The 72,089-nt window shown below is 41.9% G+C and overlaps 1 pseudogene; it reads right to left on the bottom strand.

Moving 5' to 3' along the window:
* Window positions 1–42,252: 42,252 nt before the first annotated feature.
* LOC114291939 (sodium/hydrogen exchanger 7-like) lies at window positions 42,253–49,554 on the bottom strand (annotated as a pseudogene).
* Window positions 49,555–72,089: the final 22,535 nt, after the last annotated feature.

The following is a 72,089-nucleotide window of genomic DNA, read 5'->3' on the forward strand; positions in this document are numbered from 1 at the left end:
GCTGAGTACTTTAGCATCCAAAGGATTCAAGATTACCTTGGAAGGTGGAGCTCTCGAAGTAGCATCGAGAACTTGGATAATAATGAAAAGAATTTGTACTTCTTGGAGGGGAGTACAGTTGTAAGTGGAGCAGCCACCAACAGTAGAAAGAACAAAGATGTTGACAAATTTGACATAGATTGCATGAAGATTGAAGTCAAGTTTGAGATAGTAAAACATTGTATGGAAGAAAAGATGGACTATGTGCATACCGATGCACGAGGGCCTTCCAAAGTTGTATCGAAATAAGGCAAGTACTGTTTTGTCACATCTATTGAAGAATATTCTCATCGTGTTTGGGTGTGCACTATGAAGTATAAGAATGAATTTGTGAACATCTTCACAACATGGGAAAAGATGATGGAAAACCAAACTGGCAAAAAATTGAAGACCTGAAGATCAGACAATGGTGGAGAGAACATTACTGATCCGCTAAAGGAACTTTATCAAAAAGAAGGTAGAGTACATCACATCACTAAAAGACAAACTCCATAATAGAAGGGAATGGTAGAATGGATGAATAATACTCCATTGGAAAAGGTGTGTTGTATGCTTGCTCAATCCAGTTTAGGCAAGCAATTTTGGGCTAAAGCTGTGACATATGTTCGTCGCGTTATCAATTGTCTGTCGACTGCTACAAATGAAGGAAGAACATCTTTGGAGGTATGGTTTGGTACTTATGCCAACGACTATGATCAATTGCATGTATTTGGTAGTCCGACTTACTATCATGTGTAGAGAAGTAAGCTTGATCCTAGAGCCAAGAAAGGAGTATTCTTGGGCTTTAGTCATGAAGTAAAAGGGTACAGGCTTTGGTGCCCTGAATCGAAGAAGGTCATAGTTAGCCGAGATGTCACTTTAATGAGTCTGAAATGCTTAAGAAAAACAAGTATAAAGACTCTAGTGAACGTAACAAAGCCATTAGAATGCAACAGGTGGAGTTTAATGCACCAGTAGACTCAGAAGAATGAATTGAAGAAGATGCAATTGAAAAAGAATCAGTCACAACAATATCGCAGCAATCAGAGTCTATTACTACGAGGAAGTCAAATAGAAAGACCAGAAAACTGGCAAGATATGCAAATATCATATCTTAGGCATTTCTAGCTGTTGGGAATGATATCTTAACAACTGAAGCAGCCAAGAAGAATCCCAAGCAAAAAAAGCAAGCTGAAGAAGAAGTACAAAATCTGCACAAGAACAAGACTTGGGATGTGGAACGACTATTAAATAGGAAAAAAATAATCAGCTGCAAATGGAAATTCACCAAGAAGAATGGTGATTTGAATGAAGAAATTTTCTTATCTCAACTTGGAAGGTTTCGAGTAACTAGAAAGGAAAATTTCATTGGAAAGAAGAAATCTCTTTACAGAATGAAACAATCACCACGACAGTGATATGATCAGTCCGATCATTTTACAGTTGCACAGAAGAAGACTCTTGGGATAGAGAATCCCCAAGAGAGGGTTAGGGTTAGAAGCACAGTGCATCGTTCCCAAAAGAAGAAAACCTAGCAGAGAAGAACATAATTGGAGTTAAGTTCAAATAGTGTTTGGACTTAATCCACTTAGAGCAAATGTAAGCACCTTTGGGTGCATGGCAGCATTGATTGCTCACTATATGGTTTGGATGGAGAATTTTCGCCAAGGTATTGTGGGGAAGTTGGCTCAATTTCTCTTCCCCCTACTTTACCATAAAGAAAGAAGACAAAAAGAGAAGCTTGGCTTCTCTTGTGAAGACCAAACCAGAAGACTCCAGAAGAAGGTGTTCATCTTGAATTCAATATCCTGAAGGTCAATAATGGAGGCACCTTGAAGCTTCAAGAACGTGTCCGAAATACGGTGAAATTTCCATCACCGCCTATACATCTCACCTTGAAACTCTATAAATAGAGAGGTAAACTATTGTATTTGATACGCAAACATTGAATTAAAGAAGAAAAGAGTGGTGAGGAAACACCAAGTGAATTTGTATCTCTCCAAAATATATAGAATTTTCGCTGCCCGTGGACGTTGGCTATTGTCGAACCACGTAAACTCTATGTTTCTCTCTTGTGTGTGTTTGTTTGCATCAATCTATGGCTCCCCTGGCCCATCAACCCATAGCCTTTAAAAGAGCACACTAACAAAAATTGATTGATGTAACCGATCCCAATTGAGTAAGACACAAAAGGTTATGTCTGGTTTGATTATTACAATTTCGTATTGAAATACAAAAAATTGACTAATTTTAAAATGTCTCTAGCATGTAACCCTCTCTCCATTACTAGGCCAATCTTCCTTGAAGTTCATCAAGTACATTCTTATTTAGTCAAAATTTCTTCTATACATTACACAAGAATTTTAAAGTACTTCATATTTTCAAATCAAAATCTAAAAAATAATTTACAATTGTGATAATCTAGATATAAAGAACAATCAAGAAGGCTAGCAAAAAGAAAGCCTACTTAGTGAATCAATTCTCATGATCAATTTGTCTTCTGCCCTAGACTCATCACTTGAGTCATCATCTATTACCGGACTATTTTGTGTGTCTGAACTTTGAAGTGGAGTTTCCGGATTTTGTTCTATGACCTTCGAATTCATGGTTGTGATTTCTCATAGTAGTGGACCTTTCTGATCTCACAGAAACAAGAACTTTCCCGAGACTTAATGGAACTACTGGATATGAAAGGCAATGGGATGATTTCGATGGACTAACTAACAAAATTCTCACAGGTGATTGGGCTTTATTGACCTATTAAAGAAAATAATGCAAACTTAAATTCAAAATATGAAAAAATGTAGGTAGGGAGTAAGTTCAAATCAAAACCTAAAACTCAGAAAATATGGAAGTGTAAAAGGTAACTTCAAGGCATTATAAATTTAGATGGCCACAAGTTGATTGCAGTTGGGTGTTTTTTTGTTTTTTTGAAATCTCTTTTCAAGATAAACAAAATAAATAACAAATATGAAAATTGAAGAGCATAACTTCAACTGCTTAAGTTTTTTTTTTCTTTTTTTTTTTCGGCATAGTATTTTCTTGGGTAAATTACACTTTTTACCCTCGAACTTTCACCCAATTTTTACTTTGGTGTAGACGCGCCCGAGGGGGTCCAAGCTCCGCGCTTGTGAAGGCGCGAAATTCCTTCTCTCTCTAGCTACTACAAGTTCGGACTCAAATGTCACAATTCTGAATCTAATCTTACAATGTGCGATGTAAGACCGATAAATCACCAAAGAGTCCAAATCCGACAAATCATTTTTGGAAAACTAATTTTTAGAAAGAAATGCCAAACATGGATTGCTTTGCTAGATACAGAGTCGCCACTTAAATATTTTATTTTAGGGGAATTTAGGAAACCCTGACTCGTACCGAAGGCTACGTGTCCGTCATAACCAAAGTTGCCTTGGTTCGGGAATTTGGGTACGATTGGGGAAGGTCATTTAATGAGCACCCCCGATCGTACCCAAATTCCCGAACCAAGGCAACTTTGGTGATGACGGACACGTGGCCTTCGGCACGAGTCAGGGTTTCCTAAATTCTCCCAAAATAAAATATTTAGGTGGCGACTTTCTATCTGGAAAAGCAGTCCATGTTTGGCACTTCTTTCTAAAAATCAATTTTTCGAAAACGATTTGCCGGATTTGGACTCTTTGGTGATTTATCGGTCTTACATCGCACATTGTAAGATTAGATTTAGAACCGTGACATTTGAGTTCGAACTTGTAGTAGCTAGAGAGCGAATGAATTTTGCGCCTTCGCAAGCGCGGAGCTCGGACCCCTTTGGGCGCGTCTACAGTTTCTGGCGACTCTGCTGGAGATTTTAGAGAACTTGACTCGAACTCATGATATCGTGTTTTGTTCGCACTTATGTGTTTCTTTGTATTGCATTTGCATTGGTGCGCCTAGGACACTGTGTTTGCCGTATGCTATTCCTGAACGGTTTGCCAGAGGCTCGCTTCGAGAAGCGCACCATAAGATTGACCGGTTGCGGGCTCTGCCACGACGGGAACACAAACCCCGATTTTAGCGGGGCACCCTTTTTGACCATTGGACCTAGTGCATATTCGGAATCCATAGTGACTATTCCAAGCTAGGACAGGTTGCATACCCGATTGTAGGTTGTTTGAAACCGCTGCGTGCATAATGTAACCCTAGCTCCTAACAAAATAGGACAGGGAAACTCTACCCCAACATAGGGGTGTTTTGGCTCTCAGTTGCTTGTTATGTGCTGTTAGAGTGTGCCTCTACAGGTTGTGTATCAGTTTGCAAGTCCGGGTATCAGGCCTGAGGGCATCAGTATTTGAGAATCAGTTATATCTACGGGTATCAGATTCAGTTTTGGGGCAGCTATTTGGGCAACAACGATCAGTGTTTGAGAACAGTGTGCTTCAGCTCACAAATATCAACTATGTGCTGTGTTTATTTAAAGCCATTATGCTGTCCATTTTTTTTGGTTGTTTATTTATTTATTATGCTTTATTTATCTTTTTGCAAGGTAGTTTAGCACAATTGCATCTGACCAAGCAGATATTCCCCGAGCACTCTGGGTTAGAGGTCGAAGACTCAATCGATCCAGGGATTTGATAGACGGACAAGCAGTGTTTCTTTCTTTACCTCCAGTTGCTAGGCGGAGGTCAAGAAGGCACAGTGTATCAGTACAGAGGTTGTCAGATCAGAGGTTCTTGAACAGTCAGGCTGAGGTCTCAGTTCCTACTACAGAGTTAGATATACCAATTATCCAGTCTAATCCAGACAATATGGCAGGCTTGGAAGAGATGATGCATCAACTCCAGGAAAGTATGAAAACTAAGCAGCAGGATGCTGCCCGTCAAATAGAATTTGCTACACGCCAGGCCGAGGTTATGGCCCAACAGACAGAGGTAGTTACCAGGCTACAGCAGCAAACTAGAGCGTCTACTTCATACACACCTCCTCTCCCACCAAGAGTTCCAATACTCGGGGAGACAGCTAATGTCCAAGAAGATACGGACATCCCCACAGGGCTAGCTCCGCCCCCAATCCTACCGCAGCTATCTAAAGCACCCACCAACCTTGTGGATTCACCATTCGAGTTTGAGGTGGATCCAATGGCGTAAAAAGTAAGCAAGCTGGAAAAGCTTTTCAAAAAGTCTCAGGGTGTGAAGTCCATTCCAGATATAGAGGATGGATATACCGACTCGGCCGTGACTCTGTCGGACCGATTTAAAATGCCGCATATAGACTGCTTCGATGGGTTTAGGGATCCTATGGTGCACCTGCGGCTGTTTTCAGACATCTTAAGGCCAATGGGCCTCTCCAGATTACAGAAGCTTTCTCTGTTTGGCTGGACCCTGTCGGGTGTAGCGGCTATTTGGTATGCAAAATTGGAGGACTCCGTTAAGAGAAGTTGGGAGGAGATGGATGAGGCCTTCATAGCTCAATACTCTTATAACACTCAGATCGAGGTTACAACCCGTGATCTCGAGACCACCAGGCAAGAACCGAAGGAGAGCTTCTCTAATTTTGTGACCCACTGGAGGGCTAAAGCCTCGATGATGACCATCAGGCATGTAGACAAAGATTAGATTCGGATGGTTGTGCGTAACCTCCAACCCAAGCTCATGCAGAAGATGATTGTCCTCCCCCTACCCACCTTTGCAGACCTACATGAGATTGGGGTGCAAATAGAGGACGCCATGAAACAAGGCCTCATTGATAATGAGAGAGAGCAGCCTAGGAGGGCATTCAACCGCGGTACAAATGCAGACATAAGTAGTGCTGCAGCTGGTAGAACGTCAGATGTTGGGATGGTCACCACCACCACTACAAAAACCCTCACAGCTACCCCATTCACTGGTGCATCCGGTAGTAGCTCACAACCAGCTAGATATTCGCCGAGAGGCCAAAGAACCTTCACCTCACTATACATGCCCCTATCCAAAGCGTTGGGGGGTTTTGATCAAGAAAGGGCACCTGAAGCTCCTAGAGCTGCGGCCCTTGCCAGAAAAACTCCCTCCTTCTCATAACCCAGCTAAGTACTGTGCCTATCACTAACAGCATGGTCACGACACCGACCAGTGCTTTAGATTACGTCACGACATCCAAAATCTCGTTGACAATAAGGTGATCGCACCTTCAAAAAAACCAAACGTCACAACTAACCCACTCCCACCACATAACCAAGCTCCACCTCCCAAACGCATCAACTTTATCCAAACCGGGGTTGTGTCATACGACCCTAGCATATATATCACCCCTTCTCACCTACCTACGCAAGAGGTATCCATTCCAGAAAGCATAGATTTGGGCATACTGGACATCTCTCAAACCCAACCTGAGCCGGTGGTGGTGACTATCGAAAATAGAACCGGGATGATTGCAGGAGCAGATGGAAATGATTATTCAGAGCCTAAGGGGTCTGTAAGATTTGTGTACGACCTGAACGGTTACATTACGCCAACAGTGCAGATTAAGCCGAGGGTAGAACTGCCGGTTGGGGCAGAGATTTGTGTCGTTCGAGAGAATAGACCTAATCAGGGACTAGATGACCTAGCGGAATTGGAAGAGGACATAGCCAACCTTCAATTCTTCAATGAACAGGACCCGGGAGACGTGACTGTCAACTAGTTCAATCTGAAAGGATCAACAGAAGTTACCGGTTGGCTCAGTGACGTGCCAGATGCTATTGAACAACTTTAGCCAGACCAGGGGCAATTAGAGATTGGAACATCATCAGCACTGGCCAGGATGGCTGGGAGTCAGGAGCAACCGCCGGAGAGCGCCGGTGATAAGAATTTTGCTCAGGATCAAAACAGTGTGAGTATAGAGGATGTTGAGCAGCGGGCTGCACTGAAACAGTTTGAGCAAGAGAAGATCGAAGATCTGGAGAGAATTAGAAAGGCCAAAGCCCCTGTGGGGATTGAATGTGCTGTGAATACGGGAGCAGAATGTGCTATGGGCATAGGGATAGTTGTAACAAAGCCAAGTAGTTGCTTGTCGATGGCCGACGGAATGTGGTGAGAGGACGACGACCTATGTCTTGCCCACACAGACGAGGATTGGGGGAACAACCAACTGGATGATACCTGGTATCTGGGAGAGGTGGACCACATGACCAGGAGTGGGTGGTACTTCAAGTCCCCACACCTAGATCAACCAGAGGCGTCTGGGAAGAACAGAGAGGCAGAGAAACATAAAGAAACGTTATTCGAAGATGAAGCTGTGCTGAAACAGTTGAAGAAGATTGTAGACGTCCCCGAACGTCCCGGGAGGATGAATCCTGCTTCGTTTGTTTGTGGACTCACTGCAGTTCGGACTCAAATCGTCACGGTTCTTAATCTGAACCAAAGAGTCCAAATCCGGCAAATCGTTTTGGAAAACAGATTTTTAGAAAGAAGTGCGAAACATGGACTGCTTTGCCAGATACAGAGTCGCCACCTAAATATTTTTTATGGGGGAATTTAGGAAACCCTGACTCGTTTGCCTAAGGCCACGTGTCCGTCATCACCAAAGTTGCCTCGGCTCGGGAACTTGGGTACGATTGGGGAAGGTCAGCTATGAGCACCCCCTCTCGCCCGATCCGAAGATCAGCCTCTACTAACCATGATATCTTGTTTTGAAAACATTATGCGTTCTTATACCGGTTATTAGCCTAGAATTACTATGTGATGCGCACAGCACACAAGTATAGACTGGATCGCCTGAATTAGAACGAAACATGTCATGTTTGTTTATTTGAAAATGGTTTGATGGTGCTACCCGTAAGTAGGCTTAAGACATGAATTTTGCCACCCTCAAGTGGGCTTAAAACTTGCATTCAATGCATTGTTCCAATTTAAGTAACCCAACCTTCAACCACAGGCATTCAGGCAGTTATATCACATAAGCACATAGCTACATGGTAAGCATGCTGTCATGTTAACATTCACACTCATGCGAGATGCTAAAGCATAAATACTTACATCGTACTCCGTGCCAAAATAATGAACTAGTTAGTAATCATGCATGATCCTAGTTCATGTTAAAGTGGCTAATGCATCGCATACAAAATGTCATTAGAATAGGCTCGGCTAATCTAAGGATGGCATGCGAAATGCAACAACTCGGTGCATGCATTCAAGTTTGAAATTGAAATACTATGCGGTTAGCATGATGCGCCGAGCCCGGTGCATGCAAGAGAAATGTATGAATGCACGCATGCATAGCATAAGGTATGCTAATTTAAATATGCCCTAATACTAACCATTGAAAGCAGGTAAGTAAAATGGAGAAAGAAGTGGGGGTTGGAAGACATGCACACACGCACCCACACTTATTACAAATTCGCCCTTGCTCAGAGGGACCAAAAGAATAATACAATTTAATTAATCTATAAGCTAATTAAATATTAGAGACCACCTAATTAATTAACAAATCAATTAAGTAAAGAAAGCGATGAAATGCCTCGGGAAGAGGGTCCAATGCATGCATGCTCAGATTTGCTCGGAAACCCGTCACCATGCACAAGTTGCCTCTGTTTTCCCTGCTCTGCTTCTCTGAAAATTGCAAGAGTCCCAGGGAGCACTCTTTGGACACTGTGGAACACCACCGGCCAAGAGGAATCATCACCGGCCATGGGGAAGTGGTGATTGACCATTAGTTGAGCTATCGGCCACAAACCTTTGGTCGATCGGCACTATATGTAGTCGATCGGCCATCTTTGTCTGTAGAAACCTGTTTTGACAGCAGCAGAGGGCAAAACATGGCATGGCAATGCATTTCAAGCAATGTTTGCACCAACCACTCTCCTTACCATGTTTATGATTCAAAGGGGTATGGTACTCAATTCTCGGACCACCAATCGCGCATTTCAATGCGTGATGGCCCAAGGAACCAAGTATGCATTTTCAATGTAGAATGAAATGCACATAACAAACAATGAGCTCAACCTCTATCATACTTAGTTCAAGAGGCAAAGCATGCATGCCAATGCAATGCAACCTAGGTATGCGAACTAAGTATGCAACATGGCAATGCAAACAAGCATATAAGACATGTGACAATCAGGCTAATGACAAGTATGCGAGATGTAATGTGGATAGTCAAGCATGCAAGCAAGCATGTGACTTCATTCAATCATGCAACAACACATGGGGTAAACATGTAGCAACATGTTAAACAACCTAAACATGCAACAACACACAAGTATGCAACAACACACATGGTAAGCATGCACCAACACATAAAGGGTGGACTTAAACCAATTTGGGCAGCCCTCAACTAGACCCAAAACAGTGGCCAAAGGAAATGGGGGCCAAATGCACATATAAGCATGCATGCAAACATGGTCCATCACTTAGGTATCAAAGAGAAACTTCTAAGCACACTTAAAAGAGGCTAAACATGGGCATATGGAAAGCAATATAATCTCTGAAAATCACATGAGGATGGTGCCAAACCAACCTAAACCAAGCAATCAAAGCATGCTAACAATCCCAAAGCTTGAGGCCAACCAAAGGGCTCAAACCATGACCATGCCAACCAAGCCTCAAAGGGCCAAGGGGACTCCAAACAGCCCCAATGCAGGTCTAAACAATACCAAAGACACACCTAGATGGCGTCTAAATAGTTTAAACATGCAAGCATACAAAAGAGGCCAAACATGGAGCATAAGATGACAACCTTATAAAGCATTAAAGGGACATCAAATGCAAGCATACAAGCATGCCATGAGGACTGAAATGATGCTATAAGTGGTTCTAAGCCACTGAAATGATGCAAGAATAGCATGTCAGAGGGTCCGATACTTAAGGCCTACAAGAGGGATTACATGGTAGCTATACAAAGCGAAGCATGGATGACCCAAATGACCAAAAACAAACCTCAAGCACACTAAAACAAGCATAAAAGCTTCACAAAGCTAGGCCAAAACACATGAGCATGGTAGTCTAAATGCTATGTACATGTTAAGGCAAATCATGGCATTACAAGACATGTATGCAAGGCAAGCATGGTGTGTCTAAACCAAGTAAAAACAGAGGTAAAGCATGTCAAAATACTACCAAATACCTACTGAAACATGGCCAACATGAGTTCAAAAATGTTGCTCACACATGAGGCTTAAATGGCACATTTTAAAGACAACAAGGAGAGGGGGTGGCCCTCTCCTACTTAGGACCTTAAACTACCATCCACACCACTGAAATCCCTCAAGATTTTGAGGAGGCCCAAACAAGGTGGTCCCGGAGCTCACCAAAATAGCACAAAAATAGGGCCAAACATGGCCTAACATGGGTCAAACACCCCCAAACGACAAAGCAACCTTAAACAACTATGTTAAGCACTCAAAATCAAGACTTTTATTAGTTATGTACAAAGTCTAAAAATAGTTGCAAGATTGGTTAAAAAGCTATGCAAAAATGGGGAATAAAGGGTGAAGTTCTTACCCTTGATGACCCTCTTCACAAACAATGTTCCAGTTGGTTCTTCAAGCTTGAATCCACTCAAGAACACCAAGAACAGCTCTCTGGCACCTCAGTAGCCGAGGTAAGGTGTAATGGTGGGTGTTTGTGTGCAATAATAAGACCAAACACACACTTATACACAAAAGAGAGAGAGATATAGAGATGGGGGATATGCAAATGCTAACCCTAATATCAGAGCCCTCTGGAAAAATGTTGTAACCCTAATGGAGGGAGAAGAGGCTCCCTCTTATAAAGATCACTCTTGCAAAGCTTCTCAAGTAAGCTAGTCAAGAGGGAGATCCCTCCATACACGTGTATGGAGGGGAGCAAAGTGTATGCCAGCTAGCACAACTGGCATAAAAATATCTGAAAAAGAAGATGCACAGTGATCAGTCAGCCAAAAATGTCATTTTGACAAAATAAATGGCCGACTGACCATCAAGAGTGTCGACCGGTGGCCTCAGGCCATGGCTAGTGATGTGTGGGGATGGCCCACAAGCCGTTCCCTGCCTCTCAAAGGAAAAACACAAGTGTTTGGTGCAAAACCAAACACAAAACAATCGAGTCGAGAGATCCCGAGGCAAGGCGCGTGGCCGAGACCTCCGGGAACTCAAGACGAACACAATCATGGATGATCACCGAGTGTTCAAACGGTGACGTCCAAGTCTTGAGGACGGTCAAAAATGGGGTGTCTACAGTTGTCCCTCTTTGACAGAACTCGAAAGTCATAAGAATGACGGGAGTGAGTGTCAAAGGCCAAAGACGACCCATTTTTGACAAGGCCGAAGACTTAGACAAACATGCAAGACAATAAAGATATGCGCCCGAAGGCCGGGGTGAAATGCAACTGAAAATGCAAGAAGCCGAGCATAACTTATGATCATACAAAGAAAGCTGTAACGAAGCACATACAATGCAACAGTTTTAAGCTAGCACAAACCAAACTACACTACAATGTAGAGAGGGTGCAAGAGAATTATGCAATTCTCGATACGTCTCACTCGAAGGATACAATACCTGTGCGGCTCGTCTGGTTGCACCAGTTTCAAATGAACCGTACATACAATATCGTGCCTGAAAGAGAAAGAAACTCAACAGGTGCAATATCGTTAGCAACATGCATAACAATGCAATTGAAAGCTGCGCGACAATGTGAATGTAGGATTTAAGGTCTCATTAGACCAAGGGGTGCACAAACAGTGCGATGATATGCAATTGAATCTAATGTAATGCAAATGATATGCAAAATTACAAAACAAATGTAAAAATAATGCAAATAACATGCAAAACATACAAAACTATGTATAAACAATGCAAACGATATGCAATGCAATTGAATCATGATCCAATCATGAGCGGTTCAAAACCACACAAATGTCAAATAGATTGATGGAGATGCAAAGTCCATCTACCATAGAAAAGGTGCCGCAACCCTCAAACCACAATACCAGCAGTGGAATAGGCGTGTACACATGCAGAACTATGAGTGATGTAGACAGACACAGGAACAAGTAATTGGGTGGAATGACATAAGTGAGGCATGCTCTGTTCAGAAAAGATTATGATCCTAATGCTGGATGCAATCGAACTACATTACAATGCAGTATATACAGTGGATATGGCACGCGACCGAAACATATCTTGCCCAGGAAAGGCATGTACACATGCAAACCGCGTCTAACACAGAAACGGTGCCGCAACCCTCAAACCACAATACCAGCAGTGGAATAGGCGCGTACACAAAAGTCTTAGATCCGTGCTTCGACGTGAAAAGTATGAGCACATACCAGACCAAGCTCAACATGGAAAGCCGCAGGCCATAGCTGGATGTGATGCGGAAAATGCATGCAAGCTACAATGTAACATATACAAATATGCAATGGAATGGAATATTTACAATGGATAAGGCCTGCGGCCCAAACCGTATCTTGCCTAGGAAAAGCATGGACACAAACAAGCCACGTCTAACACAGAAAAGGTGCCGCAACCCTCAAACCACAATACCAGCAGTGGAATAGGCGCGTACACTTGCAGAACTATGCTTCGACGTGAAAAGTACGGGTACTTACCAGACCAAGCTCAACATGGAAAGGCGCAAGCCATAGATGGGGGTGATGCAGTGAATGCATGCAAGCTACAATGCAATATTTACAAATATGCGATGGAATGGAATATATACAGTAAAATACATGACATATGCAATATTTACAGTGATGCATGACATATGCACTATTTACAGTGGTATGCATGGCATATGCACTATTTACAATGAAGCACGACATATGCACTATTTACAATGACGCATGACATATGCACTATTTACAGTGAAATGCATGACATATGCACTATTTACAGTGAAATGCATGACATATGCATGTTTGTTTTTTGTTTTTTTTTTAAGTGCATGACAATGCATGATGAATGGAAAATCCATGATAATGCATGTTTTTTATTTTTTTGTGTTTTTGTTTTTGAAATGCAAATGATGCATGTTGTTTTTGTTGTTTTCTCTTTTTTTTTTTTTGAAATGCAAATGCATGATGATGCATGATTTTGAAACGCGCGACAATGCGCAGCTTTTGAGATGCATGACAATGCAAATGATCTTGGAATGCGCGACAATGCGCGGCTTTTGAAATGCATGTGAACTCGAATATGCGACGACGCGTGTCGCTTGAAATGCATGGTAATGCATGTGGACTCGAATGCGCGACAACGCGTGTTGCTTGAGATGCATGATAATACATGTGGACTCGAATGCGCGACAATGCGTGTCGCTTGAGATGCATGATAATGCATGTGAGCAGCGCACATCAATGCAAGTTGTGCTTGTTACGACGTGTGTATGCATGCAAAAACCAAAGGTCTTGCATCTTTAGAGGATTTAAGGTCTCGCCAGACCGAGCGTGTTTAAGGTCTCGCCAGACCGAGCGTGTTTAAGGTCTCGCCAGACCGTACGTGTTTAAGGTCTCACCAGACCAAGGCGATTTAAAATGCAATACAATGCAAGTAAGGTATGCGAGTGCAAGACAATGCATGTGGGGGCAACTTTCGAATCTTGAAAGAGACAAAAGGACACAAAAAGGATGCACCGCACCCGTATTCAGGTGCCACGCACAGAAGACACGGTCTCAGGTTGAAACGGAGATCGGTTGAGCTTCGAAAATGCACTTTCTTGCACTGTCTTGAGCAATGAAGGCCCCAAACCACACCTCTGACCCAAACAAGGTTTTAGGAGGCTCACCGGCCATCAGGGGAGGTCACCAGCTGTCCGCCGGCCATCAGAAAATTCTACCGGCCAAATATTTGGCCGACCGGCCAAACATGCCTGAATCGGGGCAGTTTGGTCTTTTGGCCTCGGGTCTTTTAAAATAGGGCCTCTAGCCCTATTTTCTTCACTTGTTCTTGGTCGAAAACTCCCTCTCTCCCTCTCTCTAGATCATTTTCCTTCCTTCATTTCTCCGTTTTCTTGTGTTTTCAACACTTTTTCGTCGTTCGATTCGTGAATACTTCGTCGTTTCAGACGTTTTGAACCAAATGAAACTTCGTTTCGGTGTCTTTTTCTTGATTTCTACCACTTGGGGTTTGTTTCCACCGAGTTCCTCTTGATCTTCGTGCCTTTTCCACATTTCGGTTTTTTCGGCCATTTTTTGCCCTCTCGGGGTTGACTTTCTGTTGACTTTTCACATTCTAGCCCGGTTTCCACATTTCTAGCCATTTTCACACTCTCTCTGAGATGGCAGATGATCTTCCACAGGGCAGGACTCCTCCGGAGCATGAGATGGATCTCGAGGCCGAGTTCTTGCCTCTAAGCGTCCGCCCGTTCGACCCGGTGACCTACCGGCCGGCGATTCACATACTGTGTCTTGACGGACTTCGCCAGTTTCGGAGTTTTGACAGGACAGTGCCTCCAGAGCTTCTCCTGTGTGAGCCAGAGTCATATCTATCATACGGCGCTTTCGAGGTATATTCTTTCCCGTTTTATTTTTCGCAATGTAGAACACTTAACTGCCATAGTTGATTCTGTTCTTTAACTGCTTAGCTCGGATACACCGATACACTGTATGCTGTAGTTGACTGTGAGCACACTTGTACTTGATATCTGTTTGAATTGGAACACGCGCACACATACTGTATTTGCCCTGAACCACTCAAACACACTGACACATCATACACTGTAATTCACTGCGAGCACACTAGCGCCCGATAACTGTTTGAACTTGAAAACGTGCACATACATTGTATCTATACTGAACCACTCAAACGTGCTGACACGTCACATGTAGTAGTTTATTGCAAGCACACCGGCACCCGATGTTTGTTTGACCTTAAGAAAGTGCACACACGCTGTATTGTCACCAATTCTGAATGCTTTTCAAACCTGTACATTTTATATTGCTTTGTAACCGTTGTTTTTGAATGCAGGGGGATTCCCATGCCTTCCGGGGGTATGGGAACATTGTCGCCAGAGATTGGTATATAGAGCTGCTAGATGCGGTCCGGCACATCGTAGACCAGGCCGGTTTCGGCGCCTTCTGCAGGGGACTTTCCACACTTACCGCGAGCAGGCCTCTGCTGGCCGCTTTGGTGGAGAGGTGGTGGGACACCACCGATTCTTTCCACTTTTCCGCCACGGGAGATATGACAATGACTCCCTATGACTGCTCGATGCTCACCGGTATCGGGGTAGGGGGTGATCTGATCCCCTTCGACACAGACATGGATGAGTGGGAGGCCGCTCAGATTTACTTGTTGGGCGAGATGCCGCCTCTTGCGCGCCTAGGATTAGTTAGATATTCATGGTTCGAGAGCCACTTCAGGGTTCAGCCGGCCTTGGCCGAGAAGGCACTGATGGCTCAGGAGGAGGTAGAGCAGTACGCCCACGGCTTCCTCATGTTTCTGCTGGGGACGACCATTTTCGCCGACCGGGCGAATACCATGCCCCCCTGTTTGTTGAGTGCGCTTGTGGACGTCATGAGGATCTTGCGCTACGACTGGGGTGGCGCTGGTTTGGCCACGCTTTATGGATACATGAGCTCAGCTTCCCGTGGCAGCGGACAGTTGCTCGGGGGCTACTGGCGAGCTTGGGAGGTACATTTGCTTCTTCTGTTTTTCATTTCTGCTTTCCATTACCTGTACTCTATACAATGCACACACTGTGGTCTGCTTCACACTAACTGTATACTGTACACACGGCACACATATACCCTGCTTTTCACTACACCGTACACTGCACAAACTGTGCACTCTGCACCGTACACTGCACAATACACGGCTCTATGATTTCTGCTTTATTCTGCATTTCGCTTTATCTGATAAGCATACTGATACTTACTCTGCAATTGTGGGTCTACGCCTACTTTCCGAGGCTCGCGCTAGTGCCTGACGAGGAGACCCCTCTTGTCGTTCCATTCTCCCGACGCTTCGATGTGAGGTGTGTGTGGAGACCACAGGAGACGTTCATATTCTTCCGCCACTATTTCGACACCATCACCCCCGCAGAGGTATGTTTAGAACTTGCAGTTCATTTAAGCTTCACTTTGCACTGTATTTTTTGATAACAGTAGATAACAAACTGCACGCCATTTATAGATCACCTGGCAGCCTTGGGCTCCATTGCCAGTTGGGATTTGGGACCGATTTGCTGGTGCAGAGGAGACTACTCGCTTCAGGCTTCTATTAGAGGGCCCTGTCTGTTGGGCCTGGTACCTAGGTGAGCGCTTTTTGCGCTAGGCCCTGGGTTTGTCAGAGTAGATAGTTCCAGCTCCGCCCCTTGAGCATATGAGGGACACCGAGAGGTTCACTCCCGAGCAGATGGCTGATTATACGATCGGCTGGGATTTGATACATTATAGAGGCATAGGCGACTACACAGAGTACATCCGTACGTATATCATGCGGCCTTTGAGCAGTGGCCGTCGAGCTGAGAGAGAGAGAGGCCGGCGGCGCCAGCGGCTGGAGCAGGGGCAGGGATATCGAGGATGGCTCGAGTCTGTGGCAGGAGTGGAGCTCGGAGAGGATAGGGGGCTAGTTGGCTAGCACTGCCCACGACGATGACATACAGAGGGCGGGGTGGGACGACTTACCAAATCCCCATCGCTCCTCCTCCGGCTGATCATGAGTTAGTTGGTTTCTACGACTTGCCTCCGGTATGTACTACTGCATTTTGCATTTTGCACCGTCATTTCATTTCATTTCGTTGGATATTCCGCAGAATACTGATACTTCTAGCACTTTTGCAGGCTTCCTCTAATTACACTCGCTAGTCCCTAGAGTTGACTGCTTCGGTGATGGGGATGTTCTAGCAGAGCCTCAATCTTTTGGCCATGTATAGTATTCCGGTATGCTATTTTGACCACGGTCTCAAACCATACATAAACTATTTCACATAATCTGATGCATTGCCCTATTAACACAACACTCAATACACTGCCCTCACGGCATCTGATACACTGTAGCCCACAGACTGTTCACAGCATTACTCACGACATTCATACACTGCACTCAGTCACTGGATTCTGTACCGTCATACTGCTCATAGCATTCATAGTCTATACTCATACACCGCATTCTGTACTGATACTCTGTTTTGCGTAGCATACTAATGCGTCTACAATTTGTACTTTTCAACCTCCATTTCTGATTCCCGCTGCCGGAGGTGCTCCAGCCGGACCTTTGGTCCGTACCCGAGGAGGAGGAGATGGTAGAGTATACGCCCGCACCAAGGCGGGGCGCACTCATGTTGGGAGTAGCTCTCGGGGGCCAGTTCCAGATGATGACGAGTTCGAGGCGGAGGCGGAGGCGGAGGCAGAGTCATCTGAGGAGGAGACAGGAGATGGCACTGACTCGGGCTCAGATGACGGCGCTGATGATGATGCTCCTGGACCTTTGTCCAGGAAGAGGACGAGGACGGACCTCTAGGCCTGAGACCATTTGACATTGATCTAGATTTTTGCTATTTTTCTTCTTCTTATTTTGCTTTTCTTTTTGCTGGTAGCTAGAGTACCTTGTACTGCCGCAGGCAGGTTTTTGTTTTCTCCAAAACTTTGTACTTGAAAAGATGATGAAATAACACAAACTTTTTATCTGAAAAAGTGTTACATTGATACATTTCATACACTGCATCGCGTTGCATCATATTACACCTCAATGTAAATGAGATTGAACTCCTGTCTGAAAAATCAAACACTCGTATTGTAATAACCAGATAATGGATCGGCCAACAGCAAAACAATTGAAACAAACCGCTACTCATTTTGAATACTCGGCTCGTAACACAGTGCTTGGTTTAATCTGCATACAGCACACACAGCTCATAACTGATTCTGAACAATGCTCATCCTGAACTTCATAGCCCATAACACAGTATTCTTAGTTCATTCTGCACACGGCGAAATCAGTCCAAATCTGAAAAGACGGAATGCAAAGGTAGAATCGGCAGAAGCTGAAACACACTCAAATGCAATTCGGAACCCACATGTTCACTGTTTTCAAGTGACCCAGGTTGAACCCCTGCGGTTTTACAAAAGAACCAAACCTGTTTTACAGAAATGTGGAGAATGGCACAGCACTCTGAGCACAAAACGATTTGAGAAAAAGGGTTTTCAACCGGGTATTGAGACTACCACTGAACACAGTGAAAAAGACTCAATAACGAAAAACAAAAGGTAAACAACCTAAACACAAGGAGACACGCTCGGAACCGACTCAAAGCAAGAGTTAAGGCAAACAAACCAAAAGACACGACAGACAGACGCGTTATAAAAACGAGGGACTTCCCAGATCACGTGGAGCCAGTTTCTCTGGGTATTGTTTCCCACCCTGTCTTATTTGTGGTTCTCACATCACTCGGCCCTCAGGCTCGTTTTTTCTCTAAAAGCCTTTTTCTCACTCTTTCCCTCATCACACATCTCTCTATTCTTCAATCTCTCATTTTTCGTCCCTCTCCAGGGTGGTTGATGGATAAACAAGAGGTTGTGGGTTCATGCCCAACACTGTTAGCTCACAGCTATTTCCTCCGGTGATGTTTAGTCGATGTTCCGGATGAGAGAGTGAAGTGTTTTAATCCATTCCAATTCGTGCTTCGCACTTGGCTTGATACTTTGCTAATTGGAGGGTGAGAGAGCTTTCAACCCTTTGTCGTTGACTTCAGTTGTGTCCTTCTTGGCAACTATACTGGCGATGGGGGAAAGACAGGAAGCTTGACCCAACCGTGCCCCTAGTTCATCATTTTGACCATTTTTTGTTTTGGTTTCTACAAAAACAATTTTGACCAATATGAGAGTTAGATTAACATACTTGGGCGATTTTTGATTTGAAAATCATGCAACTCAGGCTATGAGCACTCTAAATTTTCCTTCCTTGGGTCCAAGAAAATGGTCTAGTTTTGGAAAATGAAACAATTCTCGAGAAAATTGTCAACCTCAGTAAAAATTCTCAAAAACTATTTTTGCAAACGGTCACAACTCAACGAGTGCAGAACTTACTCTCGAGATGTACAACCTCAGATCGGAAGGAAAACTGTCCCTTTTTTGAAGGACACTGTATGGCAACGGAAAGTTGCCCCTTATTTGAATGGCACCGTAGCGCACTGTATGGCAACGGAAAGTTGCCCCTAGTCTGAATAGCGCCGCAGCACATGGCAACCAGTCCTCACTAGCGCTGCAGCACATGGCAACCAGTCCTCACAGTGACAATTACAACCAAATTCTCGGATACAGAGAAGACAAAGATGACCAGAACCATCACATGGACACAGTCGGGTTTGAAGTGTTTTACGGCTGGACTTCAGAATGAAGTTGCCTACGTATCCCAAACATGGGAATCAAGCCTTGCATAGTTCGGGGTTAAGGTACACTCGTGTATTAACCCTCACTTTTTGGGCTCTAACTTTTGCAAAGGCCGCCCTTTGCGGGTTTTCAACCTTGCGAGCTTTATTCTTATTTTCTTTTCCATTCCTTTTGTTCATTTTTTTATCTTTTCTTTTTCTTTTCTTTGCATTTTTTTTTTTCTTTTTTTTGTTCTTTTTGTTCTTTTTCTTCCTCTAACTTTTGTCTATACTCATACACCGCATTCTGTACTGATACTCTGTTTTGCGTAGCACACTAATGCGTTTGCAATTTGTACTTTTCAACCTCCATTTCTGATTCCTGCTGCAGGAGGTGCTCCAGCCGGACCTTTGGTCCCTACCCAAGGAGGAGGAGATGGCAGAGTATACGCCCGCACCAAGGCGGGGCGCACTCATGTCGGGACTAGCTCTTGGGGGCCAGTTCCAGATGATGACGAGTTCGAGGTGGAGGCGGAGGCAGAGTCATCTGAGGAGGAGGCCGGAGATGGCACTGACTCGGGCTCAGATGACGGCGCTGATGATGATGCTCCTGGACCTTTGTCCAGGAAGAGGACGAGGACGTACCTCTAGGCCTGAGACAATTTGACATTGATCTAGATTTTTGCTATTTTTCTTCTTCTTATTTTGCTTTTCTTTTTTGCTGGTAGCTAGAGGACGAGGACGGACCTCTAGGCCTGAGACCATTTGACATTGATCTAGATTTTGCTATTTTTCTTCTTCTTATTTTGCTTTTGTTTTTGCTGGTAACTAGAGTACCTTGTACTGCCGCAGGCAGGTTTTTGTTTTCTCCAAAACTTTGTACTTGAAAAGAGGATGAAATAACACAAACTTTTTAGCTGAAAAAGTGTTACGTTGATACATTTCATACACTGCATCGCATTGCATCATATTACACCTCAATGTAAATGAGATTGATCTCCTGTCTGAAAAATCAAACACTTGTATTGTAATAACCAGATAATGGATCGGCCAACAGTAAAACGATTGAAACAAACCGCTACTCATTTTTGAATACTCGGCTCGTAACACAGTGCTTGGTTTAATCTGCATACAGCACACACAGCTCATAACTGATTCTGAACACTGCTCATCCTGAACTTCATAGCCCATAACACAGTATTCTTAGTTCATTCTGCACACGGCGAAAACAGTCCAAATCTGAAAAGACGGAATACAAAGGTAGAATCGACAGAAGCTAAAACACACTCAAATGCAATTCGGAACCCACATGTTCACTGTTTTCAAGTGACCCGGGTTGAACCCCTGCGGTTTTACAAAAGAACCAAACCTGTTTTACAGAAATGTGGAGAATGGCACAGCACTCTGAGCACAAAACGATTTGAGAAAAAGGGTTTTCAACCGGGTATTGAGCCTATGACTGAACACAGTGAAAAAGACTCAATAACGAAAAACAAAAGGTAAACAACCTAAACACAAGGAGACACGCTTGGAACCGACTCAAAGCAAGAGTTAAGGCAAACAAAACAAAAGACACGACACACAGACGCGTTATAAAAACGAGGGACTTCCCAGATCACGAGGAGCCAGTTTCTCCGGGTATTGTTTCCCACCCTTTCTTAATTGTGGTTCTCACATCACTCGACCCTCAGGCTCGTTTTTTCTCTAAAAGCCTTTTTCTCACTCTTTCCCTCATCCCACATCTCTCTATTCTTCAATCTCTCATTTTTCGTCCCTCTCCAGGGTGGTTGATGGATGAACAAGAGGTTGTGGGTTCATGCCCAACACTGTTAGCTCACAGCTATTTCCTCCGATGACGTTTAGTCGATGTTCCGGATGAGGGAGTGGAGTGTTTTAATCCATTCCAATTCGTGCTTCGCACTTGGCTTGATACTTTGTTACTTGGAGGGTGATAGAGCTTTCAGCCCTTTTTTGTTGACTTCAGTTGTGTCCTTCTTGGCAAGTATGCTGGCGATGGGGGAAAGACAGGAAGCTTGACCCAACCGTGCCCCTAGTTCATCATTTTGGCCATTTTTTGTTTTGGTTTCTATGAAAACAATTTTGACCAATATGAGAGTTAGATTAACATACTTGTGCGATTTTTGATTTGAAAATCATGCAAGTCAGGCTATGAGCACTCTAAATTTTCCTTCTTTGGGTCTAAGAAAATGGTCTAGTTTTGGAAAACGAAACAATTCTCGAGAAAATGGTCAACCTCAGTAAAAATTCTCAAAAACTATTTTTGCAAACGGTCACAGCTCAACGACCGCAGAACTTACTCTCGAGATGTACAACCTCAGATCGGAAGGAAAACTGCCCCTTTTTTGAAGGACACTGCATGGCAACGGAAAGTTGCCCCTTGTTTGAATGGCACCACAGTGCACTGTATGGCAACGGAAAGTTGCCCCTAGTCTGAATAGCACCGCAGCACATGGGAACCAGTCCTCACTAGCGCCGCAGCACATGGCAACCAGTCCTCAGAGTGACAATTACAACCAAATTCTCAGATACAGAGAAGACAAAGAGGACCAGAACCATCACATGGACACAGTCGGGTTTGAAGTGTTTTACGGCTGGACTTCAAAATGAAGTTGCCTACGTATCCCAAACATGGGAATCAAGCCTTGCGTAGTTCGGGGTTAAGGTACACTCGTGTATTAACCCTCACTTTTTGGGCTCTAACTTTTGCAAAGGCCGCCCTTTGCGGTTTTTCAACCTTGCGAGCTTTATTCTTATTTTCTTTTCCATTCTTTTTGTTCATGTTTTTATCTTTTCTTTTTCTTTTCTTTGCATTTTTTTTTCTTTTTTTTGTTCTTTTTCTTCTCTTTCTTGCTCTAACTTTTGTCTATTCTCATACACCGCATTCTGTACTGATACTCTGTTTTGCGTAGCATACTAATGCGTCTGCAATTTGTACTTTTCAACCTCCATTTCTGATTCCCGCTGCAGGAGGTGCTCCAGCCGGACCTTTGGTCCCTACCCGAGGAGGAGGAGATGGCAGAGTATACGCCCGCACCAAGGCGGGGCGCACTCATGTTGGGAGTAGCTCTCGGGGGCCAGTTCCAGATGATGACGAGTTCGAGGCGGAGGCGGAGGCAGAGTCATCTGAGGAGGAGACCGGAGATGGCACTGACTCGGGCTCAGATGACGGCGCTGATGATGATGCTCCTGGACCTTTGTCCAGGAAGAGGACGAGGACGGACCTCTAGGCCTAAGACAATTTGACATTGATCTAGATTTTTGCTATTTTTCTTCTTCTTATTTTGCTTTTTTTTTTGTTGGTAGCTAGAGGACGAGGACGGACCTCTAGGCCTGAGACCATTTGACATTGATCAAGATTTTTGCTATTTTTCTTCTTCTTAATTTGCTTTTCTTTTTGCTGGTAGCTAGAGTACCTTGTACTGCCGCAGGCAGGTTTTTGTTTTCTCCAAAACTTTGTACTTGAAAAGATGATGAAATAACACAAACTTTTTATCTGAAAAAGTGTTACATTGATACATTTCATACACTGCATCGCATTGCATCATATTACACCTCAATGTAAATGAGATTGATCTCCTGTCTGAAAAATCAAACACTTGTATTGTAATAACCAGATAATGGATCGGCCAACAGCAAAACAATTGAAACAAACCGCTACTCATTTTGAATACTCAGCTCGTAACACAGTGCTTGGTTTAATCTGCATACAGCGCACATAACTCATAACTGATTCTGAACACTGCTCATCCTGAACTTCATAGCCCATAACACAGTATTCTTAGTTCATTCTGCACACGGCGAAAACAGTACAAACCTGAAAAGACGGAATACAAAGGTAGAATCGACAGAAGCTGAAACACACTCAAATGCAATCTGGAACCCACATGATCACTATTTTCAAGTGACCCGGGTTGAACCCCTGCGGTTTTACAAAAGAACCAAACCTGTTTTACAGAAATGTGGAGAATGGCACAGCACTCTGAGCACAAAACGATTTGAGAAAAAGGGTTTTCAACCGGGTATTGAGACTACCACTGAACACAGTGAAAAAGACTCAATAACGAAAAACAAAAGGTAAACAACCTAAACACAAGGAGACACGCTCGGAACCGACTCAAAGCAAGAGTTAAGGCAAACAAAACAAAAGACACGACATACAGACGCGTTGTAAAAACGAGGGACTTCCCAGATCACGAGGAGCCAGTTTCTCCGGGTATTGTTTCCCACCCTTTCTTATTTGTGGTTGTCACATCACTCGGCCCCCAGGCTCGTTTTTTCTCTAAAAGCCTTTTTCTCACTCTTTCCCTCATCACACATCTCTCTATTCTTCAATCTCTCATTTTTCGTCCCTCTCTAGGGTGGTTGATGGATAAACAAGGGGTTGTGGATTCATGCCCAACACTGTTAGCTCACAGCTATTTCCTCCGGTGACGTTTAGTCGATGTTCCGGATGAGGGAGTGGAGTGTTTTAATCAATTCCAATTCGTGCTTCGCACTTGGCTTGATACTTTGCTACTTGGAGGGTGAGAGAGCTTTCAGCCCTTTGTCGTTGACTTCAGTTGTGTCCTTCTTGGCAAGTATGCTGGCGATGGGGGAAAGACAGGAAGCTTGACCCAACCGTGCCCCTAGTTCATCATTTTGACCATTTTTTGTTTTGGTTTCTACGAAAACAATTTTGACCAATATGAGAGTTAGATTAACATACTTGTGCGATTTTTGATTTGAAAATCATGCAAGTCAGGCTATGAGCACTCTAAATTTTCCTTCTTTGGGTCCAAGAAAATGGTCTAGTTTTGGAAAATGAAACAATTCTCGAGAAAATGGTCAACCTCAGTAAAAATTCTCAAAAACTATTTTTGTAAACGGTCACAGCTCAACGAGCGCAGAACTTACTCTCGAGATGTACAACCTCAGATCGGAAGGAAAACTGCCCCTTTTTTGAAGGACACTGTATGGCAATAGAAAGTTGCCCCTTGTTTGAATGGCACCGCAGCGCACTGTATGGCAACGAAAAGTTGGCCCTAGTCTGAATAGCGCCGCAGCACATGGCAACCAGTCCTCACTAGCGGTGCAGCACATGGCAACCAGTCCTCACAGTGACAATTACAACCAAATTCTCGGATACAAAGAAGACAAAGATGACCAGAACCATCACATGGACACAGTCGGGTTTGAAGTGTTTTACGGCTGGACTTCAGAATGAATTTGTCTATGTATCCCAAACATGGGAATCAAGCCTTGCGTAGTTCGGGGTTAAGGTACACTCGTGTGTTAACCCTCACTTTTTGGGCTCTAACTTTTGCAAAGGCCGGCCTTTGCGGGTTTTCAACCTTGCGAGCTTTATTCTTATTTTCTTTTCCATTCTTTTTGTTCCTTTTTTTAACTTTTCTTTTTCTTTTCTTTGCATTTTTTTTTTCTTTTTTTTAGTTCTTTTTCTTCTTTTTCTTGCTCTAACTTTTGTTTATACTCATACACCGCATTCTGTACTGATACTCTGTTTTGCGTAGCATACTAATGCGTCTACAATTTGTACTTTTCAACCTCCATTTCTGATTCCCGCTGCAGGAGGTGCTCCAACCGGACCTTTGGTCCCTACCCGAGGAGGAGGAGATGGCAGAGTATACGCCCTCACCAAGGCGGGGCGCACTCAAGTTGGGAGTAGCTCTCGGGGGCCAGTTCCAGATGATGACGAGTTCGAGGCGGAGGCGGAGGCGGAGGCAGAGTCATCTGAGGAGGAGACCGGAGATGGCACTGGCTCGGGCTCAGATGGCAGAGTTGATGATGATGCTCCTGGACCTTTGTCCAGGAAGAGGACGAGGACGGATCTCTAGGCCTGAGACCATTTGATATTGATCTAGATTTTTGCTATTTTTCTTCTTCTTATTTTGCTTTTCTTTTTGCTGGTAGCTAGAGTACCTTGTACTGCCGTAGGCAGGTTTTTGTTTTCTCCAAAACTTTGTACTTGAAAAGATGATGACATAACACAAACTTTTTATCTGAAAAAGTGTTACATTGATACATTTCATGCACTGCATCGCGTTGCATCATATTACACCTCAATGTAAATGAGATTGATCTCCTGTCTGAAAAATCAAACACTCGTATTGTAATAACCAGATAATGGATCGGCCAACAGCAAAACAATTGAAACAAACCGCTACTCATTTTGAATACTCGGCTCGTAACACAGTGCTTGGTTTAATCTGCATACAGTGCACACAGCTCATAACTGATTCTGAACACTGCTCATCCTGAACTTCATAGCCCATAACACAGTATTCTTAGTTCATTCTGCACACGGCGAAAACAGTCCAAATCTGAAAAGCCGGAATACAAAGGTAGAATCGGCAGAAGCTGAAACACACTCAAATGCAATCCGGAACCCACATGTTCACTGTTTTCAAGTGACCCGGGTTGAACCCCTGCGGTTTTACAAAAGAACCAAACCTGTTTTACAGAAATGTGGAGAATGGCACAGCACTCTGAGCACAAAATGATTTGAGAAAAAGGCTTTTCAACCGGGTATTGAGCCTAGGACTGAACACAGTGAAAAAGACTCAATAACGAAAAACAAAAGGTAAACACAAGGAGACACGCTCGGAACCGACTCAAAACAAGAGTTAAGGCAAACAAAACAAATGGCACGACACACAGACGCGTTATAAAAACGAGGGACTTCCCAGATCACGAGGAGCCAGTTTCTCCGGGTATTGTTTCCCACCCTTTCTTTTTTGTGGTTCTCACATCACTCGACCCTCAAGCTCATTTTTTCTCTAAAAGCCTTTTTCTCACTCTTTCCCTCATCACACACCTCTCTATTCTTCAATCTCTCATTTTTCGTCCCTCTCCAGGGTGGTTGATGGATAAACAAGAGGTTGTTGGTTCATGCCCAACACTGTTAGCTCATAGCTATTTCCTCCGATGACGTTTAGTCGATGTTCCGGATGAGGGAGTGGAGTGTTTTAATCCATTCCAATTCGTGCTTCGCACTTGGCTTGATACTTTGCTACTTGGAGGGTGAGAGAGCTTTCAGCCCTTTTTCGTTGACTTCAGTTGTGTCCTTCTTGGCAACTATGCTGGCGATGGGGGAAAGACAGGAAGCTTGACCCAACCGTGCCCCTAGTTCATCATTTTGACCATTTTTTGTTTTGGTTTCTACGAAAACAATTTTGACCAATATGAGAGTTAGATTAACATACTTGTGCGATTTTTGATTTGAAAATTATGCAAGTCAGGCTATGAGCACTCTAAATTTTCCTTCTTTGGGTCCAAGAAAATGGTCTAGTTTTGGAAAATGAAACAATGCTCGAGAAAATGGTCAACCTCAGTAAAAATTCTCAAAAACTATTTTTGCAAACGGTCACATCTCAACGAGCGCAGAACTTACTCTCGAGATGTACAACCTCAGATCGGAAGGAAAACTGCCCCTTTTTTGAAGGACACTGCATGGCAACGGAAAGTTGCCCCTTGTTTGAATGGCACCGCAGCGCACTGTATGGCAACGGAAAGTTGCCCCTAGTCTGAATAGCGCCGCAGCACATGGCAACCAGTCCTCACTAGCACCGTAGCACATGGCAACCAGTCCTCACAGTGACAATTACAACCAAATTCTCGGATACAGAGGAGACAAAGATGACCAGAACCATCACATGGACACAGTCGGGTTTGAAGTGTTTTACGACTGGACTTCAGAATGAAGTTGCCTACGTATCCCAAACATGGAAATCAAGCCTTGCGTAGTTCGGGGTTAAGGTACACTCGTGTATTAACCCTCACTTTTTGGGCTCTAACTTTTGCAAAGGCCGCGCTTTGCGGGTTTTCAACCTTGCGAGCTTTATTCTTATTTTCTTTTCCATTCTTTTTGTTCATTTTTTTATCTTTTCCTTTTATTTTCTTTGCATTTTTTTTTTTCTTTTTTTTTGTTCTTTTTCTTCTCTTTCTTGCTCTAACTTTTGTCTATTCTCATACACCGCATTCTGTACTGATACTCTGTTTTGCATAGCATACTAATGCGTCTGCAATTTGTACTTTTCAACCTCTATTTCTGATTCCCGCTGCAGGAGGTGCTCCAGCCGGACCTTTGGTCCCTACCCGAGGAGGAGGAGATGGTAGAGTATACGCTCGCACCAAGGCGGGGCGCACTCATGTTGGGAGTAGCTCTCGGGGGCCAGTTCCAGATGATGACGAGTTCGAGGCGGAGGCGGAGGTGGAGGCAGAGTCATCTGAGGAGGAGACCGGAGATGGCACTGACTCAGGCTCAGATGACGGCGCTGATGATGATGCACCTGGACCTTTGTCCAGGAAGAGGACGAGGACGGACCTCTAGGCCTGAGACCCTTTGACATTGATCTAGATTTTTGCTATTTTTCTTCTTCTTATTTTGCTTTTCTTTTTGCTGGTAGCTAGAGTACCTTGTACTGCCGTAGGCAGCTTCTTATTTTCTCCAAAACTTTGTACTTGAAAAGATGATGAAATAACACAAACTTTTTATCTGAAAAAGTGTTACATTGATACATTTCATACACTACATCGCATTGCATCATATTACACCTCAATGTAAATGAGATTGATTTCCTGTCTGAAAAATCAAACACTTGTATTGTAATAACCAGATAATGGATCGGCCAACAGCAAAACAACTGAAACAAACCGCTACTCACTTTGAATACTCGGCTCGTAACACAGTGCTTGGTTTAATTTGCATACAGCACACACAGCTCATAACTGATTCTGAACACTGCTCATCCTGAACTTCATAGCCCATAACACAGTATTCTTAGTTCATTCTGCACACGGTGAAAACAGTCCAAATCTGAAAAGACGGAATACAAAGGTAGAAACGGCAGAAGCTGAAACACACTCAAATGCAATCCGGAACCCACATGTTCACTGTTTTCAAGTGACCCGGGTTGAACCCCTGCGGTTTTACAAAAGAACCAAACCTGTTTTACAGAAATGTGGAGAATGGCATAGCACTCTGAGCACAAAACGATTTGAGAAAAAGGGTTTTCAACCGGGTATATAGCCTACGACTGAACACAGTGAAAAAGACTCAATAACGAAAAACAAAATGTAAACAACCTAAACACAAGGAGACACGCTCGGAACCGACTCAAAGCAAGAGTGAAGGCAAACAAAACAAAAGACACGACACACAGACGCGTTATAATAACGAGGGACTTCCCAGATCACGAGGAGCCAGTTTCTTCGGGTATTGTTTCCCACCCTTTCTTTTTTGTGGAGGCAATGAGGGGACATCCTGATCAGAGTTCCCCGTCGTCTGGCTCATGAAGCGTTCTCCGAGGAACCATGCTCTGCTAACCGGTCCCTCAAGCAGAACCCTGTATCGCGAAGTGCCCCATGCCCCAGCGAACAAAAATTGAGGATTCCCTGGTGTGGCTATCCAAGGCTGCCAGTTAACTTGCGGGTAGCAAGTGCATGGGCTAATTTGATGTCATGAATATGCAAGATGAATCAAAACTGAAAGCATGAAGAACTGAGAGTTCTGGATTACCTCCGTCGTCTGTACAGTATCGAAGAACTGCCGAAGGAAGGACAAAGTCTGCCAGGGCCTTGGCCAACACCGACCCTCAAATCTGCGCGAGTAGGGGATCTCAAGGAGTGCTTCAACCTCGAGCTCAGCAGCCAGTGTCGGGAAGTATGCATAAACCCACAGCCATAAAATACAAGACAGTGGCCGTCAGAATACAGAATGCTGAGTGCAGAATGTTGTGTGTAGTATACATAATGTACAGAAAACACAGAATACTGAGTGCAGAATCATAATATAGAATGCTGAGTGCAGAGAGCTGAGTGTAGAATGCGAGTATAGAAAATACAGAATGCTGAGTGCAGAGAGCTGAGTGCAGAATATACAAAAAATGTAGAATGCTAAGTGCAGAATGTAGAATACAGAATGTAATGTGTGCCCTGTGCAGTGTACAGATAATCGAAAGCAGAACTGTAAATCAAGAGGGTAGAATGTACCTCCCAGGCTCGCCAGTAGCCCCAGACTATGGTCCCCCGCTCGCGGGAGGTCGCACTCATGTAGCAGTAAAGGGTAGCGAGGGCAGCGCCACCCCAATCAAAGCGTCGGACCTGTGATAGGTCCACTAGAGCACTCAGCAGATAAAGCCCAACTGTGTTCCCCCTGTCAGAGAACAGTGTGGTCCCGAAGAGGAACATCAAAAATCCCCAGGCATACTGATGTATGGCCTCAATGGTCTGGGGCATAGTCCTCCGGTACTGCTCTGAGAACCAAGTGTACCTGACCCTGCTTGATGATCTGTCGATCAGCGGAGAATCTCCGAGCAGATAAATCCACGCGGCCTCCCACTCACCCATATCTGTGTCGTATGGGATCGGTTGGCCTCCCACGTCAAGGCCCGTCAGCATGGAGAAATCAAATGGGGTCATCGTCATGTCCCCGGTAGCCAAAAAATGGAAGGAGTTGGTGGTGTCCCACCATCTCTCTACAAGTGTGCCCAGGAGGGTCTTGCTCGTTGGATGACGTAACAATCCCGCACAGAATGGGCCAAACCCTACCTCGTCCACAATGTGTCAGACAGTATCTAGGAGCTCCTCGTACCACTTCCTCGCAAGGATAGATCCATAACCCCGTGTGAAACGGGAGGACACCTGCATTTGGAATGAATAGATGTATTCAGTTCAGATTCAAATGTATGGGCTGCGTGCAAATGTAAATGTATGAGCTGCGTGTTCAGAATCGAATGTATGGGCTGCGTGCAAATGCAAATGTATGAGCTGCGTGTTCAAAATTTCAAAAGATGTGAGCTACGTGTTCACCACAAAATTTTTGAGCTAAGTGTTCAAAGTTTCAAAAAAATGTGAGCTGCGTGTTCACAACAAATTTTTTGAGCTGCGTGTTCAAAATTTCAAAAAAAAAAAAAAAAAACGTGAGCTACGTATTCACAACAAAATTTTTGAGCTGCGTGTTCAAAATTTCAAAATTTCAAAAAAAGTGAGCTGCGTGTTCAACATAAAATTTTTGAGCTGCGTGTTCAAAATTTTAAAAAAAGTGAGCTGTGTGTTCACCACAAAAAGTTTGAATTGCGTGTTCAAAATTTCAAAAATGTGAGCTGCGTGTTCACCACAAAATTTTTGAGATGTGTGTTCAAAATTTCAAAAAAAGTGAGCTGCGTGTTCACCACAAAATTTGTGAGCTGCGTGTTCAAAATTTCAAAAAAAGTGAGCTGCGTGTTCACCACAAAAAGTTTGAGTTGCGTGTTCAAAATTTCAAAAATGTGAGCTGCGTGTTCACCACAAAATTTTTGAGCTACATGTTCAAAATTTCAAAAAAAGTGAGCTGCGTGTTCACCACAAAAAGTTTGAGCTGCGTGTTCAAAATTTCAAAAATGTGAGCTGCGTGTTCAAAAAAGTTTGAGCTGTGTGTTCAAAACTTGAAAAATGTGATCTGCGTGTTCACTACAAAAAGTTTGAGCAGCGTGTTATTCAAAACTTGAAAAATGTGAGCTGCATGTTCACTAACAAAAAGTTTGAGCTGCGTGTTCAAATTTAAAAAATGTGAGCCGCGTGTTCACAACAAAAAGTATAAGCTGCGTGTTCAGAAATTCAAATGTTTGAGTTGTGTGTTCAAAATGCAAAAGTGTACTATATTATGAGCTGTGTGCCAACAAAACAAAATGCTGTGTTATGGACTATGTGTTCAGATTGAGTAGTGTTATGAGCTGTGTGCCAACAAAACAGAATGCTATGTTATGGGTTGTGTGTTCAGATTGAGCAGTGTTATGAGCTGTGTGTCAACAAAACAAAATGCTGTGTTATGGACTGTGTGTTCAGATTGAGCAGTGTTATGAGTTGTGTGCCAACAAACAGAATGCTGTGTTATGGACTGTGTGTTCAGATTGAGCAGTGTTATGAGCTGTGTGCCAATAAAACAGAATGCTGTGTTATGGGCTGTGTGTTCAGATTGAGCAGTGTTATGAACTATATGCCAACAAAACAAAATGCTGTGTTATGTGCTGTGTGTTCAGATTGAGTAGTGTTATGAGTTGTATGCCAACAAAACAAAACGTTGTGTTATGGGTTATGTGTTCAGATTGAGCAGTGTTATATGCTGTGTGCCCAAATATGCTGTGTGCCCAAATGAGCCGTGTGCCAAATTAGCAGAATGCTGAGTATATACTGTGTATGTAAATATGCAAAGAAGTGCAAAATACATCGCAGAAAATGTGCAAATGTAGTACGTACCTCATGCGCATGATGAGATAGATGGGACTCCGGCTCCCGCAGCAGCAGGTCTTCAGGTGCCCGCCGCGCGAAGTCCGTGAAGTGATAGAAGGTGCTAGGAGGTAGAACGTGCCACTGCGGGTCGTACTCCTCTAGGTCGAATGGCTGTATCCTCGGAGGCAACAGTATGATGTCGGGCTTGTCCTCTGCATATGGAAAGCCTCCGCCATACGAAATATCATCGGCCATCTGAAGAAATCTGCAAAAGATGCAAAAACAAGCGAAATAAGCCAAATTCTCAAAAAGTCAACAAAAGTCAACTCTCGGGAAGAGAAAAAGTCAACAAAAGTCAACGTCTGAGAAAATGTGTCAAATTGTGAGACAAACATACCTCAAGTGGCGAAAATGGAGAAAGAGGCTCCGAAAACAAATTCTAATCGGTTCAAATCGAAGAGAATCGAAAGTTTTCGCGAAACAACTTCGCGTGGGGCGTTGGAAAACACGTATAAAGTGCAGATTTGAGAGAGAAAAGGGTTTAGGGAGCAAGGAGAATGTGTTTCGTCCTTGGAGGTGTGATACAAAATGATTTGGAGTTGTGTACTTAAAGAACCGAAGCTTAAAAGACCAAATTGCCTCGAAATTTTGTAAACTGGTCGGCCAGCCAGTTTTTCTGGTCAGCCGACCACTTTGGTGAGCAACAACTGGTCGGCCAACTTTATAATTGGTTGGCCAGCTTTGTGGATGATCTTCAGGGCTCCATTGTTCTCCCTGTGTGTTTTTGTGGTGATTGGAGTCCCTGGTTCTCAAGAAAGTGCGAGAAAAGTACACCTTTTGGCTCGAAAATGTCCCCGTGGAACTCCGATTCAAGTCTTCGATGTATGACTCATCGTCACTCGTCTAAAGAGTGAGATGTATCCTTTTTAAGTATGTTATGACCCTTCCGAGAGGTAAATCGGAAGTTATGGTTGAATTATGCTTGTTAAGGCTTACGTTTCCTCTTTCGGCATTTCCTTTCAAACATGCATCTGAAGTTGCACGTTTCTTTTGCATTATCTTGCACTTTTCACACGCGTTGTCGTGCATGTTTCACCTGCATTATTATGCACACCACTTGTGGCTTTGTTATATACTCACTACTTGTGTTGGCACGGTCGTTTCGGCTGCATTGTTTTGCATCCATACCACATTGTTATGCGTCACACTTAGGTTGCATTGTCATGCATCCCTCGACTTGCGTTATTATGCACTTTCACTTGCATTGCTATGCATGTTTCTAACAATATTGTACCTGTTCAGTTTCTCTCTTTTGCAGGAACAATATTATATGTACGGTTCATTTAAAGCTGGCGCGACCAGACGAACCAGACAGGTATTGTATGTACTCCGTGTGAGACATAGCTAGAATTGTATAATTCTCTTACATCCTTTCTGCATGTAATGTAGTTTGTTTTGTATTCATCTGCTTAAAACTGTTGCTTTTATTTTGCATAATTGCTTCGTTACAGCTTTCTTTGCATGATCATAAGTTATGTTCGACTTCTTGCATTGTCACTTGCATTTTGCCCCTGCCTGTGGGCACATTTCCTTGTTATCTTTCCTGTTTGTCTAAGTCTTCGGCCTTGTCAAAAATGGGTCGTCTCTGGGCTTTGATACTCACTCCCGTCACTTGTGACTTTCATGTTCTGTCAAAGAGGGGCAACTGTAGACACCCCATTTTTGACCGACCTTAAGACTCAGACGTCATCGATTGAGCTCTCGGTGATGGTGCATGTTGTGCTCGTTCTGAGGTTTTAGAGTTCTGGCTGAGAGCCTTGCCTCCAGGCCTCGGAACGCTTTGTGCTTTGGCTCGGTTTGCGGACCAAGTCTTGTTTTCCATTCCTGGAGGGAGGGAGTGGTCTTGTAGACCATCTCTCTGTGGTCGTAGACTACTTTTCGTGGTCGTAGGCCACTTTTCCCGTTTGGAGACTAGTTTCCAGTTTCTAGAGCCTTTGGCGGTGCGCCTTGTCTCGGGACCGCTTAACATTCTCCGTTTGGCGTGGTTTTTGAACCACACCTTGTTGCCTCTTCCTAGAGGAACAATGTGGTATGGGAGACCAATTTTGTGGTTGCATACCACTTTTGATGCTCATCAGCTAGTTTTCGGGGCTTTTGGCCGCGTGTTTCACCTCCCGATTTCTCGTCTGGCATCCGCTTTGGTTTTTTTTGGTACAAACCTTGTTTTCCTTGTTTGGAAGGTGGCACAAGGGTGGGAGACCAGTATTTCTCCTTGGAGACCACTTTTCCTTTTTCCGGCTAGTTTTCTTGTCATATAACTGGCTTTCTTGGTCTTTGGACCATCTTTTCTGGTCGGCCACCACACCACCACCTTGCATTTAGTGTGTTTACCTCTCCCACCTATGGCCGACCAATTTTTACTCTGGTTGACCACCCAAAGTGGTCAGCCGACCACTTAAACTAAGTGGTCGGCTGCTTTTTGGCACCTTTTTGGAGATATTTTGGGACAGCTGGCACAGCTGGAGAGCATTTAAGCCATCCTTCATACACGTGTATGGAGGGATGGCATTCAATCTTAGCATCTCCAAGAAGCTTTGGCATTCCTCTTCTATAAGAGGGAGGCTCCTCCTCCCTCCTCCAGGTTGAGAAATTTGCCCCAAGAAAGTTAGATATAGCTTTGTCTCTATATCACTCTTGTTCTTCATTTTTGTGTTCAAAAGTGTAGATTTGTCTTACTTTAACACACAAACACACACTCAAACACCTTGCTTGGGTTGTTGAGGCTTCTTGAGGTTGTTTTTGAGGTTCTTGGACTGGTTTAAGTTCAAAAAGGTTGCTGGAGTTGCAGTTATAAAGAGGGTCTTCAAGGGTGAGCTTTTGACCTTTAAATCCCCCTTTCTTGCTTAAACTTTTAGCCTATCTTGCATGCTGTTTTAAGCTCAACTTATAACTGACAAAATTTCTACTTTTGCATGTTTTTGATCTTTGTTTAAGATCACTTTTGTGTTTGGGATTGTTTACCCCCTCTTAGGCCTTGTTTGGCCTTGTTTTTTAGCCTTTTTTGTGAGCTTCGGGACCACCTTGTATTGGCCTTCTCACCACTGAAATCCATATCCAGAGGGATTTCAGTGGTGGGGATGGTGTTTTAAAGTCCTAAGAAGGGGAGGGCCATCCCCTCTCCTTGCATCTTCAATACATGCCTTAATATGCCTCATGTTTGAGCATCTTTACTAAGTGTATGTTGGCCACATCTTAGCTTGTATTTGTGGTTATTTTGCTGTGGCATACCACTGTTTTTACTTACTTTGGTCACCCTATGCATGGTTAATACACTTGTAGTGTAAATCACACAAACTAGCTTTGTATGCTTCATGAAGTAGCATGTCATTCTAGCTTGTTTTCTTTCCATTTCAACATGTTTTTGGTGATGTTTTGCCATGTCATGACTCTGTTTTGGTTTGGTTTGGTTGGTTCTTGCATGCCTAATACACCTGTAGTGTAAATCCCTTAAACTAGCTTTGTATGCATCATGTTGTAACATGTCATTTTAGCATGCTTTTGACTTAGCTTAAAGAAGATTTTGTTCATGTTTTATCATGTCTAAGGTCTGATTTGTGTTGAATTGGTCATGCATGACTTGCTTTGTATAGCCTTGGTCCAATCTAGCTTGCTAGCTTTGTGTATTGAATCCTCTAGCATGCATTGCTTGGCCTATTTCAGTGATTTGGCATCACTTGTTATGTGATTTCAGTCCATGTTTCATGGCCATACACTTGCATCTTTCACTTATTCAATGCATTGGAGGGTTTGCCCCTTTATGCCTTAACATGAACCATTGCGTATGCCTTCATGCCCTTGCTTGCGAGCCACCATTTCAGTGCTTATTTGGGGTTATTATGCCATGACATAACTCTGATTTTTGTTGCTTAAGTCATTCCATGCTTGGTCCTAATAGGTGTAGTGTAATCCACCTTATTTTCCTTGTATGAATCATGCCGTATGCCCTTCATGCTAGCATATTTTGGCCTACTTCCATACATGTTTTAGACTCATTTTAACATGTTCTAGGACTGTTTTGGATTGCCTTAGCCATATGCTTCATGTTTTGTATACTTGTAGTACAAATGCTCTTTCTTACCTCAAGCTTTGGGCATCATTGCATGCTTCATTTGTGTTGTGTACATGATTTGGCATCATCTAGCATGATATTTCAGAGCTTATAGCATGCTTATGTTCCCACTTCATTCATGCTTTGAATGTCTTTAAGTGTTGTGCATTGTTGGCCTTGTTATAGCCTTAGTTTGTATGCTTGCATGCCTAGGCCTTTGGGCCCTTATCTCAGCATGTTTAGGTCCTTGTTTTGACCTACTTGAGCTCTGTCCATGCTTAGTTCATGCATTTGTGCCATGTATTGCATGCCTCCTTTGTGTTGCTCTTTGCTAGCTTTCATGCCTTAGGACCCTAGCATGCTTTACTTATGTTGTTTGAATGATTTGGCATCATTTCTTGTTTCATTTCAGTGCACTTAGTGTTGGTACACTTCCACTTTTGTCACTCATTGAGCACTCTTGAGAGTTGTGCTCTTTGGCCTCTTTAATGGCCAATGCATTGTGCATGCATGCCTTGTTTTGTGTGCCTTCATTTCATTACCAATGGCCACTGATTTGGGCATGATTGAGGTCTACCCCTTTTGGTTTAAGTCCATTGAGTATACCATGTATATTACATTGAGCATGCCATGCTTGGTACATTACATAAGTTGCCCTTTGTTGCATTGCATTGTGCATGCATGCATTATATTATACTTAGAACCTTATGAATGCCTTGCATTGAGCATGCCATCTAGTTCTTAGCATTTAGCATTGTGTATGCTAGTTGTTACATGCTTTAGCATTGTACATGCTATTAGTCTTGTTAGGTTGTTCATATCGCATTGCATGTTTGCATGCTTAAGTCATATTGCATACTTGCATGCTTAAGTCGCATTGTGTATGCCATGCTTGCTTGCATTATGTTTGGAATAGGTGTTAGTCCAAACACGGGAAACGAGGGACGTTTCATACTTAAAGTGATGAAACGTGCCTTAATTCCTGGTCGCCGACGCTCTTGATCATTCATGATAGAGTTTTAGGCTTTATGTGTTTACTTGTGCATTCATTTCATATTGAATTGTGCAACTTCGTCTCTCGGCCATCACGCATGGAAATGCGTGATTGGTGGCCCGAGGGTCGAGAACTACACTCCCTTGAGTTCATTACATGATAGGGAGGATGGTTGTGCACACATATCTTGGAAATACGCTGCCATGCCCTTTCTTGCTCTCTGTTGCAGCAAATTGCAGTTCAGCAGTAACAGCTAGTTGGCCAGCCAAAAAAAGTAGCTGGCCGACCACATTTCTGGTTTTTCAACAACCAAAAGTGGTCGGCAGGGGTCTGGAGAGACCAAAAGTGGTCGGCCACCCTCCCACAGGATTCCCAAGGTGAAGTTTCAGCTTCCTGGAGCTTGGTGCAAGTTTTTGAAAACAAATGAAAATAGAGGCAAATCGGGGCATCACATTGGATTTTCGAACGAGGCGATCGGACATGAATGCACATTCCTTTATCTCTGAGGCTCCTGATTTACTACTTTCCTTAGCTGCCGTGCTTAGATAGCTAGGTTTTGCTTTGGTCTGTACCTTTAATAGTTAGTGCGTTAGCTATTTCAATTCATTTTGTAATAATTAGTTAACTAGGATTAGTTAATTAATTTGTTATGTAATAATTAGTTTAATTAGCTTAGGTTAGCTAGTTAGCTCTTTATTTGGTCTCTTCCTCGAGAGAGCCAATTGTTGTAATAAGCGTACGTGTGTGTGATGCATGTCTTTCAATCTCCATTTCTTTCTCCCTTTTACCTAACTGCTTACGATGGTTAATTTTAGGGCACGTTTCATTTAGCATACCTTATGCTTGCATGTTTGCATCCATTCATCTGTATTGCATGCACCGGGCTCGGCGCATCATACTAACTACATTGTATTTCAATTCCAATTTGAATACATGTATCAAGTTGTATCTCACATGACATTCTTAGGATAGTCGAGCCTATCTTAATTGCATTTTTTGCATGTGTTGCATTAGCCATTTTAACATGAACTAGGATCATGCATTGATTTCTAACTAGATCCTTGTTTTGGCTTGGAGTACGCAGTGAGTGTTTACGCTTTAGCATACTGCATGTATGTTAATGTTGATATGAAAGCATACTTGCCATGAGGCTATTTGCTTATGTGATTAACTGCCTGAATGCCTGTGGGTGAAGGTTGGATTACCCGAATTGGGACAATTCATCGAAATCTGTATTTTAGCCTACTTGCGAGTAGCAAACTTCAAACCATTTTCCAAACAAACGGATATGCGATTCTTTGTTTCAAATTAGGCAATCTAGTCTATACTTGTTTTGCTGTGCGCATCATATAGTAATTCTAGCTAATTAACCGGAATAAGAATGCATGTGTTTTCAAAAATTTGATATCATGCTTAGTAGTGGCCGATCTTTGATCGGGCGAGCGGGGGTGCTCATTAAATGACCTTCCCCAATCGTACCCAAGTTTCCGAACCAATGCAACTTTGGTGATGACGGACACATGGTCTTCGGCACGAGTTAGGGTTTCCTAAATTCCCCCAAAATAAAATATTTAGGTGGCGAGTCTGTATCTGGCAAAGCAGTCCATGTCTAGCACTTCTTTCTAAAAATTAGTTTTCCAAAAATGATTTGCCGGATTTGGACTCTTTGGTGATTTATCGGTCTTACATCGCACATTGTAAGATTAGATTCAGAACCGTGACATTTGAGTCCGAACTTGTAGTAGCTAGAGAGCGAACGAATTTCGCGCCTTCGCAAGCGCGGAGCTCGGACCCCCTCGGGCGCGTCTACATTTGGTCCCTCATCTTTTAATTGCAACAATTAGGTCATTATACTTGAACCGTTTTTTTCAATGTGGTTCTCCTATCATCCCACCATTTAAAATATGAGTGAAAGTTAAAACATGAAAGATTGAATTGAATTTTCAATGAAAGTTGGAAGGTGAAAAGTATAATTTATCATACAATTGTTTTTCCCTCTAATGCTTTAAAATATGCTAATGTGGCCCTCAAGTGAACGCTTTCAATCAAAAATTTTAACGATTGGTGATGGAAGGACACTATCAGAACATGAGTTGAAGTATAGGAACATAATTATTGTAATCAAAAGACAAGGATCAAACTAAAATTTAGATGAAAGCTTCGGGGTAAAAAGTGTATTTTACAATGTTTTCTGTGCTTAATTAAGTAGGGACACTAGCAATAAAACAACTCAAAACCCATAAACATGCCCACTTCTAAAAAAATATATAAAAAAATTAAAGCATGCTTCCTAAAATTGATGAGGGGAAAAAAAACAAAAAGAAAAAACGAATTGTTCTTGAATCATGTGTAATAAAAAAAAATTGAAATTTTCATCTAATAAGTTACTTCCAAACATAGACTTAAAGTAAAGAAAAGATAAATTGAACATACCATTCTTTCAAAGTTGTTCAGTTGCAATGACTTAGCAAACGTGTTCGCTTGTTGCCTTGGATTGAAGAAATGCTCAGGCCAACTCATAAGACCACAATGTTCTTGACTTAGGGATCTAGAGGGGTGATCAACTGAATGTGACACCACTGAAGACGACCTTCTTTAGAGAGCCCTATGGGCTTCAAATGCAGCGATGTCAAATATTATTACTCTTGCACTCGATTCAAAGTGATACTAGGATGCTTAATAAGAAAAACTGGCTTGCCTAGTACCTGTCATTGATTAAAAAATGGAAAGATCAAACATAGGACCCAGTTTCATAAAGTTCCAAAAAAAAATAATGTGGCTTTCATTTATTTCAGTTCAATTGCTTGATTGATTTGGAAACAACCCCAAATTGAAAAGAGGGACCATTTTTGGCACAAGTAGAAAAAACATGAATAAGAAAGGCAATCATAATAAAATAAAATACATAATTTTCTAAAAAGCTATTGGAAGTCATGTAGGGTATTATTACATGACAACAGAACAAAATAGAAAAGAAATTACAAAAACTTGTTTAAACTTATAGGAGAGGGTCATCTTTGTTTAATCATCGCATAAATTGGTATGTTGACACATATACACCCACAATTGATGACATGCCTTGCATTTAGCTTATGTTACTAATTAGTTTTTGAAATTACAACTAGCATAAGACTATAATTTTCTTCTAAATAGAAGAACGTCTGCCTTATTTGGAAAGATCCAGTTTTACATAACTTACTTTCCAGACAAACAAAAAGAAGTCACCTTTACTGGTCCTTATAAATTGTTATAGCAAGATAGAGGGTCATCATACATAACATGTGAACGTTTCACATGATTTTTTATTTTCTTTATAGGGGGGGTTCGAACTGAACAGTGATTAAAAGAGTGAGTAAAGAGGCAAAACTATGTCAATGGTCCAACAAATCTAGGCTAGCTAAAGGATAAGTGGGTGGGTAAGGGTGGAGCAAGTGGTTCAAGAAGAAAGGAATGGCCGTGCACAAATGGGCAGCACCTCCCTAAATCCCCAGAAAATCCTCTTTTTGGACCTTGTGAAATTGGTCCTATTTATAGGCTTTTCCTTAGTATTAAAGGATACCAAGTGGCCAAATAAGGTGAGGACATGTGTCCTTAAGAATCACATGGAATATTTTGCATTGGATCACCAGGCTGAAGGTGCCACACGTCCCACTGCATTTACTATGTACTATATTTTTAATAGAAGTACCTCTGCAACTACCTTTTTGAACCTCATCAAGTGCACTTGCAGAGGTAGTGTTTGCCGTTGCAATTACCTTTTTAGTTCGAACCTTAGCAAGTGCACTTGCGGTGGTAATGTTTGCTACTGCACTTGCCTTTTCAGTTTAGTTTAGCTAACACATGCATTCTTAGTACTTCATAGCTTGTTATCATCCATGTTTCATGTTTACCTCAGCAAAGCCTCCACGCTTAGCCACCTAACCGCAAACTCCCCAGTTTCCCTTGGTAAAGGCCACAACCAAGCCTGTTGTCAGCTATGTTGTGCCTTAGAACCAAGCCTAAGGGGACTTCCTTGGTCCTGCAAGTGCAACCAAGGCAGGTCCATGATTTGGGTAAATAGAAAGGGAGTCCCTTGCGGTTGGGCTTCCCTTCTTCCATCTTCACGAGGTTGTTGTGGAATACTAGTATCTCTGGGCCTGCTATTAGCTCTAACTAGTAAGCTTTGGGGCCTGCTATCAGCCCTAGGCTAGTAATGCCTTGGGGCCTACTATCAGTGCTCGACATTAGCCTCTACTTGTGGAGGGGAAGCCTTTCTCAAAGGCTGCTATCACCTTGCGGGAGTTTTTCCTTTGCAAGTTAGCTACGGTGGTTGTTTCTCACGACAAGTTCAAGTGTCGGCGCTGAAAATACTAGAGATAGTGGTGCCGACAAAAAACCTTAGCAACTTGGCTGCGGCAAGTGCTGCCTCAGCAAGTTAGTTGCTGCAGTTTTCCTTTTCCTCAGCAAGTTCAAATGGCGGCGCCAACAATACTTGGGATAGCAGCACTGACAATACTAGAAATGGCAATGCTAAGACAAAAGTGCCTTAGCAACTTGACTGCTGCAGGTGTTGGCTTCGCAACTTGACTTAACAAATTTTTTTCATGGAGCTTGTTCGGACCTGTGGCGAGTCAGACCTGTTCTGGCCCACTGTTGACCCACTTTCCTTGGGCTTTAGCCCATGCTCTTTTAATCATTCTTACTCGCCTAATAGGGGCAACCTCAACACTTAGGTCCATACTTAATTTCAACCTTAATTTCTGACCCTTTATAGTCTTTATATGCTACGCAATGATTTTTTATTTTTATTTTTATTTTTATTTTTATTTTTCTGGCTGTATTTTATGAAAATAAAACAAACATGTTGATAATATACATGCATTTAGCCGAGCACAGAATGGGTTTGTTGCTACATAAAGTTCTAAAACCAATTTAATCAAAGAGAAAATTAATCCCACAATGGGGGTAATTAGCTGTCAATAAGGTGAGTAAAAGACCCAGGTGAATCCTGTGGAGGTAGAAGGGAAGAATAATAGTTAGGTGTGCTATTGCTATTTATTTGGAAACATATTCATTGTAATTATGTCATAATATAGAAGGGAGAACTTTGAACTTAGGTGTGCCATTGACCCTGCCAGGCCCCCTCTAATTCTTCCATTGCATGAAACCTGTATCTTCAAACAGACGCATTTAATTTATTTATTTTTGTACCTACAACCCATCTATGAATTGTTCTCATTCCAGAAGCTCAATTCTCAAACATGTTTCTTGAATGTTCACTAGTTGTTCTGAAGATTTATAGATCTCGTAATGTGGATTTATTTAGGTTGTCAAATTTATATTGTTGGACAGCTTGATAAGTATTATTGTAACTAGTGGTGATTTAACATGGAATCAGAGTCCAGGTTGGGGGACATCTTGGGTTCAATTCTCTCCAATTGCAATTGGTTCTTGTTTCCATTCTCTCTTCTCTCTATGTAAGGATGTCTACATCTCTATGCATTGTGTGTGAGGGAGGGTTTCAAAGAGCTTGATATACATTGTAGGGCACATTCCCCCATGTCAAGTGAAAATGAAAACCCAAAACACAAAAATAAGGTCACTAATAGTTATAAACAGTGAGTTTAAATCAAACCCCAAACAAAAACATCAGAATTATACATAACAGAAAATAGTGCGTAAACAAAAGGTGGAGACCTAGTAAACATGCATCTTATGGGATGCTAAATAAATTTCAATTACCTGATGCTTTTGATCCTAGGAAGTTTAGATCCCCATATGAAGGCAGTAGTGCTGCAGGATATGTAATCAATTCTTCTTGGATAACTTGTGTCTTTACGAATCCTTCTAATAGAAGGCCAATGCAATGTTGAGTTATTGACCTTTAGTTTCTCCTCGTAAGTGTATGCTCATTATTGACCTTTATGCGACAGGGGTTCTCAAGTCTTGCATGGCCATTTTCTCAAAACTTTGAGGAAGTAGGAGTTTGGTAAGAATAGTTGCACTTTCCTACCAAAAGACGAAAAAGAAAATATACCCATCTAATTTATAATAAAAAATGTAGAACAAAAATAAAAATAATAGATAACTTGTATGACCCATTCTGTGAAACACATTTTTAAAGGATATGGGACACCATAACCACTCTAGAGTTAATCAAAATTTTTACTAAATTGTAATACCATTTTACCTTCCTTTCCATAATCAACAAACATCCATAGGCTAAGAAAACACATCAATAGATGAACGACTTGTCCTTGACTTGGTTGTATAACTTAATAGTTCATGTCTAATTATAGATCTAATGGAATGTATGTTATGAAATTAAGAACTAGAAATCAATGTTCTATACCAAGTTTGTGTTTGGGAGTTATATACCAATCTATGTTACTATGCACTTGGAAATTGGTGTCGGCTGCGGGTATGTAGGTATTTGTTGTTCATTTCCTAATAGCTTAAGCTTTTGGGGCAAATGGTGACTTAACATAGTACAGAACTCAGGTTGAGAGAGACCTTGAGTTAAAATCTCTCTGTTGGCATTTGGTCCCCATTTGGTTTCTTTTTCTCTGTTTGGTTGTCTAATTCTCTTTTTGTTTGCATTTCCACTTGCAAGACGGGGTCTTACGTAAGGGAAGGTCTTGGATAGCTTGATATACATTGTTGGGTAGTTTAAGCTTTTGGAACAATTGGTGACTAAACAATATTAAGTTCGTCAAATTCGTATGTTTTAAGGACATCATGATGCAACTAGATTTTATATGTGTAAATGCTTCTTTTTTTTAGGATAAAATGATGTTGAACAACTAACATAGAGTTTTTTATTGCATACAATGGGGGTCTCATGCATATTTATATACTAGTAAACTTGACTACTTAAGACATTCTTGTTGCATGCATGTCCAACTAAATTTATTAGCCATATATCCCATGCATTTCCTAAATGTTTAGTGTCTGACATGGGTGCTTTACAAATTTAGAAAAGTTCAGGTAACATAGATGTCAATGAATGAGGCCGTAGATGTTCTACACTGATTAGAATCACGAACTCCCAATTTCATCATACCTGCCAAAAGATATCCTCTACCGCTGAATCAGATTTGAGCACTGTACATATCTTTTCAACTTCAATGAAGTAACACAGTATCATAGAATCTGTGATCATGTCACATACGCACGGCTTGCCAATCAACACTTCATACATGCCAAGAGTACTTCCATGGGTAAACGTTGGATGTAATAAATGCTTATTTTTTATACTCTTACTTGCCCACTACAGAATAGAAATTTGCATTCGTGACATATTGAAATTCTAAAATTGTAGTGAGAGATCTTAAATGAAATAAAAAAATTTCCCTCAGATTCTAATTGGCCCAGGAAAATTGTTTAATTACCTTCACCACTTCATTTAAAATGAGCCAAATACCATCAGGCTTCGAACCCTCCTTAAATAGCATCACACCATGTAGTTTCATTATCTCTTTGGGAGAACCTACAAGTTGCTCATGGATAGAAGAAGGAAGATCTAACAAGAAACGATGGACACTACTTGGAATCTTCTCTAAAGGAGGGTTCCTTAGTAGCCTTTTAAAATTGGTCTGCATAAAAATTGGAATAATACTCTCAATATAAATGAAAAAAAAGGATTAAATTATATATATAAAGGAAAACCATAAGAAGGAAAAATGACAAAAAATATTTATCATCGAGCTTAGACAGCATCATGAAGATGAATCGTCTCTTTTTCTTCTAACAACCTAATCTTCTCAAGATTTTTGACATAATCAATTAATTGATTAAGCACACAATATGTTACTTGCCTCGTTTTCACATAATGTAGAACCTGAAAATGTATCCGGACCTATTTATTGATGTTTGAGCATGTATTGAAAACTTTGTTTTATTGATTTAATATAAACATTGTATATGTTTTGAGAATATTAATTGTATATTCAATATTGAGAACTTGTTTATCATTATGATAATAATGGATTACTACTGGACAGATCATGGTGATGAATTTGATTTACTACCCGTGTTATAATTGGTTTAAAACATGGATTTGATGTTTGGTTTAAATTTCGGGGACGAAATTCCTTGAGGAGGGAGGTTATAGCGATTCTGGTTTAGACCCGACCCATTTGATGTTCTGGATCCAGGTTTCATCGTCTTATATGTTATTCAAGTCTTGTTTCTCCTTTCCCTCATTGAGTTCGGTCATTGGAGTGTCAGGGTTGCGTTTGGAACAGGTCGGGAGTTAGTTTTTCAAAATTATTGTTGCCCAGATTTTGAATCTTACGCTCAAGTAGACTTTGTGAAGTCTCAATACTTTTGTAGGCCTGCAATTACTGGGAGTGTGCATTCTTCGCTCGAGCGGTATTTCCTACACTCAGTGGTATCCTGCTCGAGTGAGACTTCTTGTGGTCGAGCGGTGGTTCTCTGTTTGTAAAACTACTGGGTGTTTGTATTTTACGCTCGACTAAAACTTCTTGCACTAAAGTGGTCACATCTTTTGTGTCTGTACACTCAAACGACACTTCTTGCGCTCGAGCAGTCTGTGCATATATCGGTCCATAAAAGTCACTTTTTCATCTCTCTCTCTCTCTCTCTCTCTTTCTCTCTCTCTCTCTCTAAACATTTCAAAGCCCTAGGTTGAGACACTCTCACTCTAAAACTCACATTCTCTCTACAAATCCACCTAGATCCATTGATCTTTTCACCCCGTGTGCCTTTGTTAAAAAGATAGAGCTTGACAAGGGCTTTGCTCTAATCATGGCAAAGTTGATTTTTGGCATCTTTGGGTTTCCCTCTCCCTCTCTCTCTCTCTCTCTCTCTCTCTATATATATATATATTGATAATTGTTTATTTGTTTAGAAATATCTATTTTGTGCTATCGATTGAGGATAACTATGAGTGTTGTACAAATTATATCTGAATTAGGAGAATTGAAACTATTTTCTCATTCATTTGCATTGAGCATTATCTCACACTTATATATTGGAAATGTTACTATTTTGAGAAAATGGGTGAAATCTGGGAAGGAATTGTTGTTACATCAAATAAGTTGGCATGTGTGTCCAGGGTGAAAGTCCCAAAAACTGCGCATACATATGAGTGTCGATCTCGCAGATGAAATTTTCGTGAAATGACAATAGTAGTGCTTGTATAGCCTATATTTACGTGGATCTCGGTTTACGGTTTCCTCCAGAAGAAATTTCTGGGAAAGGTTGCATAGTTTTGAAATTCCTAGAGTGTGATTCACTACCGTAGTTTCTATTGTAAAGGGAAATGATTTATGAACTATGATATTAACTTGGCATTGCATAGTTTTAGAAAAAGACGTAAAATGTTTTGGCATGGGCATTGCATATGCATTCATCTTATAGCTTTGTTAAGATTCATATACTGTGTTGGACTATGTGTACTGGACTTTGGCTCACCCTATGTGGGAAAAATATTTTAGGTGTCGAAAGGTGCCGATGATATGCCTCTGACAAAGCAATAGCTTGGGAGGACTTGAAGCGAGAGATCCTTTTGTGTATTTACCATATTTACTTTTGTACAAGCCAAGGGCTTTAACTGTATAGGACTTAAGTCCACTTTTGTTGTAATCAAGTATTCTCCTGTAAATATGTAAGCCTTTAGGGCATTTCTTATTTGTCTAACTTTCATCTTGTCTTTCTATTATATCACTTTTTTGTAAAGTTTAATTGTAAATCAATGAAACAGAACTACTTTATTATTGTGATCACTTTTTCATGTTAAGTATGGGTTATAGTAATTATTTCAAGGCGTTACAGATTCTAAGAAGAATCTAGCATAATTGACGATTAAAAGTACATTCAATGAGGATGCTTAAACATGCAAACCTGAGGAAATGTAGCACGATCATCTTCTAAATATTTTCTTGCTTCCTCTCCTTCAGCTTCACTTTCTTTGATGACGTTAGTTGCAATGTCGCTATCACCTAAATCGACAAAAAGCACGTGTAAGAATTAAAGGATTTTCTCTAATAATAAGGTGGTAGTATAAACAAATTAGGGGAAAATCCGTTTTTGCCCCTTGTGGATTGCCCTACACGCACTTTACCATGTGTTGTTTGAAAATGACCACATAACCCTCATGTGGTTTGGGAGTAATGCATTGTTGCGAATTATGTCCAAATTAAATCAAGCCAAAGTCAACGTTTAATGGAAAAAGGCAATTATACTTATGTAATATTTACAAAAGGACAAAACAAAAAATCTGAGTCATTTTCATCTTTATCTTCTACTGTATTTATTAAATATATATATATATATATATATCATATTTGCAAGTTGGCACCCCTACAACCACTGCTCAACCTACAATAATGCTAAGACCTTGCATGGAGCTGCCAAACTGTGACCAAACAACCATCGCAAACCCAAAATCGAGTACATAGGCCACCCACAACCATGGACAGAGAGGTTAAAGAGAATGAAAGGAGTGAGTGAAAGAGACCAAAGCTCAAAACATATGCTTTAATGGCAACAGGTATATTTGAAGAGAGAAAATTAAGCAGAGAAATTAATCAAGAGAGGGAATTCATGATCGCACTACCTAGAGAGAGGGAGGGGGGAGAATTCAATGGAGTTTCGTGTTTCTAGTCACTTGCAAGTGGAGATCAAACAAGAAGTTTGTGGCTCTAGACATCAAGGATAAGCTGCATCCGAATTTGGATTAAAACTCACTTTTCCTAAATCTTGTATTTGAAACTCTTGGTCTAATGGATTGTTAACTCAAAGGGGGCTACTCGTGGGTTTTCCGCACATGGATGGTTGTTCTTAGGGTTTTCCATGTATATTGTGCGTGTATCTTATTATGACTGCAATTTGTGTGGTTGCCTTTGGATTCATTGACAATACTTTGAATTGTTATGTTGAGCTGGTTCCTATTATTGCTTGATCTAAATTTTTAATTGGCTTGTAATACCTAGGGTTTGGCCTATTCACTCCCCTCTTGGCACAAACATTGTATGCATGCTCTTTTTCATTCTCTATTGTCTAAACTAAAAATAAAAAGAAGCATTTTTAGTTTCATAGAATTTGTGCACTCCTACAAAGTGAAAGACATTCTAAAAGACAAAGTTATGACAACCTAAAACATTCAAGAACATAAAAAAAAATTCTTACAAATGAAGTCATGTAGCTGCCGTCGAGCAATTCTATGGGCCTGGGGAAATGCAGTAGAAATGCAACAGGTAGATTCCAACCTTTCCACAGTGAAATATGTAACCAGTTTTGGTGGACAAATGCTTGACTGGGTGCAAATTACTACAGTACGAACAAAAGTAATAATTGAAAACCATAGAAATTTAAGGCTAACCACGTCACTTGTAATGTACTCCAGAAGTGTATAATTTTATGAAATAAAATCCATTCTATTTAGAAAACCACCATATTTTAGGAGTAACCCAATATCCAAATGGTTCACTTGTTCAAACAATGGTTAGGTGATTCCCCATCAGTTATATAAAATCCCAGTTTGGGACTTTTCTACGCTAATTGTTCTTTCCCCGATGAGAGAATATTTTGAGCAGTTGCATTTTGTCTTTATCTTAAATCTCCACAGTTTTTCTTCCTCTCATACTCCTCTTCCTACCTTTTTCTCGAGTGACCCTTTCGCTCAGAGCTCTAATTATTCAAATGAATTAACCAAAACCCACAACGAACCTAATGGTAAGTAGATTATAGTTTCCTAAAGCTGTACTACATCCTTTTTTGCCCATTAAGTGATTCTTTGGCTGTGAACATTGAAAATTCCTTTACCCTAGTCTATTATTAGAATCTTACGATTCCCGATTCAATTCGCAATTTTTACAAATTGATACAAACCTATGAGTGAGTCTATTTTGGAAGTGAATTTTTTGTGAATCGCACGATTCACAATTGATTCACGATTCAATTCATTTTTTACGATTCATGCAATTCTTAAAACTATCATGTCCAACATATTTTAATTCTTTTTTCTCCCTTTTTTTAGTTAAATGACATAATACAACTAATTGTGTTTAGTACGAAAATAACCAATATATTTACATGATTTGTTGTTATTTTAGGGATTAATGAGTGTTTAATAGGATCCAATTAGATTTAGTTAGACCCAACGTGTTTTTAACCTTTTTTTTTCCTTGAAAAAAAATCATAATGTTTATTCTAAAGATGTTAAGGTTAAAGCAACTTGCAAGATGAATTATCTATTGTTATTTTATTGAAATAAATATACTTCAATATTGTTTATTTGAGAGAAAACTAACTTAGAGAATGATTAGACAATCACCCCTTTTATATTGATAATAGGTAGCTTACAATGGAAAACAATGGAAACCGTGGAGGCATGAATAAGGAAATAATAACTAATAGAATAAGAAAGTCCTAAGACACTAATTAAGAAATCAAAATATAATCTAAATAAGGAAACAAATAATAGAATGATCCTAACATATATTCTAACACTCCCTCTCAAGCTGTTGCAAAGATATCTCTTATGCCCAGCTTGCCAAGGATATCATGAAATGGTCTACTGCCAACTCCCTTAGTGAGAATATCTGCAAGTTGTTCACCAGACTTCACAAATGGAGTACATATTGTGCCACTAATGAGCTTCTCTTTGATGAAATGACAATCAATCTCAACATGCTTGGTCCTGTCATGTTGAATAGGATTGTGAGCTATGTTGATGGTAGCCTTATTATCATAATATAGCCGCATAGGAGTCTTTTTGGCCAATTCCCGGATCATGTAATAACAACTTGATCCACAAGAACTCACACACACTTTGTGCCATCGCTTTAAACTTAGCTTTTGAACTAGACTTGGCAACCACATTCTGTTTTTTACTTCTCCAAGTAACCAAATTGCCTCTAACAAAAGTACAATACCCTGAAGTGGACCTCCTATAAGTTATTGATGCTTCCCAATTAGCATCCGTATAAGCTTCCATACCAAGATAATCATATTTGGAAAAATAAAGACCTTTTCCAGGAGAAGATTTCAAGTATTTCAAAATTCTCATAACTACCGCCAAGTGTATTTCATGAGGAGCATGCATAAACTCACTAACCACACTAATGACAATAGCAATATCAAGACAATAATGGGCTAAGTAAATAAGCTTACCCGTTAGTCTCTGATAGTCCCCCTATCAATGGCTGCTCCCTCACTATCGTCACAAAGTTGCAGATTAGGTTCCAATGGTGTGTCACAGGCTTTACTTCCAAGCATCATTGTTTTCTTCAACAAGTCAAGGACAGGTTTTCTCTGACAAATGAAAATCCCATCTTTGGGCCTAGCTACTTCAATCCCCAAAAATTCAAGTTCCCCAAGTCTTTGATTTCAAACTCACTGGTCAACTATTTCTTCAACAAAATGATTTCCTCAACATGATCTCTTGTAAGCACTATGTCATCCACATATACAATGAGAGTTGTTGTCTTACCATAAGAGGAATGTTTAACATACAAAGTCTGATCAGCTTGATTCTGTTTCAAGTCATATTTTAGTATCACTTGAGAATGTTGCATGCATGTCCACGTAATTAGATGTTGTGGAAAAAGATGGTGTTTTTTTTTTTTAATGCTTTCAATTTATTTAACAAAAAAAATTATCCACAATCCTTTGGTGCCAAAAGAAAAAAACCTAGGTCGTGGATGCATTACTAACTTATCTTCATGACGTTCTTATTTTCCCTATTACCTACAAATTAAAATGATACAATTAATTTACTATTGTTCCATAACAAACTTTTTGAATGTGAATGTCCCCTTCCAACCAAACTCACTCATGTAAATCCTATGCCTCTTAAAACGAGAAAACTGGGATGGAGATACATTACTAAATTATCTATATGATAGTCTTATTTTCCCCATTACCTACCAATTAAAATGAGATAATTAATTTAATATTGTACCTAGCATACTTATTTTAAACAATAATTCATGGCATCGTCATGCCAAAAACCAATAACAAAGGTCACTTTCTTGTTATTTTCCCAATTAGTAGTTAGAGAAATTATTCATTACTTTTAAAATAATATCTAATTTTATTTATTTATTAATTAATACTTTTTATGTTGTCTCTTAAAATTTTAATACAAAAGTGATAAATTTTTCAATTTCAGCCATAACTAATAATTTGAAATACCATATGAACTTTGTTTTAAGAGTACTGAGTATTTGAGACTTACTTTTTGCTAATGTATTTGTAGGTGTAACGCCCTCAAAATAATACATATAAACCCAGCATTCATGATATTCATAGACAAGAAAATAAAGCATATTTCCATTCATCAGAGTATTCTTACAAAAAGTAATACATGTTGACAACAAAAGTAAATGCCCTGTAGGCTTACAACTTTCCAAGTCAACACTTGGTTACAACAAAAGAAGTGTTCTAACTCTCTACACAAATAAGCCCTTGGCTTGAATTTACATATATCACCAAAATAATAAAACAACCAAAAGAGTCTTCAACTCCCAAAACCATCCAAGCTAAGGCCTTGGAGGCGGCATAACACCTGAACCTGAAAATGATGTCCCAAATAGGGTGAGCTAACGCCCAGTAGAGATATGCTAAACATAATATGAGCAATGACTAAAACATTGACATTTGATAAATGTTTAACTCTTATAAACGAACATACATCTCTTTCTATTTCATTATCCAAACCAATTCATAGATGTGGTTCCCTATTCAGCCAAACAATTCATAATGAGACTACAACTCATATAAACAATTCCTCAACAATTCAATTTCAAATGACACTACAACTCATATTATGATCATTTCAATACTTCAATTCGTCCACGTTATGTAAACGTAATTAGGATTTCGGGACTTTCACCCTGGACACTCCGGCCAACTTAGTTATCACTGGAGTCCATCCCCTATCTCCTCCCAAATCTGGTTTAGGAGTACATTCCCTATCTCCTCCTAAACCGTGGAGTACATCCCCTATCTCCTCCCAAACAATATACATATACAATGTATTTAAACACTTATCATATACAATGATCAAGCAAAGCACATATTCAATGTGTTATTCCATCAGTCATATTCAATGACATACTCAATTGATTAGTTTTAATTCACCTAATCATCATGCAGTGTCTACAACAATCAAGACTATCCTCCACTGATAGCCCAAAACAATTATTTCTAAACAGATAATAAATTATCAAACAGATAAATTATATATAATTTCAAAGGTGAGTGATTAATCAATCCAACTCCACCATTAAATCTCATACTTACCCAATTTCATTATTTCCAACTCAATTTCATATTTCTATAACTTTCCCAAATTAATTATACAAATTAATTCATCACAATAAATTAGGGCTTTTCTCCCTATTTTCTTAACATTGACCCAAATGTCCAAATATCATCAATAAACATCAATAACCTCATTTTAAGACCCACAATACACATGTATGGGTTAAAAGAACAAAACCCCTCTTTATACATTTTGAAACCCTAACAGCCAAAATTTCCCAACTTCAACATTATATCAAAATGACCACATGTTTATGTCAAAGATCATAAATATGAGTAGTTATCCCTACCTCAAATTTCGGAGCTCAAAGGAGAAGATGAAGAAACTCGAAGGTGCTCCAAACCCAAAGATTTTTGGATCCAAACGTAGCCCACACCAATCTCCACACTTTTTACAAAGGGACAAGGGTGGAAGATCACTAAAACTAGATGATTTCGTAGAGAGAAGATGTAGTTTAGAGTGAGAAGCTCTCAAGTTTGGGTTTTGAAAAGTTAGAGAGAGAGAGAGAGTCGAAAAAGTGATTAAAAAAAGCTTCCCATGGACTGATATACTACACAGCCCGCTCGAGCGTGGAACGCCCTGCTCGAGCGTCAGACACAGACTCCCGCTCGAGCATCGAAAGCACACTTCTAGAAGGTCTACAGACAAAGGTCCCCGCTCAAGTGTGAAAATGGACACTCGAGCACCCGATGTCCTGCAGGAAAAGGACTGAGGGTTGAACAATCACGCTCGAGCGTCAAACTTCCCGCTCGAGCAGAGGAACAAAAGCAAGGGGACCACTCGAGCGTCAAAAGCCCCGCTCGAGCATGAAGGCCAAAATCTGGGCATCAACTCTTGGTTTCTAAACACAACCAACCTGTTTCAAACCTGCCCAACACATCCCAAACTCAAGTATAAAGAATTAAAGGACGGAGATACGATAAAGACGCAACACACATCCACAGAACCGAGTCTGGAATACAATAAATTATGAAAGGAAAACCGGGATCGCTATAGTAGGGGTACCATACATGTGTAATGATGGGCTCCATAACCCTATAAAGCTATCCAAAAAAATATATATATTTAAATTAAAATATTTTATTTAATATAATTTAATTCTATTAAAAAATTAGGGACCTATTAAATAAGGATTCATACCCGTTAGACACCTTGCCATGTTGCGCCGACGCCCTTTGTGGCTGAGTGGCATGTAGCCGTGTCTTAGGGTGTGATGAGTGGAAGGTCTGGGGTTTGGGCTGATGAATTAACGGTAGCCCCTTTAAGTTGTATCATAACTTTACTAACATACTAACATTCTATTTTTGACAAAAAAAAAATAAAAACAAAAAAAGACACCTGGCCATGTTTAGTTTGCTTTTCAAAACCTTGTTTCAGATTTTTTTTTTTTTGAAAAACTAAAAATTAGTTTTTTTAAAAATATATATATATATATATATATAAAACACTTAGGGTTTGCTTAGTAACGTTTATATTTACCATTTTCAGCTTATATTTACAGAATTTTTGAAAACTGTAAACAAAAACTCATTTGGTTTATGCTTTTGTTTTCAAAAGGTTATAAACAGTTTATAAAATTTACTATAAATTTTGTAAACACAAAAAGAGTTGATTTTGTTTTCTGTTTTTCTTTTTCTTTTTCTTTTTTCATTTCTTCTTTCTCCCATTGTTTTTGACTACGACCCATTGCTCTCACGTCCTGATCTACCCTATTCCCACCTCAATTTTATTTATTAAACATATTTATATATAATATTTATATAATTTAATTTTTTTAATATAATAAAACAAAAGTATTAAAATATTATACTTAGTATTCATTTTCACTCATTTATTTATCGTATTACATTTTTTAAACTCTCATTAATTATAATTATTATCTATAATATACTATATAACCTTTATTTTTTATTAATTTTTTATTTGTAAAGCTACAAAACCAACCTATCCCTGCCACCGATATGATATAAGGTGGGCGAAGGACGGTAAATTCGCTTCAAACCTATCTTGTTGTCATTCATTCTCATTGATATCAGCTACCATCACAAATAATGACATCATATGCCAACCATCTTTGGCTACCACATCTCTCAACCGCCAACCAACTTCCATTGCCACCAACCATCTCTTACTGGCGGTAACCATCTTTGACCATCACTTTTTATTAAAAACTACATTCAACTACCACTTTAGGCGGCTAATCAACCATCATCTCCAACTATTGACAATCACTTTTGACCAACACTTCTTGCGGCCAATAACCACCTCTAGCCATTGCCAACTGTCTCTTATCGATGGCAACCACTTTCTTCCATTACCTCCCATTTCCCATAACCACCTTGGGCCTACCTGTCACGCAGGTGACTCGGGTTCGATCCCTAACAACAGTGCCAAAAATTGATGGCTTACTTTAGTGTAGCAAAAAAAATTTAGTAGTTGTAAACCTCGCAATAGCAAAAACAATTTTAATATTTGTAAACCTCGCAATTTCAAATATGATTTGTTCAAAAGGTTATTGATATTTGATTAATTTGATTTTTTTATATGGATATATTACTCAATGGACTCTAAAAAAATGAATGGTTAAAATTATCAAAATATGATCTGAAGTGAGTCTCATTGAAAGAACAACAATGACTGATATACAACAATCACCCCATCTTCAAATCTCACTCAAATAAAAATGCTAACTCCAATTTTTGGAGGGATTAACAATTCCATAAAATTTTCAATTCCATTAGTTTTTTACAACTAAAAAAAAATTATATGAAGAAAAGAGATACATCTATTGGTTATTAATTCAATGTCACAATCAAAAAGAGATATAACATGGGGAATTACATATTCGTGGAAAATATAATATATATATATATATATATAAGTGAAAATGTTCATAATTTTAATTGTTAATATTTAAAATATTTATCACTTTTTTTATATAGATAGTTTTTACTTTTTTGTAAATATTTTTTTGTCTTCTCCATTGATACGTAATTCTCCGATATAGCATTAACAAGCGTTTTTAAACAATAGGTATATCAAGTTACTCACATATTATAGGGTAGGGGTGTGTGTGGTGTGATTCAATGTGATTTGAGAGTAGAGTTATAGAGGCGCAACAAGGAGATCGGGAAGTAGAACTAATTCGGGATAGGATCTCCAATGGGAAGGAAGAGAAGGGTTTGAACATTCACTCGGACCAGAGTGTACGCTACTTAGATCGTTTGTTTGTACCGAAATCTTGTAGGGAGGAAGTGCTTCGAGAGTTCCATCACTGACGCCTTGCGGTACACCCGGGAGACACCAAAATGTATCGAGACCTTAGCCGTCAGTTTTGGTGGAGGGGGATTGTAACAAGCCCGCGGGGGACCTCGCTACAGCTCGGACTCGATTCGTAGTCACGGTTCTAAGTCTGAACCAAAGAGTCCAAATCCGGCAAATCGTTTTAAGAAAAACAGATTTTTTTCAAAGAAGTGCCAAACATGGACTGCTTTTCCAGATACAGAGTCGCCACCTAAATGTTTTTTTTAAATGGGAAATTTAGGAAACCCTGACTCGGTGCCGAAGGCCACGTGTCCGTCATCACCAAAGTTGCCTCGGCTCGGGAACTTGGGTACGATTGGGGAAGGTCACTTCGTGAGCACCCCCGCTCGCCCGATCAAAGATCGGCCTCTACTAACCATGATATCTATTTTTGAAAACATTGTGTGTTCTTATTCCGGTTATTAGCCTAGGTTACTATGTGATGCGCACAGCATACAAGTATAGACTGGGTCGCCTGAATTGGAACAAAACATTTCATGTTTGCTTTTTGAAAGGTGGTTTGCTACTCGCAAGTAGGCTTAAAACATTTGATGATTTATTCCAATTTAAGTAACCCAACCTTCACCCACAGGCATTCAGGCAGTTATATCACGTAAGCATATAGCCTCATGGTAAGCATGCTATTCATGGCAGTCACTCACACGCATGCAAGGATGCTAAAGCATAAAGCTTACCGAGTACTCCAAGCCAAAACAGAAACTCATTAGAAATCATGCATGAATCCTAAGTATACAGAAAATGCCTAATGCAACACATGCAAAATGCAACTATAGCAGGCTCGGCTATTCTAAACATGGCATATGAGATGCTACAACTATCATGTATTCAACTTGGAATTGAAATACAAATGCAGTTAGTATGATGCGCCGAGCCCGGTGCATGCAAAACAGATGAATGAATGCAAACATGCTATCATACTGTATGCTAATTGAAATATGCCCTAATCTAACCATCATAAGCAGGTAAATAAAAGGGAGAAAGACGTGGGGTTGGAAGGCATACAACACACACACGCACACTTATTACAGTTGTGCCCTCGCGCAGAGGATCCGAATAAATAATACAGTTCCGAATGAAAGAATATTACAGTCCGAATAATATACAAATTCTTAATTAATTAATCAAATTAACTAAGAAAGCTGTAAAACTGGCGTGCAAGCCAGGGACTGCCTTGCTTCTGATGAATGTTGTATGTTTGGGCTGCCTTGCGCGGAAATCCACTGGGATGCCCCAATTAGCCTCTGTTTAGCAGTTATTCTTGAAACGCGTGCCAAGTCCCGAAAAGTTGTTGATTCTTCATTTTGCTGCAACAGAGAGCAGGAAAGGGGCATAGCAATGTATTTTCACAAATATATGCATGCCTCGATCCTCGTGCCACCAATCACGCATACCGAGGCATGATGGCCGAGGAGTCGAATTGCACAGTTCAATGTAGGATGAATGCACATGAAAACACAGCTAAAACCTAACTCCATCATGGATAATCCGGAGTGTCGGTGACTGGGGAATTGAGGCGCGTTCCGTCACTCGGAGTACGAAACGTACCTCGTTTCCCGTGCCCGGGGCTAACTCCTATCCCGGATACGATGCAATATGCATGATATGCATGAAATGCGACTAAGATACAATCCTAACATACACAATGCTATGAAAATGAGATGCCTCGAAATGCGTGCACACGGACACGCAAACCGAGAAAATGACATACGCAATGCAAATGACATGGAAATATGATATGGGCTTACACTAACACGAGAGAGCCTCAGCCACACTCACGTAAGAGGCTGATGGATGAAAATGAAGTGCCTCGAAATGCGTGCACACGGGCACGCAAACCGAGGCAATGGCATATGCAATGCAATGGCATGGAAAATGATATGCAAGCATGCTAATGGATTTTCAGCAATGAAATGTGGGGGAAAACAGCCCCGAAATGAGGCGAAAACACACCCGATGCAGGGAATAGTCCCGAAATATGAATTTTGGCGCCCGAAATGGCCTATAGCTATACCAAACATACAAAATTGGCACATACAATGAATAGACAGAAGCAAGGCAGCCCCTAAATATGCACTTTTCCAGTTTATAGCATGGCCAAACAGCAAACCAAGACAGGGCAAAACTAGCATGCAAGAAATGGCCCTAAACATGAGATTAAGAAGCAACTCACATCTTCTGTCCTCAAACAGGTTAGGGCCCTTCAACAAAGTTGAAGAGGGGCCCAAAATATGATGTTTTACAGAACTGTAAAAACCCCAAAAACAAACACAGGTATGGCTGCACTCTCATGCAAGAAAAAGGGCCAAAAGGTGGCCAAAGAGGCAAGTGGTATATGCAAAGCCCAAACTGAAAAATTCCCTTCTACAACATTGAAGAGGGACCAAAAATATGACTATTTGAAGAACTTTAAAAACTCCAAAACAGTATACAAACATGCTAGAAATGCAATGCAAAATGAGGCTCAAAAGTGGCTATAACACAAAGTATGCAAAGTATTCATCAAACAGCCAAAGACTCTTGATAAAACATGAAGAATGGGCCAAAATAAGACTATTTTAAGAACTGTAAAATGGCCAAAAACAAAAGCATGATAGGCTAACAAAACATGCAAGAATAGGGACCAAAAGAGAGATATAACATGAAGTGGCATATGGAGGTCCCAAACCATGAAAGGCCCTAAATGAAACATGAAGAATGGACCAAAATGAGACTATTTTCAGTGCTGTAAAATGGCCAAAAACCAAAGCACAATAGGCTGCCAAAGCATGCAAAAATGGGACCAAAAAGGGAGTATAAAGGCAAGTATAGCATGGAGGTCCCAAACAGTGTTGATCCGTTCTTCAATATTGAAGAGGGGCTCAAAATAATCCTATTTAAAGTTTACATCATGCTCCAAAATAGATCACACACAAGCTAAAAAAATCATGCAAGAAAACGGTATTTGAGAAGGGTATTGAAGCAAGTGCAATATGGGGGGCTCAAACAGGGTTGAGCCCTTAAGAAAAAGTGAAAATGAGCTCAAAACAAGGCCACTTTCAGTTATGTCCGGAGCTCAAAGCAAAAAGCATATATGGTTAAGAAAAGTTACAAAAATAAGCCCAAAAAGGGTGAAATAGCAACTCACCCTTGTAGACCAATCTTTGGTTGCTTCTTGGACCAAGTTGCAGCACCTTTAACCTTTGAGAAGCCCTCCTTGTTGCTGGAAATGGAGTGGTGGTGGTGGTGCTTGGTGGTGATGAAGGAATGAAGTATAGAACTTGGATGTTTTTGAGGAAATGAGAGAGATAGAGGGAGGTTTGAATGTATATGCTTGAAGGCAATTTCTCTAACCCCTAATACAAGTGTTGGCCCTTGGTTATATGGACCAAAAAGAGGGGCAAAAGGTGGGGGAAAAAGGAGGCAAGCTTTCCCCCACAAAATATCCCCCGGATTGGGATATTTTCTGGGGAAACAGCTATACAGCTGTAAAGTGTGTTTGGTGAGGATCATGGCCGGCCCATTTTTGGGCTTGCATGTGGCCGGCCGGCCACCTCCCCTAGCCGGCTGGCCAAGGGTCAAAAAGGCCAAGTTGCTTTAATGGCCGGCCACCACATATTGGTGGCCTCCCAGGTCTCCTCTTCACAACCTTGTGGTTTGAATTTGGAAACTCTAAAACAGGAGAGAGAACAAGCCATTTTGAGGAGGGGTTCAAAAGGTTCAAATGGAATCAATGGCCAGCCATAAACTTTTAGGGTCCTTCCATGGGTGTACATCACAAATATGTGGTTCAAAGTTCAAGAAAGTGGCCCAAGGGTGTTCAACATTGGCTCGGAAGGAGGGGTTCAAAAGGGTCAAGAAACATTAGTGGCCAGCCATGAACTTTTAGGGTCCTCCCATGTGTGTACATCACAAATATGTGGTTTGGGTTTGAAGAAAATGGCTCCAACGTGTTCAACATTGGCCCGGAAGTGCGAAAAACGGGTGTTGGAGGGCGAAAATGGAACATAACTGGTTGCCAAGATAATTGCTGGCCTCCCACCCTTCAGTGACCTTCCTGGTGATGAAACAGAGGCACCTGCCAAAAATGAACGAAAACCGATGCAAAGCGAATGCTCGGGGGCCAAAACACGCAGTTCGGGGTCCCGAGAAATGGGCTGTTAAGCACCGAAAGTGGCATTCGGCCACGAAGTGGGTTTCTCAGACCGCAGTGTCCCTCAAAAGGGAGTAAATAGGAGGTATGCCAAAATTTAGAGCAAACGGAGATGGTTAAGCGGTCCCGAACCGAGGCGCATGGCCAACGGTCCCAAAAAACGGGAAACCGGGCTCCGAAATGGGAAAAATGGCCTACGGCCACAAAATGTAGCCCGCGGCCACTGAGAGATGGTTTATAGGACCTCTCCCTCCCCTCAGGAAAAGAAACAGAGAAAACCGAGTCTGGTTCGCAAACCGAGGCAAGGCACAGAAGAGGGTTCGGAAGTCCGGAGGCAGGGCTCGCAGCCAAGACTCTGAAACTTCTGAACGAGCACATTATGCAATATCACCAAGTGCTCAACTGGTGACGTCTGAGTCTCAAGGTCGGTCAAAAATGGGGTGTCTACAGTTGCCCCTCTTTGACAGAACTTGGAAGTCATAAGAATGACGGGAGTGAATGCCAAAGCCCAGAGACGACCCATTTTTGACAAGGCCGAAGACTTAGACAAAGTAGACAAGATAGACAAAGATCTGCCCGCAGGCATGCCCGCAGGCAGGGGCAAAATGCAAATGATATGCAAGAAGATTTTGAAGATTGGACTTATACGCTACGCGAAGCCGGTTTGAAAATTGAGGATTCATGCAATGCACTGTAATGTAGTGGCTAAAATGCAATATAATGGCTAAGAGGTAAAGGTACCTTACAGGGGCACATGGCAATGACTTACCTCATGCTGCTGGGGATCTTTCGCTTCTTTTTGGTTGAACTGCAGGTACTACTTTTCTTCCTGACCAAGGTCGCAGCTTTCCCTATTCTCCAACGGGGTGACAGACTAGGTTGGTTCAGTATCCAGAATTGAGGTGCATACACGCTATCTCAACCTATGGGGCTTCCATACAGATTTCAAGCCGAGGATACGCCTCTGGGTATTTAAACCAGACTTTAGTCTCGGAAATCCCGAACCTTTGCGTTCTAGGCATGAGCCATTCGAACTCTAGTTTCCACCATCTCAGTTGGTCTCCTAGGAACTCACTGCAAACACAGGCGGGTGGCTATACCAGACCACCGGAAGTCGTTCGGGCACGACAAACACCAAAGGAATTGCACCTTTAGAGGATTTAAGGTCTCCTAGACCGGGGAGTGCACAAGACAGTGCGATGCAGAGTGAATGCACAGAACAGTGCCAAATAGATGCACAAAATAGTGCGATGCTAGAGGTGTACAAAACAGTACGAGCAAGGTGAATACACAAAATAGTGCGATACAAATAAGGTGCGCAAGATAGCGCGATACAATGCACTAACAAGTACATGTGAGATGCGCAAGATAGCGCGATGGAATGCGTGCAAAATGCAAGTAAGGCGCACAAAACAGTGCAATGCGCAAGAAAGCGCGAGTGATTTGAAATACACAAGATAGTGCGAGTGATTCGAAATGCACAAGAAAGTGCGATTGAGATGCGTAAAATAGCGCGGAATGTAAACTGCACAAAACAGTGCGATGCCCAAAATGGCGCGAGTGATTTTGAAATGCACTAAACAGTGCGATACGCTAAGCAGCGCGATTGAAATGCACTAAACAGTGCGATACGCTAAACAGCGCGATTGATTTTGAAATGCACTAGACAGTGCGATATGCTAAACAGCGCGATTGAAATGCACTAAACAGTGCGATACGCTAAACAGCGCGATTGATTTTGAAATGCACTAGACAGTGCGATACGCTAAACAACGCGATTGATTTTGAAATGCACAAGACAGTGCGATACGCTAAACAGCGCGATTGAAATGCACTAAATAGTGCGATACGCTAAACAGCGCGATTGATTTGAAATGCACTAAACAGTGCAATACGCTAAATAGCGTGATTGATTTGAAATGCACTAAACAGTGCGATACGCTAAACAGCGCGATTGATTTTGAAATGCACAAGACAGTGCGATACGCTGAACAGCGCGATTGAAATGCACTAAACAGTGCGATACGCTAAACAGCGCGATTGATTTGAAATGCACTAAACAGTGCGATACGCTAAACAACGCGATTGATTTTGAAATGCACTAGACAGTGCGATACGCTAAATAGCGCGATTGATTTTGAAATGCACATGACAGTGCGATACGCTAAACAGCGCGATTGAAATGCAATGCACAAAATAGTGCGAGTGAGATACAACCACAAGATGCACAAGACAGTGCTAGTGAGATACAAAGTGTAAGTGCACAAGATAGTGCGAGTGAATGCATGTTCTATGCAAATGAGGTGCATTTTCTATGCAAGTATGGAAGAGTGCATTTTCTATGCAATATTGAAAGCAAGCATATTCTATGCATGAATCACAACGATGCGCGGCATGCATGCCACAGAAGTGTATACAAAAGTGCACATTCTATGTAGTAGAGGAGCATCAAACATGTACCCTGGTGCCTCTGATTTATCTCTTAGAGGACTTTGCAACACACTCAGCTCAAAAAGGGCACACCCTGTTCATATTGGCGAGAGATAACATCTGCTACTGCTGCTTTAATTGCCGTTCTGGCTTGAAGCATGCTTAAGCTTGGAGTAGAGGCACGCTCATTCTTCAGGGCACTGGCAAGGCCTGAAGAGGTACATATGAAATGCAATCGCAGAATTTTCTGAAGGTGAAACACACTCAGATGCTCAAAATTTTCCCTATTTTCTTTTGCTTCGTAGTCCGGAACTTATATAGCTTCAGATAGGTCCTTGTTTTACCGTTCACACTTATCGGGGGTGGACCCTGCGGTTTTATGAAAGAACAAATCTTGTTTTGTACAAATGTGGAGAATGGCACAGCACTCTGGGCACAAAAAAGATTTATGGAAATTGGGAAATGAGTTCTTAACCGGGTATTGAGCCTACGACTGCACACAGTGAAAAAGACTCAGCAATAGAAAACAAAAAGGTAAACAACCTAAACACATCGAGTAACACTCGAAGCGACTCACAACAAGAATCGAGACAGAAAAAATAAAACACAAGACTCAAATGTGCACATGGAGCCTGTTTCACCGGGTAGTGTTTCCCACCCTTTCTCATTTGTGGTTCTCACATCACTCGGCCCTGAAGCTCTGTTTTTCTGAAAAAAGCCCTCTTCTCACTTTTCCTCTCATCGCACGTCTCTCTATTCTTCAATCTCTCATTTTTCATCCCTCCCTTGGGTGGTTGATGGATAAACAGCAAATTGTGGGCTCGTGCCCTTAGCATTCCGCTAGATTCTTCTTCTTGTTCACAACAGTGAGTTTCTCCCACAGAGGGGTTATGATCAGATCTTTCCAGATAAGGGAGTGGAATGTCTTGTCCCATTCCAGTTCGTGCTTCGCACTTAGCTTGATACCTCGTTGCTTGGAGGATGAGAGAGCTTTCAGCCCTTTGTTGTTAACTTCAGTTGTGCCCTCTTCTGGCAAGTAGAATGCCCTTCTTGGCAAGAATGTTGACAATGGGAAAGACAGGAAGCCTGACTCAACTGAGCCCCTAGTTCATCATTTTGACCATTTTTGTTTTAGTTTTCTCCTAAAAAAAAAATTTGACCAAAATGAGAGTTAGATTAATCATGCTTGTTCAATTTTCTGATTTAAAGTCATGCAAGTCAGGCTATGAGCACTGAAAATTTTCCTCTTTTGGGTCCAAGAAATGGTCCAGTTTTGAAAATGGGATACTTTTCGAGAAGATTAGTCAACTTCATTAAAAATTCTCAAAAACTATTTTTGCAAACGGCCACTATTCAACGAGCACGGAACCCGCTCTTGAGATGCACAACTTCAGATTCGAAGGAAAATTGCCCCTTGCTTGAGGGGAACTGCATGGCAACGGAAAGTTTCCCCTTGTTTGAACGGCACCGCGGCGCATTGAATGGCAACGGAAATTTGCCCCTTGTTTGGATGGCACCGCAGCCCATTGAATGGCAACGGAAAGTTGCCCCTTGTTTGGATGACACCGCAGCGCATTGTAGGCAGTCCTCAGAGTGATGAACACAACCCGACTCTCGGATACAGAGAAGGCAAAGATGATCAAAACCGTTATATGGACACAATCGAATTGTTTTACGGCTGGACTTCAGAATGAAGTTGCCTACGTATCCCAAAGATGGGAATCAAGCCTCACGTAGTTCGGGGTTAAGGTACACTCGGGTATTAACCTCTACTTTTTAGGCTCTAACTTTTGCCAAGGCGCCCGTTGCGGGTTTTCGACCTTGCGAGCTTTGTTCTTTTTTTCTTTTCAATTCTTTTCATTTTTTTTTGATTTTCTTTTTTTTTGCTCTTTTCTTTGCATCTTTCTTTTGTTCTTTTTTTTTTCTTCTTTTCATGCTCTAACTTTTGCCTGGACCGCCCTTCCGGGTTTTCGGCCCAGCGAGCCTCTCAAAGGATAAAAGTGTGACAAGTCTATGCCAAATGGTTTTAGGATCTCGAAGCCATCTGTATCCAGGAGAATGGCTGCTGTTCTAGCTTCGTAAACTTCTTCTGATGAGACCTGATCTTCTTGACCCGACTTCCTTGCCTCTTGTTCGAGGGCTGCTTTGAATCTGGCCACACAGGCCTCACATTGTAGTTGACCGTTGAACGTTCTGAATGGGCCCAAGGTTTGAAAGCAAGGGCTCGAGTCTCGAGGCTGAGAGCGATCCTAAGCTGCATAATCTCAAGATCGATTCCACACAAGTCTTCGCAGGACCGCGCAAAACATTTTGTTTTTGAAAATTTTTAAGAAAACGACAAATCGCTCGCGTTGAAAATAATGTAGAACCAATCTGGATCAAGCTAGGATCCTTCCCAGTACTTACGCTAACAAGCATGATCTCAATCATTAAGGGCTTAGCATGCCTCTCTTTCTCTCAATTGATCAAAATTTTGCAAAACCCGAGGAATCCCTTCCTCTTCGTTTTCACCGCAATGTTCAAGATGTTTTGAAAAACTTAGGTCAATGCAATGATTTTGGGGTGCAGAAGAGTAGGCGAAAAGTACTACTGTTTCAATCAAACTTTCTAGCACAACTGGCACAAAGCAGAAGCAAGCATAAAGCATGAAAAACCGCTGCTGTTTCATTCAAATCTGTTGGCACAACTGGCTCCCTGGTAGAAACAGACTCAAAACAAAAAGAAAAGACAAACACAAAACAAAATGGTGATGCCCGAGGTAACACCCCCCAGAATCACCCGACTCCTATACAATAGGACTGACTCGATACAACAAGACAGACCCAAAATATAAAGAGACTGACTCAAAACAAAACGACAGACTCAAAACAAAACAACAAGACTGACCCAATACCCGAGTCAGACAGTACAAAAACTAGCATTTGCAAATGCTCAAAACAGTGCATGCCGTCCACCATATCTAGAGTAAACTGGGCGCTGCCCGCAGGTGGTTCATCCCTCGATCACATCACATTATCCCCTACAAGTTCACTGATCAAGTGCTGATAGATTTTGCAGGACCTGGTGCGGGGATGACTCCATTGTCAAATAGATCCTGTACTTCATGGCGAAGACGGAAGCAGGCGTTGGTAGTATGGCCAGTTTGTTGATGGTACGCGCAGTACTGGGTAGTATCATGTGTAGCCGGAAGAGGGTTCGGGAGAGGCTGAGGCTCAAGGGGTTTGAGATGGCCTTGTCCAACAAGGATTTGGAGAGCTTTGGACAAAGGCATATAGAGGGCATGGAAGACCCTCCGACCTCGGGGTTGGTACTTCAAGGCTTGTGGATTTTCACTGGGCGCACCAGCAAAGGGATTGGCAGGTGCTGGCCTGGTTTGCCGATCTCTTCCAAGTGGAGGATTAGAGATAGCAGGATCGTCTCTAGTATGACAGTCCTTCTCCCGATGTTCCCTTCGATTCAGACCGCCCCCAACTTGAGCAGCGAAAGTGTCATCCACAGCTTTTGCAACAACTGCGAGGACTTGCTCTTTATTCAGTCCCTCAGCTTTCAAAGCCTCAATATCCCACCGAAGGTGTTCATGGGGACCAATGCCTGCCCCTACCTTGCTCCTACTAGTCGCTTCCACTTTGTCAAGAGATTGGCTTTCCTCAAATGCAGCCCGTCCCAACATCGGGGAGTCTTTTGACATGAAGTTCCCGGTATGTGGTGTGGTCGATGATGGAGCCAATGTCCCGGAGGCCAGATCCGTCACGGTTTTTTGAAGATCTTTAATCATTCCCATCAACTCAGAAGTAGTGGGTTCACGGGTTTGAGATGGTTGAGGTTCAGGTGCACCCATCATGCATAAGTCTATGCTTTCTGGAATAAACACCTCAGGCCTGGGTAGATGGGCTGGGGTGATGTATATGCTGGGGTCATAGGTGGATGGCAGTATATGGATGAGATTGAGGTCGGCAGGGGATGTTTGGTCATTAGGGCCTGAAGGTGGAGCTATCGTCCGGTTGTCTATGGGATTTTGGACCTCATGACGAAGGCGGTAGCAATGGTCAGTGCCATGACCGCGCTGCTGATGGTACACACAGTACTTGGCGGGGTTATGTCTGGCTGGGAGTGGGTTGGGAAGAGGTTGAGGATCGAGGGGTTTGAGATGCCCTTTTTCCATCAAGGCTTTCAGTGTGCTAGTCAGGCTCATATAGAGGGGGGTGAAAGTTCTACCCTGAGCTCGGGCTGGGCCAGCTGTTTGTAGGCTTGGTTTGGCAAAATGGTCGGCTGTGGCGACTGTATTGATTTCGGTGGGTTTGGGAATAGCACTACTACCAGTGTTGGTACTCCCTGAAATCACCTTCCTTGTCAGTTCCCTTGTCCTGGGAATGATCCCGCTGTTGAACGCATTCTCGACTTGAACCCCCAGTTCATGCAAACTTTTCAAAGTGAATAGTGGAGCAACTATCAACTTTTGCAACATATCATGCTCGAGGTTTCGGACCATCATCTACACTTGATCCTTCTCAGAAGGGCGACGATCTGTCATTTGTGCTGCCTTTGCTCTCCACCTTGCAATGAATTCCACAAAAGGCTCTATTGGGTTCTGGCGAGTTGCTTCAAGCTCTTGGATGGTCATTTCAACTTAGGTATTGTAGGAATACTGATCGACAAAGGCCTCAGCCAGTTCTTCCCAGTTTTGCTTCACTGTATCCTCCAATTTGGTATACCAAGTAGCTGCTACACCCGACAGGGTTCTTCCATACAGAGAGAGTTTCTGTGGCTTAGTCAGACCCATCGGCTTCAGGACATCTAAGAAAAGTCGGATATGTACCATTGGATCTCCAGACCCGTCGAAACGGTCGATATATGGCATTTTAAATCTGTCTGGGAGCCGGATGGAAGCCTCGGTGTGCCCATCCTCAATGCCAGGAATGGAGTTAAGGCCCTGTGCCTTTTTGAATTGCTTCTCAAGGTTTGCAATTTTCACTGCAGTCAGATTGAACTCATCAACATGAAAGGGTTGAGTTCTCTCATTAGGCTGCACTAGGGGTCTGAGCACCTGAGCTTGAGCCAACCCTTCTTGAGGATTCAGACACTGCAAATCTTCAACTGGCGGAATTGGGTCAAAGTTCGGCTGGGGTCCCAAAGCTGGATGTGAGGCAGATGCCCCAGATGGGTGCTGCGTTTCAATACTGGTCTCAGCTTGCATGGCAGTTTCCCGATTTAGCGCTGTTGTCATGGCCGCAAATTCTTCCGAACCTTGTGCCATCACGGTCTGCTGAGTCCGAACAAAGGTGATGTGACTGGCGACTGACGGATTAGATGAACAGATGAGCCCTGACCGGCTTTTCTTTACCTTGCCTCAGCGAAAGAACACTGGTTGCCCTTGAATTGAATTTCTGACCTATCAAAGTCTATCAGCTCTAGTCCAATGTACCCGGGGGATATCGGAACCTTCTGAAGCTATGGTTCCAAGACTACCTAGCAAAAGAGAAAACAGACAGCACCTCAACCTGATTTCACAATAACCCATATGAGCAAAGCTGAGTGAGTGTACTCTCTACTGAATTCTGCCCCAAAATTCTGCCCCAAATCTGAGTCTGATACCCACAGGTAAAGCTGACTCCCAAATACTGATAGTAATGCCCGCAGGCATGATGCCCAAATTCGCAAACTGGTGCCCGCAGGCCTGATGCCCAAACTCATACACTGATACATGCATTCCTGTAGAGACGCACTCTAAAGCACATAACAGAAAAGTGAGAGCCAAAACACCCCTACGTTGGGGTAGGGTTTCCTTGTCCTATTTTGTCAGGAGCTAGGGTTTCACCACGCACGCAGCGGTTTCAAACAACCTACAATCGGGTAAGCAACCTATCCTAGTTTGGAATGGTCACTATGGATCCGAATATGCACTAGGTTGAATGGTCAAAGAGGGTGCCCCGGTAAAACCGGGGTTTGTGTTTCCATACTGGCAGAGCCCACAACCGGTCAGCCTTATGGTCATGCCTTGATAAGACAAGCCTCCGGCAAACCGTTCAGGAATAGCAGATGGCAAACACGGTGTCCTAGGCGCACCAATGCAAATGCAATGCAAAGAAACACACAAGTGTAGTCAAAACCAGATATCATGAGTTCGAGTCAAGTTCTCTAAATCCCCCGCGGAGTCGCCAGAAACTGTAACAAGCCCGCGGGGGACCTCGCTACAGCTCGGACTCGATTCGTAGTCACGGTTCTAAGTCTGAACCAAAGAGTCCAAATCCGGCAAATCGTTTTGAGAAAAACAGATTTTTTTGAAAGAAGTGCCAAACATGGACTGCTTTGCCAGATACAGAGTCGCCACCTAAATGTTTTTTTTAAATGGGAAATTTAGGAAACCCTGACTCGGTGCCGAAGGCCACGTGTCCGTCATCACCAAAGTTGCCTTGGCTCGGGAACTTGGGTACGATTGGGGAAGGTCACTTCGTGAGCACCCCCGCTCGCCCGATCAAAGATCGGCCTCTACTAACCATGATATCTATTTTTGAAAACATTGTGTGTTCTTATTCCGGTTATTAGCCTAGGTTACTATGTGATGCGCACAGCATACAAGTATAGACTGGGTCGCCTGAATTGGAACAAAACATTTTATGTTTGCTTTTTGAAAGGTGGTTTGCTACTCGCAAGTAGGCTTAAAACATTTGATGATTTATTCCAATTTAAGTAACCCAACCTTCACCCACAGGCATTCAGGCAGTTATATCACGTAAGCATATAGCCTCATGGTAAGCATGCTATTCATGGCAGTCACTCACACGCATGCAAGGATGCTAAAGCATAAAGCTTACCGAGTACTCCAAGCCAAAACAGAAACTCATTAGAAATCATGCATGAATCCTAAGTATACAGAAAATGCCTAATGCAACACATGCAAAATGCAACTATAGCAGGCTCGGCTATTCTAAACATGGCATATGAGATGCTACAACTATCATGTATTCAACTTGGAATTGAAATACAAATGCAGTTAGTATGATGCGCCGAGCCCGGTGCATGCAAAACAGATGAATGAATGCAAACATGCTATCATACTGTATGCTAATTGAAATATGCCCTAATCTAACCATCATAAGCAGGTAAATAAAAGGGAGAAAGACGTGGGGTTGGAAGGCATACAACACACACACGCACACTTATTACAGTTGTGCCCTCGCGCAGAGGGTCCGAATAAATAATACATTTCCGAATGAAAGAATATTACAGTCCAAATATTACAGTCCGAATAATATACAAATTCTTAATTAATTAATCAAATTAACTAAGAAAGCTGTAAAACTGGCGTGCAAGCCAGGGACTGCCTTGCTTCTGATGAATGTTGTATGTTTGGGCTGCCTTGCGCGGAAATCCACTGGGATGCCCCAATTAGCCTCTGTTTAGCAGTTATTCTTGAAACGCGTGCCAAGTCCCGAAAAGTTGTTGATTCTTCATTTTGCTGCAACAGAGAGCAGGAAAGGGGCATAGCAATGTATTTTCACAAATATATGCATGCCTCGATCCTCGTGCCACCAATCACGCATACCGAGGCATGATGGCCGAGGAGTCGAATTGCACAGTTCAATGTAGGATGAATGCACATGAAAACACAGCTAAAACCTAACTCCATCATGGATAATCCGGAGTGTCGGTGACTGGGGAATTGAGGCGCGTTCCGTCACTCGGAGTACGAAACGTACCTCGTTTCCCGTGCCCGGGGCTAACTCCTATCCCGGATACGATGCAATATGCATGATATGCATGAAATGCGACTAAGATACAATCCTAACATACACAATGCTATGAAAATGAGATGCCTCGAAATGCGTGCACACGGACACGCAAACCGAGAAAATGACATACGCAATGCAAATGACATGGAAATATGATATGGCTTACACTAACACGAGAGAGCCTCAGCCACACTCACGTAAGAGGCCGATGGATGAAAATGAAGTGCCTCGAAATGCGTGCACACGGGCACGCAAACCGAGGCAATGGCATATGCAATGCAATGGCATGGAAAATGATATGCAAGCATGCTAATGGATTTTCAGCAATGAAATGTGGGGGAAAACAGCCCCGAAATGAGGCGAAAACACACCCGATGCAGGGAATAGTCCCGAAATATGAATTTTGGCGCCCGAAATGGCCTATAGCTATACCAAACATACAAAATTGGCACATACAATGAATAGACAGAAGCAAGGCAGCCCCTAAATATGCACTTTTCCAGTTTATAGCATGGCCAAACAGCAAACCAAGACAGGGCAAAACTAGCATGCAAGAAATGGCCCTAAACATGAGATTAAGAAGCAACTCACATCTTCTGTCCTCAAACAGGTTAGGGCCCTTCAACAAAGTTGAAGAGGGGCCCAAAATATGATGTTTTACAGAACTGTAAAAACCCCAAAAACAAACACAGGAATGGCTGCACTCCCATGCAAGAAAAAGGGCCAAAAGGTGGCCAAAGAGGCAAGTGGTATATGCAAAGCCCAAACTGAAAAATTCCCTTCTACAACATTGAAGAGGGACCAAAAATATGACTATTTGAAGAACTGTAAAAACTCCAAAACAGTATACAAACATGCTAGAAATGCAATGCAAAATGAGGCTCAAAAGTGGCTATAACACAAAGTATGCAAAGTATTCATCAAACAGCCAAAGACCCTTGATCAAACATGAAGAATGGGCCAAAATAAGACTATTTTCGGAACTGTAAAATGGCCAAAAACAAAAGCATGATAGGCTAACAAAACATGCAAGAATAGGGACCAAAAGAGAGATATAACATGAAGTGGCATATGGAGGTCCCAAACCATGAAAGGCCCTAAATGAAACATGAAGAATGGACCAAAATGAGACTATTTTCAGTGCTGTAAAATGGCCAAAAACCAAAGCACAATAGGCTGCCAAAGCATGCAAAAATGGGACCAAAAAGGGAGTATAAAGGCAAGTATAGCATGGAGGTCCCAAACAGTGTTGATCCCTTCTTCAATGTTGAAGAGGGGCTCAAAATAAGCCTATTTACTGTTTACATCATGCTCCAAAACAGATCACACACAAGCTAAAAAAATCATGCAAGAAAACGGTATTTGAGAAGGGTATTGAAGCAAGTGCAATATGGGGGGCTCAAACAGGGTTGAGACCTTAAGAAAAAGTGAAAATGAGCTCAAAACAAGGCCACTTTCAGTTATGGCCGGAGCTCAAAGCAAAAAGCATATATGGTTAAGAAAAGTTGCAAAAATAAGCCCAAAATGGTGAAATAGCAACTCACCCTTGTAGACCAATCTTTGGTTGCTTCTTGGACCAAGTTGCAGCACCTTTAGCCTTTGAGAAGCCCTCCTTGTTGCTGTAAATGGAGTGGTGGTGGTGGTGCTTGGTGGTGATGAAGGAATGAAGTATAGAACTTGGATGTTTTTGAGGAAATGAGAGAGATAGAGGGAGGTTTGAATGTATATGCTTGAAGGCAATTTCTCTAACCCCTAATACAAGTGTTGGCCCTTGGTTATATGGATCAAAAAGAGGGGCAAAAGGTGGGGGGAAAAGGAGGCAAGCTTTCCCCCACAAAATATCCCCCGGATTGGGATATTTTCTGGGGAAACAGCTATACAGCTGTAAAGTGTGTTTGGTGAGGATCATGGCCGGCCCATTTTTGGGCTTGCATGTGGCCGGCCGGCCACCTCCCCTAGCCGGCTGGCCAAGGGTCAAAAAGGCCAAGTTGCTTTAATGGCCGGCCACCACATATTGGTGGCCTCCCAGGTCTCCTTTTCACAACCCTGTGGTTCGAATTTGAAAACTCTAAAACAGGAGAGAGAACAAGCCATTTTGAGGAGGGGTTCAAAAGGTTCAAATGGAATTAATGGCCGGCCATAAACTTTTAGGGTCCTCCCATGTGTGTACATCACAAATATGTGGTTCAAAGTTCAAGAAAGTGGCCCAAGGGTGTTCAACATTGGCTCGGAAGGAGGGGTTCAAAAGGGTCAAGAAACATTAGTGGCCGGCCATGAACTTTTACGGTCCTCCCATGTGTGTACATCACAAATATGTGGTTTGGGTTTGATGAAAATGGCTCCAAGGTGTTCAACATTGGCCCGGAAGTGCGAAAAACGGGTGTCGGAGGGCGAAAATGGAACATAACTGGTTGCCAAGATAATTGCTGGCCTCCCACCCTTCAGTGACCTTCCTGGTGATGAAACAGAGGCACCTGCCAAAAATGAACGAAAACTGATGCAAAGCGAATGCTCGGGGGCCAAAACACGCAGTTCGGGGTCCCGAGAAATGGGCTGTTAAGCACCGAAAGTGGCATTCGGCCACGAAGTGGGTTTCTCAGACCGCAGTGTCCCTCAAAAGGGAGTAAATAGGAGGTATGCAAAAATTTAGAGCAAAGGGAGAT

This window comes from Camellia sinensis, chromosome 11, assembly GCF_055761805.1.
Source record: "Camellia sinensis isolate YWXY chromosome 11, ASM5576180v1, whole genome shotgun sequence".
Lineage (NCBI taxonomy): Eukaryota > Viridiplantae > Streptophyta > Magnoliopsida > Ericales > Theaceae > Camellia > Camellia sinensis.